The sequence below is a fragment of the Camellia sinensis genome, chromosome 10 (assembly GCF_055761805.1).
Source record: "Camellia sinensis isolate YWXY chromosome 10, ASM5576180v1, whole genome shotgun sequence".
NCBI lineage: Eukaryota > Viridiplantae > Streptophyta > Magnoliopsida > Ericales > Theaceae > Camellia > Camellia sinensis.
The window spans coordinates 168,287,178-168,359,266 of record NC_138970.1 but is presented as its reverse complement, the minus strand read 5'-3'; the positions used below and the strand labels follow the sequence as shown (position 1 = coordinate 168,359,266).

Genomic DNA, 72,089 nt, shown 5'->3' with positions numbered 1-72,089 from the left:
GGAAAATGGTGGCGGGTGGTAGCTAATGTTGGGTGGTAAAAAAAAAACTGAAAACTCAAAATGGAAACACATTTTTTGTGTTTTTATTTTTTGACCAAATTTATAAACTGAGACTACTGATTTATAAATCAAAAATTTTACCAAACAAATTTTTATTTAAATTTTTTTAAATTTTATAAATATAAATAAAAAATTGAAAACGCGTTACCAAACGACACCCACGTATCTGAAAACAGAAGCATGTGGGAAGTGGGAAGTTTTAAATATTTTTTACTCTAGAGAAATACACCAAGCTTTTCTTCATTCCATATCCAATCCCAAACCTGCCTTTAGACTAATCCATTGGTGTTTGCCACCAGCAGGTTTACTCAAAATGAACACTGATGGCAGCAGAAGAATTGGAGGTGATGGAGGATTTGGAGGGCTGATTAGAGATGAGAGAGGAGATTGGGTGTGTGGTTTCCATGGAAAACTGCAAAGTGGCACCAGTCTTGAAGCTGAGTCGTGGGCTCTATACAAAGGATTGACTGTCATATTGCAAAAAAGAATGAACCAAGTAATCATTGAGATTGATGCCGAACAAGTAGTGCAACTAATGCACGAGGAACCAGGTGACAAAACACCCTTCAAGAACGTGGTACAAGATGCTCAAATTCTCCTAAGAGGCTGTGAGTGCTCTGTGCAACACATCTAAAAAGAAGGGAACTTATATGCTGATGAATTGGCAAAAATGAGAGCGAACCAACATAAGATATGTTAGTGTTCAATGAACCACTAGCTGAGTTAACATGTCTACTAGTTTTAGACGTGATAAGATTGTCTAGGTAGAGAACTTAGTTCCTCATGTTTGTTATTTATTTTCATTATACCCAAAAAAAAAAAAAAAAAAAAAAAATTTAGAGGAAATATTTTTCCTGAGGCCCTAGGCCTACGGAAGAAATGAGAGGCATCAACTGGGCATAAATAGTTTAAATAAATTAAAAACAAAAAATACTCGGATCTAAAATTAGGTTTTTCTTATTCAAAGGTCCAAGCACTAAAACATTAACTTGGGCACTTTCTTTTGATTATTCGTTTTTGAAAATTAGAATATGTTTATTGCATAATTCTCAGTAAGAAAGATGGAATTTGAGCTTTATTCTCTACCTTAAACCTATTTTAACCAAGTGTTTAAGACCTGTTGGGCACTAGAGTGAAACTAGACCGAATCGGAGCAAAATGGCCAACTTCTTCTCGGGCCAGTCGTTCGCCCGGTTAACCGCCCCAAATTTTATTTTATTTGTTTAGTTCGTGTAGGCATTCCATTATCCAATTTTCTGATATATTCATGAACAAAATGCATGAATACTCATCTTCCATTGTCTAGTGCTTAATCCATTGAAGGTAATGCTCCAGTTTTGTCTTCCATTAGCTCTATTATTGTTCTATTTGCTCCATTATCTTCATTAATACTCCATTCTTTTCTTTCACCATTTCTCCAGTTGCATTGCCTATATGTATACATCAGATTGTTGAGAGGAGGAAAATGATAAATTGAGTAGAGAAGGCTAGAGATAGAGAAGAAGAGTGTTTAAGCTTTGAATTCAAGAGTTAGCCGAAATTGAGTATTAATTGTGAATTTCCATTTTCTCAAGTTATACACTATATCTCATCTTCTATTATAAAATCATCCAAGTCATGTTATTGTAGTGAAATTCTAAAACTTTGATCAAAGAGAGAGTGATTGTTGTTGAAAAAAAGAAAATCAAGGAGTTCACAAATTTTCCCTCACATATGGTGTCATACAATTTAAGTCACCGTTCTAGCTGAAATTCCAAGCTTTTGAATTAAGGATTGCACAACATTGAGGGTGATCAAAAGGAAGTTTGGAAATCAAAAAGTTCATTCTTTCTTTGGAAGGTGAATTTTTAATTTCTTTCATTTTATTGCATTTTCTATCTTATATTTGTTTTCTTACTTTAATTTCATATTAGTTTTGCTATAATCTAACCAGAAGTGGTTAGTTGAGCCACCTACATATTCCTTATTTGTTCTTTTCTCGGTGTTACAACAAAGCAGGTTTTGCTAGGCCTAGTTGGTCGGCCAGCCTATTTGTCACGACCCATCCCAGTGACCAGGGCTGGATTCATAATTAGCTAATTTCTAAAATTTCTCAGATTAATTCCAAGTAATTAAATTAAATAATTATAAATTACATATTTTAGATTATATTTTAGCACGTATAACTATAAAATTACATATTTTATTTTATTTTATTTATTTTTATTAAATTAATTAAACAATTGGGGTGTCATATTATTTGCCCGGTCGGCCGGCTAACTTTTTTTGGACGGAACGATGTAGTCTTCTGACGTTGAGCATACCAATTTTCGGTGGTCTCCAAGGCGCACGAAGCTTCTATTTTGTTTTCATTTGAGTGTTTTGTGAGGGTTTTTTTTTTTTTTTTTGGTAATATTTTCTGCCTCCCTCTCTTATTTGGTTTGTAATTATTCTTTCAAGTGTTTTAATAATTCTCCGCCCCGTTTCTCTCTATCCCATTCTTTTACTTGCTTTCCTTTGTGAATATGCATCATATTTTGTTTTTAATCAAATTCATACTTTGCATCCATGTTTCATGCATCATGATTCGGTTAAGTCTGCATTTGTAGATTTAATCAATTATTGTGTGATTATGTGCGCTACCTCATATTCACATGTCATCTATTAGAACCTGAATCTTTAGTTGTATCTCATGAGTGAATTGCATTAGGATTTTGTATATAAGATCATGCATATTTCACTAACTTTGTTTTGTAGTTGTTCTCGAGATCTCGGTAAATATGTAAGTTTTTATGCTTTAGCATCCCGCTTGTGTGTGTTTTTCTTACTTTGTTTAAACATCCTACCATGTGGCTACTTGCTTACTTGATATAATTGTACGAATGCCGGTAGATGGAGATTGTGTTGCTTAATTTGGAATGATGTTGATTTTCATGTTTGTAAACTCAGTTTCTTTGTTTTGTACATTTTCAAAACTCTTTCAAAACTACATGAAATCAAGTTGTTCTAAAGTAGGTGACATGATCTATACTTTATGCTTCACATAATAAATTGTAGGATTTATTTAATAACTGGAACATGAACGTATAAAGTAAATGAAATTCATATCATGGTTTAGTAGAGGGCAATCTTTGATTGGGTGAACGGAGGTGCTCAATTAATGACCTTCTCCTCTCATACCTAAGGTTCCGAGTCAAGTATCTTTGGTTACAACGAACAGTGGCCTTGGCACGAATCACAAGTTTCCTAATTTTTTCAAAATATTAGGTGGCGACTCTAAGATCTGGTGGTGTAGTCCATTTCTGACAATGGTTTTGCACTAAAAGAGATTTTCTATAAAAGTTGTTAAATCTGAACTCTCATTTATGTTTTACATTGCACTTGTGAGACCAAATCAAAGAAGTCAAGAGTCTGAACTGTTTAATGCGCTCGAGTACCCTCCAGACATGTTACAAGTAATACAATCAAACATGGCTTTGGCATGGCCTTTTAGGTGGTGGGATTTGATTAATAATCTCATGGGTCCCATCAAACCCATGTTTGATTGTGCTACATGCTAAAGGACTATGAATCTCATAAGAGTTCCAATCTTACATGGGTAAAATTAGCATTCCCATGGAGGATGTGGAATTGCTAATCCAATCCCCTTGCATTAAAGCAAAATGTCTATTTTACCCTTTATTTATCAAACACAATAAAATCTCTTTTATATGCAATAAGGTTTTTTACGTAATTTCATAAATATAATCCCAACCAACTAATATCACCCCACTACTCCTCAAACAAATATCTAATTTAATATTACTGTATTACTAATTTTCTCACTCAATCCTACCGTATTGATAATCTCATCCAACCTAATCCACCAAATAAACGTGGCCTAAGGGTGTTACTATGCTTTTGTTTGTGTTGCTAGCCATGAAACTCATTGGTTTTTGAATGAAATTTCATTCAACAATGAGTTTCATGGCTGGCGTCACAAATGAAAGCATAATAACGGCTTTCTTAGGGTCTGTTTGGTGCTATTTTTGTTTTATACTTTCATTTTGTGAAAAACATGAAGAAAAAAAGGGATGAAATATCACATCAGTAGTGTTTGTAAAAAGTAGTTACAAATCAATGATAAACTTTATAAAGATTCATAATTAAAATCATAAACTTTTTCATGAATTGATAATTATTTTCTTAGACTATCACAAAGTTGTAATTTTTCCCCAAAAAAAAATTGCTTGAAGAACTTTTTTAAGAAATAGTTTTTAGAAAACAAATAATGAAAACAAATTCACTTTTTAGAAAACACAAAATATATATATATTTTTTGAATTTTTGAAAACCAATTTTGTACGAACAAAAAAAAAATGTTTAACTTTTTTTAGAAAACTATTTTTAATTACTATAATATTATTTGCAAGGATATTATTGCAGAGAATTCTTTTCCTGACATTGAAATTGCCAAATTTTAATATTTCCTTCGCGTCGATTGTCAAATTTTGACATTGTTATTATTGGCTAAATGTATTTTATAGAGATCTAACAATGATTGAAAAAAAAATATAATTTATTCTATATTTTTTATATAATTACATTGATCCCTTTAAAGTTTTTTATATAAAAAATTAAAGGGCATTCGGGTTAAAAGTCCATAATTAAATTTTCTTTGTCTAAAGGTGTCCAGGCACCAATTTTTGAAAAATTCTATTTCTACACACATAGTTATCTCAATGCACATCTTTTCTCAGTAACACACTTAGTAGTTTGATTATTAATTTTTGTTCTCATTCCATACACCAATTATACCAATCATACCCTTAACTCATTATAGACTCCCCATTTTTTACCGCCCTTACAACTTGGATGTCATCGCTTGCACACCCAATGATGAGTGTAATGTTTGTCGAGTGCTCGAAATCCTTAGAGGAATGTCACAGCTTTGAGCCTTTCAAACCCTACACCCTTATTGTCCTGTTGAACCAAAACCTTGGATTTTCAAGCCTACAACCTTTGGTGGCTTGCTGGCCACTGCTATGGGCTGCCGGTCACCAGTAGTGGCCTGCCGACCACCAATGTGTTTTGCAAATATTTTGTGACAGCTGTGCCAGCTGTTTGCGCAGATGCTTGTATCTGCTCCCATGTGTGTGAGTGGATGTTTCTAAGGGAATTGCTTGGTTTTTTATATATAGGAGGCCTCCCCTCTTGCTATGGGGGTTAAAACAATTTTGGAGCAAAATTTTTCCTCTCTCTCTTGCAAATTTCTTCACATTTGCCTATACACTCTTAACCTAACCTCTCAATCTTTAAGCTGAGGTATCTTTGAGCCTTGTTTGAGCTCTTGAGGATGTGTTTGCCTTGATTTGTTACCTAGAATTGGCTCTCCTCTTCAAGATGTATAAAGCTTTGCCTCTTTACTCATTGTATTTACTTTTTTTCTTACTATTTTCCAATTGTTTTTAGGCTATAAAAACTCTATATTTTTGGGTTGAAACTTGGGTTTTAAACCCAATAAAGGTTGAGGGGTGGCTCACACTTTTTTACACCTTGCTCTCAAGGCCTTTACCTTTGTGTTTTCCACCTTTGAACTATCTTTTTTTGAGCTTTTAAACACTAATTTTTAGGATTATTTCAGTGGCTACAATCATGGTTTGATGTCCAAAATTGGAGGGGTTAGCCTCCCCTCCTTGTGTCTTGATTACTAGCCTAACACGCTCCATGTTTTAGCTTATTATTCTAACTATTTTTGTCTTAATTTCAGCAAGTTTTAGGACTGTTTTTAAGTGTTCATTATATTTGAGCCTTATATTGCATGCTTGTAGTGTAATTGTCCTCATAAACTTGGTGTTTTAGGCATTAAACATCACCTTATTTGAGTTAATTGCATTTATTTAGTGCTTTTCTTACTTTTTTTCACCATTAATCACCTCTGTAACCTCCCTCCTTTCTTGGCTTTTTTTTTTGCTTTGAAAGTGGTTTCAAATTATTTATTTGTTTAAGTATGAGATTGAGATGCCATGCTTAATGGTTTAATCTCTTTGGGGGTTCATTACCAACGGTATGATGTCTCTTTCATGCCCAAAGCAACACTTGGTTTGAGCCCTCTTTCCATTAGAGTGCTTAAATTCACTTGTGGACTTAATTAATTAAAGAATTGAGAGGTAATTAAAATGGAGTAATAAAATTGGTGAATAAAAAGGTGCAAGATAATAATTGGTTAGGGTTCAATCGGACGTTAATTGAACCCTTGAGTCTTAAGTCGTTTCATACTCCATAGTGATGAAAACAGTTCAAGATTCATTGTCAACTACTTCTCTTGATATTTCATGATAAGAAGGTGGTTTTGAGAGTCTTGTTTTATTGCGTTCAATGAATTTGCACACTTTGGTTCATAGGCCATCATGCAATGAAATTACATAGATTAATGGTTTGTGAATCAAGTTTTACTACTCTTTTGAGCTGTTCAAATGATAAGGAAGAATAAATTGTGCAAACAAACCCTTGAGAATACATTGTCTTTGCTCTATTTGCTCTTTGTTGTAGTAAGAAAGCCCAGTCATCAGTGGCCGGCAGGCCGACAGGCCATCATCAGTGGATGACAGGCCCTCTGTTGGTCACCAATGCAAAATCAAGCAGTGTCCTTTTGAAGCAAAATAGAGTTGGTTTGGAGGTGGAGATCAGTGCAAATGTTCTACTGTGCAACAAAGGCATTCAGCAACAGAAACAATAGCTTTTTCGGGTGAAAACCGCATTCATGCATGAACCCTCCATCAATCCTTGGGATCTGTGTTATAAATATATTAGTGTTGTGATTAAAATAGTGGCTTTGTAATTAATTAGTTAGAATAACTAATTCGTCTCGTGTCGTAATTATTTTAATTAGCTAGATAAGTTAATTAATTAGTTCATTCGACTTGTAATAATTAGTTAAGTATTTTAGCTAAATTATTCATTTGTTGTTGTAATAGCTAGGTAATTAGTTAGCTAGTTAGTTCATTCGGACTCTCCTTCGTGAGGGCGCAATGTTGTAATAATGTGTATATCTTCCAACCCCACGTCTTTCTCCCTTTTATTTAACTGCTTATGATGGTTAGATTAGGACATCATGTTTTTGTTTAGCATACTTCATGTTTGCATCCATTTGTTTTGCATGCACCGAGGCTCGGTTCATCATTCTAACTCGCATTGTTAGTTTAAATATTTCTTTGAATATGTGCTTAGACCGCATGTTATCAAATTGATTCGTTTGCCATATTAGTAGTCGAGCCTAGTAAATTGCAAATTGCATGTTGCATGCGTTGCATTAGTCATGTTGCATAGTTAGGATCATGCATTTTTTTTAACTCTTTTATCTTTTTGGCTTGGAGTACTAGGTGAGTCTTCACTCGCTTTAGTATGTCGCATGCGTGTGATTGTTGCCATATCTAACATGCTTGCCATGAGGCTAAATGCTTAAATAATAAATTGTTTGAATGCCTGTGGATGAAGGCTAATTGCTTGAATTGGAATAATTTGAGCAATGTTTATATGTGATCACTTTTTCAAGTGGCACATATTCAAAACAATTTTCAAAACAAACATGAGATCAAATGTTCCAATTCTTGCAAGTTAGTCTATACTTGTATGTGTACGCATCACATAATAATGCTAACCTAAATAAATCGGAACAAGAGCATATAATGTAGATAAGATTCATATCATGATTAGTAGAAGTCGATCTTTGATCGGGCGAACGAGGGTGCTCAATTCATGACCTTCCCCTCTTGTACCTAAGTTCCCGAGTCGAGACAATCTTGGTGATGACGAACACATGGCCTTTGGCACGAGTCATGGGTTTCCTAAATTTTTCAAAAATATTTAGGTGGTGACTCTGTATCTGGCAAAGCAGTCCATTTTTGGCAATTTAATTCAAAATTGATTTTTCAAAAGATTTGCCAGATTGAGACTTTTTGGTATTTATCTGTTTCACATTGCACTTGTGAGATCAGATTCAGAACCGCGGGAGTCCGATACTATAGGGCTTATTCACCTTCAGAAAGGGGGCACGAAAAAGTTGAGCTACACTCTTATATTGTACATATACCACCTCAATCCTTTTTCCACACACTAATCCTTTTTCCATACACCTATTCAAAGTTGAAGAGCAATGTCTTCCCTATTTCGGTTCACAGTGAAGGGAAACTCCGTTGAACAAAATAAAGACCTGAGACACTCCATTGAAGATCCTCCCCCACCGGCGGCGGAACGGTGGTTGTGGAGTCATACGCCATGGATATGCCGCCGGGGAATACAAAGGACGAGACGTTCGTGTTTGTGGATACGATTGTTCGATACAATTTTCAATCGCTCGCTCAGATCACTGAAAACTTGGTAGGACGAGTTTGACGATGAGCTATTTATGGAAATGTTTGTTTGAGATTTGTTTGAAAATCTGTAGTTTTTTCGGGGGTTCTCAAAGGTGTGTACATATGTGGGTGTTTTTTATTTTTTATTTTTGGGATTTGTGACAAATGTGCTCTCGTTGGAGGTGTTTTGGTGTCATTGCTATATCTCAATCGTTAGTATTTTTGTTGTTAATGTTTGTTAAACAATAATGACACGCTTACACCATTTTCTGAATTTTGATAGTTTCTCTCTCAGAAATTAATCTTAATTATGTTCAAGTATTAGAGGGGTTAGATTGTGAATTGCATCATTATGAACAAAATTTTTCTACACAATGCATTTTTATGTGAATTCAAAACATTGATAATTTTAAAAATTGCATGGGTTTGAAGCAGATGCAAGAGTTATATGACATGATCAGATTGTTCTTAGAAGTACACCAATAAGGTATTGAGTTTCATGTGTACAGAGAATATTTTTATATAATATTATGGATGTTGGTGGATGTCCAGTGTAGTCATTTTAGTTTAGGGTATAATTACTATTAAAATAATATTTCATTAAGTGTGTGCATTGAGTTAATTAGGCGTGTGAAAATAGAATTTCTCTCTATTTTCTTTGTCCATAAGGACACACTTTTGTAAAATGACCAAACTACCCATACGATATATACATAGATATATTCTTTTCCATGTCTTGGAATTTATTTGACAGTGAGTATATAAACGTTTATTTTTATAAACACCATTACAGTGGTCCTATGTTTTAGGGGACTTAAATAACCATTAGCCATTTAAATTGTCACCTTAGTGACCCTTTGACAGTCTCATGCCTTGCGGGACTTAAATAACCATTGGCCCTCTGATTACTCACATTGTGACCCTCTCTCCTGTTCTGTACCGTGGTTATGATTATTTCGTTTATATGATTTTTGTATTCTATGTCTAAATAATTTATTCAAACCAAACTATTCATCGTTTAGCCTAAATAATTATCCATGGTGATGTATATACCCTTATACTCTTAGTATAATATTCTTTACTTTGTCATATGCTTATAGCTATTCAAACTCCTTTCAAGTGAAGAAACTTAAAGAATGATGGTTTTACCCCATTGATCAGAACCCAAATTTGACATGAATATCATTTTTTTTTTAAATTTTTTTTATGCTTACTTGTAATCATTATCTGACTGACGTTACATCGTTACATAAATAATAATTTTCATGTACGCTTCAGCTATTTATCTACATCTTTGATTTTATTCTGCTGCATTATTTAATTTAATTACTTGGAATTAATCTGAGAAATTTTAGAAATTAGCAAGTTACGAATCCAACCCTAGTCATTGGGATGGGTCATGACAAATAGGCCGGCTGACCAACTAGGCCTAGCAAAACTTGCCTTGTTGCAACACCGAGAAAAGAATAAACGTGGAATATATAGGTGTCTCAACTAACCACTTCTAGTTCGATTACAGCAAAACGAATATGAAATTAAAGTAAGCAAACAAATATAAGATAGAAAATGCAATAAAATGAAAGAAATTAAAAATTCACCTTCCAAAGAAAGAATGAACTTCTTGATTTCCAAACTTCCTTTTGATCATCCTCAAGATTGTGAATTGTGTTCTCAATCCTCAATTCAAAAGCTCAAAATTTGAGCTAGAATGGTGACTTAAATTGTATAACACCATATGTGGAGGAAAATTGGTGAACTCTTTGATTTTCTCTTTCTCAACAACAATCACTCTCTTTTTTATCTAAGTTCTAGAATTTGACTACAATAACTTGACTTGCATGATTTTGTAATAGAAGATGAGATATAGTGTATAACTTGAGAAAATGGAAATTCACAATTAATACTCAATTTTGGCTAATTCTTGAATTCAAAGCTTAAACACTCTTCTTCTCTATCTCTAGCCTTCTCTACTCAATCTATCTTTTTTCTCCTCTTAATAATCTGATGTATACATATAGGCAATGAAAGTGGAGAAATTGTGGAAGACAAGAATGGAGCATTAATGAAGAAAATGGAGCAAATGGAACACTAATAAAGCTAATAGAAGACAAAAGTGGAGCATTACCTTCAATGGATTAAGTAATAGGCAATGAAAGATAAATATTCATGCATTTGGTACATGAATATATCAAAAAATGGGATAATGGAATGCCCACACGAATTGGAAAAAAAAAAAAAAAAAAAAACTGCACTATCTTGGGGTGGATGACTGACCAGAGAAGAAGTTGGCCGTTTTGCTTTGGTTCAGTCCAGTTTCACTCCGGTGCCCGATGGGTCTTAAACATTTGGTCAGAATAGGTTTAAGGTAAAGAGTAAAGCCCAAATTCCATCTTTCTTACTAAGAATTATGAAAGAAACACATTCTAATTTTCATCATCAAATAATCAAAAGAAAACACCCAAGTTAATGTTTTAGTGCCCGGACCCAATGTTTTGAAAACCGGACCAGGCCGGCCAGTTCGACTGGTTGAACCGTCGACCGGTCCATGGTCCAAATATACCCTCTAACCCGGTCCGTCATGAAAACTGGCCATTTTAAGCAAAATCGGTGGGAACCACGGTTAAACCGCTAAACCGGTCGACCCGGTCCAGGTTGAAGCGAACCGGACCGGTTTGCTATATGTGGTCCAATATTGAAAGAGTTGATGTGAAAAGGAGTTGAACCCAACATCTCGAGCTCCAAAGAACATGAATTTCCACTCTACCACCATGGTTCCTTGTTAATATGTAGGAAATATATAATATTAATTGTATTTAAACTAATTTCCCTCAAACATATGTATAATTAATATTTTTACAAATAATATTAATATAAACATATATGTTTGATGAATATATATATACATATTAAATTATAAAAATATTTTTAATGAATGTATTTTATTTATTTTTAAATCATAAAAATATTTATAAAATAATTACGACATAATGGTTCGATTTTGGTTCAGCCCGATGGTTGAACCAGTGTCCCGTCCACCCGATCTCTTTTCCGGTTCCCTCACCGGTCCAATTTTTAAAACATTGCCTAAACCTTTGAATAAGAAAAACTTAGCCTTTGTTTGGTAAAGTTTTCCAATCACAATTTCACCCCTTCACGTGAACAAAGCGTTTGGATGAGATTTTCAAAAGTTAATTCCACCACACATTTCAAAATGCAGTTATGTTTCATGTTTGGTAGAACTCCTTCCAAAACAAAATTCCAAGTAAAGCTCTCACCTTTTCGTACAGTTTTTGAATTTTTGAGTTTACCCAGTCGTCTCCCCGGATATCCTCCCGTATGTCCAGTCAATTGACCACTACGGTGGGCTTTTTTTTGGTTGAAGAAGAGAAGACATCAAGAAAGAAATTGGTAACTCTTTCATACATACGTATATGTGTTTATGCTATTGTAGACTAATTTCTTGTTGAAAGCGAAGAAGAGAAGACATGAATAAAGAAATTGGTAACTCTTTCCTACATACATATATGTGTTTGTGCTATTATAGACTAATTTTCTAGTTGGTGGCATAGGAGAGGTAGTTGGCCATGTTGAGGACTAGGGTGGGGCAGCTGGTGAAGGGGTTTTCTGGAACTCTCTCTCTCTCTTTGGTTGTGGTTGTGGTTGTGGTTGTAGAGTGAGGAGAGAGAATGTGTGTCATGTGTGTGTGAACGGTGGGAAAGGAGATGAGAAAAGGGTTTCTTGGGGGTTGTGATGTGAAGACCATATATACACATTGAAAAAATTGTGAAGAGTAATACTAGGCACTCCAAATAATCTACTAAATGTTTTACTAAACTTCTTATATGGGTGTAGAACCCACATATATATGGGTTTGTGTAAGTCTTACACCACGTGAGAGATTTGGTAAAACATTTGGTAAATTATTTGAGATTCATAACATTTTCTAATTGTGAATGAGTTGTAAGTCAATAAAATAAAAAAAAATAATTTACTTTTTGATTTTTAATTATTTTAAGTTGGATAAAAATGGTTATAGTTAGAATAATAATTGATTTTTTTAATTGATTTGATAATTATAAAATAATAATAATAATAATTATGTTTAAAAATATCAATTATTAAAATGTATAACTTTCCAAATATACAACCAAACGTTATTTTAAATCAGTAACTGAATATTTATTTTGAAAAAAAAAAATTTCTTTGCAATATTTTCAATTAAAAAAATTGATTAATGTTATTTTCTGTTAATAATTAATTTTTTAATTGAATTTTAAAAGAGTTTGCTTATAAGTATTGATTAAAATTTTCAATAGAGTTTTAAGTAGCGTGTTTGGTTATGAGTTATAGCCATTTGAATTAAATTTTAAAAACTCTTTTCAAAACTTATAAGAGCATCTCCAATGGTTGTTGTTATATTGCCATTGCTATTGCTATAATTTGGCAATGAATAGTGCTATTTTGCCAAATTATAGCAATGGTACTCCAATGGTCATTTGCTATTTTGGCAAATCTCAACCAACTTTCCCTCCAAGTTTGTAGGTGCTGTTTGGATATAGGTTTTTGTGATTTTATTTTTGTTTATTTTTTGTCTTTTGTGACCTTTTTTTAACTATTTGTAAAAAAAATTATATATTTATATTATTCCCAACTAAACAAATATAAAAAATGAAAAAAAATTAAAAATTTGGGAAAAAAATTTATTTAATGTCTTTTATTATAATAAAATTATCTTCATTTAATGTCATGTATTTTATCTTTTTATTACCTTCATTTCAAAAAATATATTTATTTTTTTATTATACTTTATTGAAAAATTTAAATTATACTAAAAAATAGTCAACATTATACATTGCAAAAATAATATTACATTCATTTATAGAAAATACTCAAAAATAAAAATAAAAAAATGAAATTTCATTACCAAATATTAAAATGACATTGAGTTGAAATAGAGATTGAAATAGAGCCGTTGTTGGCTTAGGTTACACATTCCAAGAGAGCACCTTTACCGTTGGATTATATAGATCTAATGGCTAAGATCAAACCTTATCTATCTATTTCTCACTCCAAGACACTGCCCTCCCTCATTTCCTTTTCCTCATTCTGATTTTACACCCCGCCACTCTATCACTCTATCTTTCTCTATATCTCTTACAAACTCTATCCCTCTTCTTCACTTTGGGGATGAGAAAGAGGGAGCAATTGAAGGAAAGAAGGAAAGGGAGCGAGTGAGATTAGTGAATGGGCATAAATAAGGACCACTAGATCGATGATCGAGGATTCATCAGGAGATAGACGATCAAAGAGACTCCTCTGTCTCTCACTCTCTCCCGACTCTCTCCACCTTCGGTTCTTTGTACAGGTACCTTTTCTTCACTTTTCTTGTTCGATTTATGGATTGTTGTTGATTTTGTTGATACTTATTGCTTTGTTTGAGCATGATTTATTGATTGTTGTTGATTTTGTTGATTCTGTAAACAAAAACCTTTGCTGATTTTGGGCAAATTAAAAAAAAATATATTGAATTTTTTTTTGTTCAATTTTTATAAAAAAAAATGATGAAACAGTTGCTGGGGAAGGAGGGAGGGAGGGAGGGAGGGAGAAAAATAGTTAGTTTTGCTGAGTTGGCACAAATGGCAGCTGCCAAGCTTTGGCATTTTCCAAATTTGGCAGCTGCCAGATTAAGGCCGAAATGTACATCATTGAGGCCGTTAATTAGAATTTCTTAACTTCACTTGCTGGTCAAACTGTATACTTTATGTGTGTTGAATGTCAATCAGGTTGTACATCGTCGGAGCATAAAATGGGCAAAAAGACAGAATTTGGACAGCGTTGACTTTCCCGCACTTGCGTTGACTTTCCCCGCACGTGCGTTGACTTTCCCCGCACGTGCGTTGACTTTTTCTGGGAAAGTCAAACTGACGTTTTAAACCTGTTTGGACGAGATTGGAAGTATAAAAAGGTAAGGAAAAGGCTTTTCTAGGGTTCGGAACTTGTTTTGACCTAAAAGAGAGAGGCTAGGGTTTGGAAGGAAAGAGAAACACAAAGCTTCAAGGATGTCTCCCATGATGGTTTCTTCTCCATCTACCTCCTTCCATCCCTCCATGAGTGGCTAGTCTCATTTTCTAGGGTTTTGATGAAGCCCTAGCCATGTAATTATTTAGTTTTCTTTTTGATTTTTAATTATGTAAAGGTTTGAACATTTGTATGGTGATTTAGAAGTTTCTTATATATATTTTTCATTATCTCTTCAAATATTTGACTTTTTGTGATTGTTGAATGTTATCCATACATGAGTTTTCTATTCCTTCACATTCAAGGTATGAGACGAACCATGCTACGAGGAACGAGTCGTATCACTACCTTAATTTAGAGTGAACGATTCGTATTACTTAAGATGATTCGTGCTCGTACATTGAATGTGATGATCTTCTTATTAAATGCTTTGAGCTTGTAGTTGCAAAGCATTAATCCGTCAAACCATAGCATAATTGATTTCAATTGGAAACCCTAATTACGTGGCTAGTGGTGGACTCTTTACCCTAGTTTTTTTCCCAATTCAGTAAACCCAATTTCATTTATTATTAATAATTTAATTCATTAGTTTAATTTATTTGTTATTAATTTAGGCTATGAACAATCAATATTTTTATCAAAATTAATTTAGGAATTTAACAATTAAATTAGTTTAATTTCACAATTGTCCCTGTGGATTGATACCTGGACTTGCCATTATTCTGAAAGAATTTGGTGTAGTTTAGTATTTAATTTTGGTGTGTTCAACGACCCATCAAATTTTGGCGTCGTTGCCGTGGACTTCTAGCGAAATTAGTTAATTTAAAGTTACATTCTTGTTTTAATTTTTAGTTTAGGATTTTATGCTTTTGTGTTGCTAAGTGTGCAGAGCGTTTGAAATTGGAGCTATCATTGAAGTGCAAGCGGACCGCAGCCGAGCTTTAGAAATAAAAAAAAACCGCAGCACTAAAGTGAGTAAACAGAAACAAACACTCACAAGTAAAGCACCAAAGTGCTAAAACGAAAGTCAAAGCTCAAACAGAGGTTGGAGATAACGTCTACATGTCAAGCATCCGCAAGACAAGTAAAGCGTTTTCGTTAAACCGCTGTGAGTATTTCTCCTTTAGCATTTTGCTTTCGTAACTTAGTGCACCGAGTAGAACTTTTTGTGTGTGTGTGGGTAGTGTATGCACAGGCGCCGTTTTTGTCGCCCTGAATTGTGGAGTTTGGACCTTGAACTAGAAGGACTCTTAGGAGACTTAGGGTTTCTGCCCGTGTTCCTAGGCTTGAGTATTCGTATTCATACATTGAGCCATTAGAGATGGCAAATCCTGATGTCCCAAATGTGCCTAACCGGGCCCTTAAGGATTATTTTACACCCACTGCATATACATCACCATCATGCATCCAATTACCCAGCACCACTGCTGCTCATTATGAGATTAAGTCCAGTACCATACAAATGCTCCCATCATTCCATGGACTAACTCATGATGATCCTCATAAGCATTTGAATGAATTTTTGGAGATTTGCTCGACAGTGAGGATCCAGAATTTCATAAATGAGGCCTTAATGTTGCGATTGTTTCCATTCTCATTAAAGGATAAAGCCAAACACTGGCTAAATTCTTTACCTGCTAATTCAATCATAACTTGGGACCAATTACAGCAACGGTTCTTGGAGAAGTACTTTTCCATAGGTAAAACCAACCAACTTAGGCGAGCCATCACAAACTTTGCTCAAATGGATGGCGAGCAATTCCATGAGACGTGGGAAAGACTTAAAGACCTTCTCCAACAGTGTCCCCACCACCAAGTGCCTGATTGGAAACTTGTTCAAACATTTTATTATGGCTTAACTGAGCCGCATCGCCAAATGGTGGATTCGTCCTGTGGTGGGACATTCATGTCTAAAAATGATGTCGAGGCATAGCAATTGTTTGAGAACCTAACTGATAATTCCCTTCACCATGCCTCCGCAGCCCGGCAAGTCCGGCAACCAGTAGTTGGAGCCCCAAAAAGAGGGGGCATTTATGAGGTTGGACAAAACTTAGAGTTAGCCCAACAAGTAGAGGCACTATCCCGCAAGATAGACCACTTATTAGCTACGGAACATGCCCCTACCCAGCAAGATCAGCAAGATCAACCTCAATTCCGTGAGGCATGTGTTATATGTGCGAGCCATGCTCATGACTTGAGTGAGTGCCCTTCGGCATCACAATTTCTGGAGTTAGTCCAAGAGCATGTGAATGTGGCTCAAGGATTCTTCAACCCGGGTAATGACCCATACTCCAACACATATAATCCGGGATGGAGAAATCACCCTAATTTCTCATGGAGACCCCTTCACAAGGCACTTCTTACAATCCTCCACCACCAAGACAGAATTTCAATAATTTTGCCAACCAATCATCCTACCGACCACCGCAACCTTATCGACCCCCACAACCGTACCGGTAACCACAACCCCCGCCTGTTCCTCAAGCAACTCTGCCTTTGAGACTCAGGTGTTGGAAGTTCTCTCAAAACTTAAGGGGTTAGCACCGATAGTTCACTCCCACACTCACCCTATTGCCAAGATAGAAACCCAATTGGGTCAAATGGCTATTAACATGAATCGGAGAGAGGAAAGAAAATTACCAAGTCAAACTATAGCTAACCCTAAGGGACAATACGGGGTAGAAAGTTCGGGTGGGAATGGTAAGCAACATGAGCAAGTGCAGGCGGTGGTTGCTTTGAGAAGTGGTAGGGAGTTAGAGCCTCAGTCAGTTGCGCCAGATGCAACTAGAGTTAAGAAGGGTGACCATGGGGGTACACCTAATGAGAGCAAGGGTGAGGAGAAAACATTTAAGAGGGATGACTTAGTCCCTAGCACTCCATATGTGCCTAAGGCACCTTTTCCCCAATGCCTTGATACATCGTCCCCTTTTAATAAGAAGGCGGCATCTACGGAGGCAATGATAGATGTCTTTAAACAGGTAAAAATCAACCTTCCCTTGTTAGAGGCGATTAAGCAAGTACCATCATATGCCAAATTTCTGAAGGACCTTTGTACGCAAAAGCGTAAATCTAGGACACATGTGTCCCAAAAGGTCCTACTCATGGAGCAAGTAAGCTCTATCTTGTTGAATGACACACCTCCTAAGCTTAAGGACCCGGATGCCCCAACCATTGCATGCATTATAGAGGACCATTTCATTGATGGGGCCTTATTAGATTTAGGAGCTAGTGTCAATTTATTGCCGTACTCTGTGTACGAGGAATTTGGGCTTGGCGAGTTGAAGCCCACTACTGTCACTCTTCAATTGGCTGACCGGTCCCTCAGAGTGCCATGTGGCATGATTGAGGATGTGCTAGTTAAGGTTGATAGGTTCTACTTCCCTGTTGACTTTTTGGTGTTAGATATGGAATCGGTAACCAATTCTAAGAAACAAATCCCGGTGATCTTAGGTCGACCTTTCTTGGTTACGGCCAATGCATACATCAATTGTCGGACCGGGGTTATGGAAGTTTCATTTGGCAACATGCAAGTGAAACTTAATGTTTTCCAAGCATCCCAACAACCTCATGAGAGAGAGGAGTGCTTATTAGTGGATGTTGTGGATGAGATTGTGGAGGAGGCTTTGCCCTCCATTCTTGTAGAGGACCCTTTAGAGGCTTGTCTAGCTCATTTTGGGTTTGAAAATTTTGATATTGATGGGGCAGTTGAGGAGGTGAATGTCTTGCTTAATTCTTCTTCTACACCGGATTTTCCTCCATGGAAAGCCCGGTTTGAGTCACTTCTTCCTCTGTCGAGAGAGCCTGCCATACCATCTTTGGTCACACCACCTACACTTGAGTTGAAGCCATTCCCGGCCACACTCATTTTGCATGATTCGTTTCTGGACAAACAACTCTTTGAGCTATCACAAACGAGCCCCCCGTGGTTTGCACATAGTGTGAATTACTTAGCCATTGGGCAAATTCCGCAGAATTGGTTTAAGCAAGACAAAGACCGATTCTTTTCACAGGTCAGGTATTACTTTTGGGAGGAAATCCGAAATGATGCATATGAGAGTTCGAGAGTTTTCAAAGCTCGGACTAAAGAATTCCATGACAAGCACATTAATAGGAAATCCTTTGAACCCGACCAAAAAGTGTGGCTTTTTTATTCAAAATTGAGACTCTTTCCGGGTAAGCTAAGATCAAGATGGGATGGCCCCTTTATAGTTGTTAAGGCATTTATTCATGGCGCCGTTGAGGTGAGAGTTCCAAAGACTGGCCACACTTTCAAAGTGACTGGCCAAAGATTAAAACCATATATAGAGGGGATTGGGAATGGGGATATGATTGAGTCCATTGCTTTGATGGACCCATTTTACTATGATTGATAGATTGTTTTTTTTTTTTTTTTTTCTTTCCCTTCTATGCTATTCTGTTTTTCTTTGTTCTCGTTATGCTTTATTTGCGTCTAGGAGACTTTAAATCCTCTAAAGGTGTAATTCCTTTGGTGTTAGCCGTGCCCGAACAGCATCTGACGGTCTGGTATAGCCACCTAACCGTGTTTGTAGTGAGTTCCTAGGAGATCAACTGAGACGGTAAAAACTAGAGTTCGAATGGCAAAGCCTAGAACACAAAGGTTTGGAATTTTCGAGACTAGAGTCTAGTTTAAATACCCAGGAGTGTGGAGATTGCTTCAAAATTATCTCGGCTTGAACTCTGTATGGCAGCCCCATAGGTTGAGGTAGCTCTATGCGCCTCGATTCTGGATACCGAATCAACCTAGTCTGTCACCCTGTTGGAGAATAGGGAAAGTTACAAACACAGTTAGGGAGAAAAGTAGTACCCGTGGTTTTCGCGTGAAGATTACACCTTTAGTAGGCATTCCGTTATTTTCTTATGTTCTATATTTATTTCGGATGTCAATTGAAGGTAGAAATATTTAGTTTTGATTAAAAAAAAAAGGGGTTATATTTGTTCATTTTAACATAAAACAAAAATAATAATAATAATAATAATAATTTTGTGTTGTACTTGTTAAAAAAAAAATTAATTTTCCGCACGTGCGTCAGTGTTCATGCACGTGTGGCAAGATGTGTAAATCAACAAGTTGAGCACTGCTTAATAAGCAGGTGCGGCACCAACGGCGTTGACCAAGCCGCACGTGCGGCTTGACTCCTGCACGTGCGGGACGACGTTTTGCAAAAAAAAAAAAATTTGCGTTGGATGAGAAAAATCGCCACACATGCAGCCTGGGCCCCGCACGTGCGGGAAATTGTGCATTTGAGAGGTTTCACTCTGCTTTAAAAGCAGGTGTGTGGCCAATGCGTGGCCAAGTGCGGAGCAATTAAAAAAAAAAAAAACAAAACAAAATGTTTGGTTTTGTTTTATTTTATTATTATTATTTTACTTTCATTTTTAATTTATTTAAGTAAATAAATTTTAAATAAGTACATAAATAAATTTTAAAAATAAATGAATAAATAATTATACAATTATTTTATTTATAATTTTTTTTAAAAAAATCAAATTTTATTTATTTATTTATTTTTATTTTCCTATTTTCTATTTTCGTAAAAAAAAAACCCTCAGAAATCATGGTGCTAACAATAATTCTAATTTAGTTTTTTTTTATTTGCTATATTTGTTTAGTGTAAATTGTTTCGTTACTGATTCTCTTTAGTTTGTGGATTGTTTTATTTTTATTTTTAATTTTATTTGTTTAGGTTAGGTTATTTTATTCTATACCTTAGTCTCTTTTGTGTTTTAGTTATTTTATAATTTAGTTTCATTTAGTTTATTTTATAGTTTAGTTTAGTTAATTTAATTTAATGTCATTTTTATTCATTTATTTAATTCTTTCTTTTCTACAAAAAAAAAAGAAAAGAAAAAAAGTGTGAAGTGTGTATATGCTACTCTCTGCCTACCTGGATGTGCACCTACAATTCTGGTAATTTTCTCTCATTTCTTTTTACTTTTCCATTGAGGACAATGTCATATTCAAGTTGGGGGATGAGGGTTATATTTTCTTTTGTGCATTTCTATTTGGCACATAATTCATGCTTATACCTATTTCACTTGATTGCATTACATCACTTGATGTGACTTTTTGCTAGTAGGGTGATGATATTTGCATATGTTAATTGGAGAGCATAGTAGACTTGTATGAAAAAGGGTTTATTGGGCAGATACTTGTATGCGATGTTTGCACGAGGAGAGTTGTCTGTGTTTGTGGTTTTAGTACACTTGTCATGAGTATGCCTTAATTCATATGAACACACTATCATAGCGGTGATCTTTTTATTATAATCCCTGGTGTACATCATTGATAATAGCTAGACTTGCAGAAAAGAATAAATGAGGAGCCAAGATTTAAAAAAAAAAAAAAAAAAACACTTGACTAGTTTGGGTTCGTAGCCTTTTTAACTCGAGTTATTAAGCCCGTAGGGGTGTCTCTACACCTAATGCCCTAAAACCGCCTGGTTTGGGAGTCATTGGCCCAAAACTTGCTACATGGGTTAATTAGAAAGCTTAAGGGACTTGGACATTGCACAGTTAAGGAAAAACAAGAAGAATGACTAGTTTGGATTCGTAACCTTTTCAACTCGAGTTATTGAGCCCGTAGGGGTTTTTCTACACCTAATGCCCTAAAATCGTCTGGTTTGGGAGTCATTGGCCCAAAACTTGCTACATGGGTTGATTAGAAAGTTTAATGGATCAGGACATTGCACAATCATAAAAAAAAAAAAGAAAAAAAAAAAAAAGATTGAGAATCTTGGCTGCAACAGGTTAGTTTTTTTTGTATATGTTGGGTGTTATTATGAGTTACACTGGGCTATTATAGTGGATAGTTAACTAATATGGAGATTCCACTTTACACCGAGGGTACTCATGACTTGTTTACTAGCATGCACAAGTATAGGGAACTTTACTTTGGTATTAATTGAATTGCGGTTTCGACTCAATAAGTTCCTTCATGCTTGTCCAGTATGCCTTTAATGACTCATGATGTCTCAATATCACACTGTAGTGGCACATAAGTTGATTGTTAGGTGGAGTAGTGTGGTCATTTGTTGTTGAGTATATATGAATATATTAATGTTTGTGGGTATCATTTCTGGAAACCCTCACGAGACTTTACTCGTCCACTTGGGGTAACCTTGTGGTTTAAAGGTTTGTTGCATATGCTAAATGCAACTATTTTTCCACGAAAAAGGAAATAGATAGATTTTGTTTAATTTTATTTTATTTTACTTGCTTGAGGACTAGCAAGTAGTAAGTTGGGGGATGTGATTAAGGCCGAAATGTACATTATTGAGGTCGTTAATTAGAATCTCTTAATTTCACTTGCTGGTCAAACTGTATATTTTATGTGTGTTGAATGTCAATCAAGTTGTACATCGTCGGAGCATAAAATGGGCAAAAAGACAGAATTTGGACAGTGTTGACTTTCCCGCACGTGCGTTGACTTTTTCTGAGAAAGTCAAACCGACGTTTTAAACCTGTTTGGACGAGATTGGAAGTATAAAAAGGCAAGGAAAAGGCTTTTCTAGGGTTCAGAACTTGTTTTGACCTAAAAGAGAGAGGCTAGGGTTTGGAAGGAAAGAGAAACACAAAGCTTTAAGGATGTCTCCCATGGTGGTTTCTTCTCCATCTACCTCTTTCCACCCCTCCATGAGTGGCTAGTCTCATTTTCTAGGGTTTTGATGAAACCCTAACCATGTAATTATTTAGTTTTCTTTTTGATTTTTAATTATGTAAAGGTTTGAACATTTGTATGATGATTTAGAAGTTTCTTATATATATTTTTCATTATCTCTTCAAATATTTGACTTTCTGTGATTGTTGAATATTATCCATACATGAGTTTTCAATTCCTTCACATTCAAGGTATGAGACGAACCATGCTACGAGGAACGAGTCATATCACTACCTTAGTTTAGAGTGAACGATTCATATTATTTGAGATGGTTCGTGCTCGTACATTGAATGTGATGATCAATGCTTTGAGCTTGTAGTTGCGAAGCATTAATCCGTTCAAACCATAGCATAATTGATTTTAATTGGAAACCCTAATTACGTGGCTAGTGGTGGACTCTTTGCCCTAGTTTTTCCCCTAATTCAGTAAACCAAATTTCATTTATTATTGATAATTTAATTCCTTAGTTTAATTTATTTGTTATTAATTTAGGCTATGAACAATCAATCTTTTTATCAAAATTAATTTAGGAATTTAACAATTAAATTAGTTTAATTTCACAATTGTCCCTGTGGATCGATACTTAGACTTGCCATTATTCTGAAAGAATTTGTGTAGTTTAGTATTTAATTTTGGTGTGTTCAACAACTCATCACTGCCATATTCAACTATTGGAGTATCATTTTTCAACACAGCTGCTATATTATAGCAATGGCAGCTCCAATAGCAAACCATTGGAGATGTTTTAACCAAACAAATTTTATTATTTCATATGTCACATCAAACATTAAAAGCTCAATTCAACACTCAACTCAAAATTCAATTCAAAACTCTTTTCAAAATTCATAATCAAACGAATTTTCTACATTCAAATAATAATTTCAAAACTCACAAACTCAAAATACAACTTTATTTTTAAATTATATTTAAAAAACTTTACCAAAATTACCCTAATTTTAGACTTTTGATTTGAATACTTTATTTATTTATTTAAACTATTTATGCCTGGTTGATACATCTCATTTCTTCCGTAGGCCCATGGCCCCAGCAAAAATATTTCCTCTTAAGCAAAAATATTTAAAAGATTCCGTTTGGTGAAACTCTCACGTGGATTTCACCTCTCCATTTGAGTGTGATATTTGGGTATAATTTTTCACATCACTTTTTAAAATTTGTTTCAGGTGAGATTTGAATTTTGAAATTTGACTTACTCGGTCGTCCTCCTAAACGTCTGACTGGTTCATCGGAACAATGTAATAAATTATTATTTATTTATTTATTTATTTTTTTACAATTAATACTTGTTATTTTTTATGTATTAAATTAAAAATATTTTCTAAATTTTTAATTTTTTTTATGAGTTTTAAATAGAATTTTAGGTTGTATATTTGGTTATGAGCTGTGAGTTTTTGAATCAAATAATTTTTCTAATTTCAAAAACTTAAAACTCAATTTAAAACTCTTTTCAAAACTCATAATTAAATAAATTTTTCACACTCAAATCATAATTCTAAAACTCACAAACTTAAAATACAACTCTATATTCAGGCCTCGTTTGACCCGTGTTTATTTTAACTTAAAAGCAAAAAAATTACTAAAAAAATTAAAAAATCTATAACTTATACTAAAAAGTTAAAAATTTTATTTTCTCTCTATTTTTTACATATTTTTTTGTAAAAAATAAAAAATCATTTCAAACATATTAATATTTTAATAAAAAAATTAAAAAATTACTAAAATAAGATGTTCCAAAATACCCAATTTACATTTAAAAAACTTTATCAAACGCAGCCTAAAACTTCCCACTTCCCACATGCTTCTGTAAACAAATCCCCAAATCACAACCTCCATCGGAGTCGGATGACCGGACCCATCTCCGGCGAAGATTCAAAGAACAGATACAAATTCTCCGATATGAGTTTCTCCTGCAACAACAACGGCGGAGAAGATTCAGAGACTCTGCATCTTCTTCAAATCACCACCAACAAAATCCCCAAAGACTCATTCAACTTAGCCTACACAATCTACTTCACTCTCGGCGCCACCTTCCTCCTCCCCTGGAACGCTTTCATCACCGCGGTCGCCTACAAGTCCCTCGGCCTCTTCTCTCTCCTCGTCCCTGTCATGGATGTTGTTTACATCCGCATCGGGCTCTATGATGGGTTCTATGTGACGGTGGCGGCGGTGGCGATTTCTGGTGTGGGAAGTGGGTTGGTTCAGGGTGGGATCGTTGGGGCCGCTGGAGAGGTATATTCAGGTTGTCGCCGGTGGGAATGGGGCTTCAGGTACTGTTTCTGTTTTGACAATGCTGATTATTTTGGGTAATTCTTTCAGGGTGGGATCGTTGGGGCCGCTGGAGAGGTATATTATTGTTTTTTTTTCTGGGATTTTGTAAATTTTCATAATATTTTTAGATTTTTTTTTTTTTATCAAATTTGTTCAGCAATTTAGATCAAAAATTTGATTTGATATGGCTCACTGATCATTCCTAATCCTTCACTTTTTCTTTCATGAAATTTAAATTTGATGATAAAGGGCTTAAAAATCATCTCTAATTCTTTCATCAAATGTGCATAAGTGTCATTTTTTCTTCTTTTTTCTAATCAAATTGAAAACTCAATAGATCCTTCATCTAATTTGAATTTGATGAAAATTTAAGAAGATAAAGCATTGGAGATGATATTTTTGGATTAAATCTGATGAAAAGGAAAATTTGGGATAATTGGAGAATTTTTAAAAAGATTTTGATGAAAAGATTGGAGTTGTTCATATCAAATCAAGTTTTTTACTCAAATTTGAAATCAAATTAGATGATAAAATTAGTGAAGGGTCAGAGAAGGTGAACTACACTTTATCCTCTGAACTCTTTAACATGTTAATAATGTTCATTTGAAGTAGTGTCCATTTATATTTTGTTTTCACTATATGCAAATTTGATACATAAAAATTTCAATTGAAGCGAGTTTATTGTTCATACCATGGTTACATGCATCAGTTGAAAAGTCAGCCCACACTTCTCCTTAAAACCCAAGTATTAAGGAGAGGGAAACTAGAGGCTTATAATTAGTACAGATGGGGTAACTCCAATCGATGTAGGACACATTCCAACAAACACACAGATGGGGTAACTCCAAACGATGTGGGACACATTTCAACACACGGACCACAACACACACTAGCTGTACAAATAGCCCACCAGTTATAGGCCCAACCAATAGGCCCAACCAATGTCTGATGCCAAGTTGAAAAACCCAGTCCACACTTTTCCTTAAAACACAGAAATTAAGGAGAGGAAAACTAGAGCCTTATAACTAGCACAGATGGGGTAACTCCAAGCGATGTAGGACACATCCAACATCCTCATGTCATTTCTACGTATTTTTACCAAAGCTGTATATCTGCAAGCTGTCCATGGCCTCAGAAACAGTGCAAATCTCTATTTCATTGTCAGCATTGTTGTGATGATCATATGCATTGTTTTCTACAATGTGGTTGATAAACTGCCAGTTATTAAGTACCATAACGATCTGAAGATTCAGGTTGTGAATGAGGAGAAAGAAGAGAAAGGTGTCCTGACCAGGGCGCTATAGAGGTCAACTTTGTGGGACATTGTAGGTAGAGTCAAATGGTGTGGAGTTGTCGGGGTCATGACCTACTTCGTAATGTTGGCTATATTTCTTGGTTGTGTTACAGAAGATTTCCATTCCCAGGTACTAAAGGACTGGTATCCAATCCTCCTCATTACTGGCTACAATGTGCTCTACCTGCACTCTATCTCCTTGAGACTCTGAAGGTTGCATCCGGTGCATCTTTTGCAAGATTGTTGTTTTTCCGCTCTTCTTGGGTTCCTTGCACGGTCCTGAATTGTTCCGAACAGAGATCCGAGTAACATTGCTGACTTGTCTTTTGGGCCTTACAAATGACAACTTGATCAGTGTCCCAATGATTTTGGCTCCCAAAACCGTCCAGCTGCAACATAAGGAGATTGCAGGGACTGTGATTGTTTTGTTCTTGTTTGCTGGCTTGGCGTTCGGTTCAATTGTGGCTTGGTTTTGGGACTTTTGACTCCTTAGTGGTTTCATTGTTGAAATTCAAGCAAGGTGGACGGGCATTAGGCACATCACTTCTTATCCAAGCACTGGTTTCTTTTGCCATAGTTGTTTTTCTCGGGTAGTCTTTATATTTCTTCGGTTAATTATAGTGGTGCCTTGGAGAAAATTTTCAAGGTTGTCATCAAAGTACAGTTCTTATTAGTCTAACTCTCTGAGAATATGCAACTAATGCATAATCAGTGTTTACAGTTGAAGATTTGGTTGGGAAGATTTTGTTTGGTTTGATTTTTCAAAAATTATTTTTAGATAGGCTTCTGTTTGTGTTTAATGAACTCTTTTTCATGTTTTAGTCTTTTTTGTTGGGGGTCTAAACTAGTTTTTGAAAAATCAAACCAAATAGAGCCTTAGGGGTTGCGTGATTCGGAAGATTCTTCCTATTTTGGCAAAGTGGTTGATTTAGAAGAAAAGAAATTTTGAGCCCTTCAATGGAGTCAGAATCAATTATAGGAATTTTGAGCTCTTTTGCTTTATTTGTAAGATTCGGTAGAATTTTTCTTGGTTCATCTGTTTTTATAGATGTATTTATATCTCAATTACTAAATTGTGTAATTTATCATTTATATATTATGTTCCATTGAGACAAAAGGACAAACAGAGAGCAATAAACCGAGCTTGTTATTCATTTATGTTGTTTGTGTGCATATATGGTGCGCGGAGAAGGGGGTTTGCCCCATCGTGGGAGGTCTTCTGTAGTGTTTTTCGATCATTTAAATTGTTCATATTGTAAGATTCATCAAGAATATTATTTATGTAATAAATCAAGTTAATCGAATATTCATGATTAGGTCATAATTGTTTTTGAAAATTTATGAAAGTTATGTTAATTGTTAATTTTTATAGAAGCAAATGGGCTTTGGTTATAGGATTATAGATATCCAATCAACTTAATTTATGATTTATTCGATGAATCTTATAATATGAACGATTTAGATTATTGAAAAATACTCGGGACAATTTCCTACAAGGAGCACAACAGTAATTGCTATGCTTTAAGGTGCACGCAACATTTGAATTTTCTTGATTTTGATATATAGGGTTCGTTTGGGATTTTGATTGATTTTTTGACTTTTTAATTTTTTTAGTCTGTGATTAAAAAATCTCATTTGAGATGGATTTTTTGGTTTTTTTGACTTTTGTGGGAAAAAATAAAATAATTATAATTTGGATGTGTTATTTTGTCTTATTTAAGTAAAAAATATATTTGGTCTTTTTTGTGACTATTTTAGTTCTAACTCACCCCAACCCAACTGAATCAGGATCCCCTCATTGCATTTCCTACTTGCAGGGCCATTGGCCTCACTTTTAGGTCCAATTTTGATAATTCGAATCGTTCATATTTTAAGATTTGTTCAGTATATCGTACATGTAAAAAGTCAAGTTGATCGGATATCAGAAAGCATGGGTTCGGAAAACTCGAACTAAAAAATATTTTTTTCAAGAATTTAATAAACAGTTTTTTGAACACATGCTTTCTGATATCCGATCAACTTGATTTTTTACAGGTATGATATACTGAACAAATTTTAAAATATGAACGGCTTGAATTATCAAAATTAGGCCTAAAAGTCCTGCAAGTAGGAAATGCAAGAAGGGGATCTTGATTTCAACCAACCTCCCAAATGAGTGCTATATATACTTAGAACACTATGCACTTGTTTGGCATAACAGGGTGAGGGTTAAAATAATTATAAAAAGATAAAATGAGTTAAAATGTTAATAAGATAAAATATTATATTCAAATCATAATTATTATTATTTTTTTTCACAAAAGTTAAAAAACTCATTCCAAACAAAACTTTTTATCCCCAAATTAAAATAGCTAAAAAATAAAAAGCAAACCCCTGTCCAAACAAACCCAATGTATGTGTACTTTATTATACCTTGAAAAAATTTAGAAATCTCCTACATGTTGATTTGTGATTATGTATCAATTTTAAGCAGTATATAACAATTCCAATCAAGCAATCAAGACAAATCGACAAAACAATTTTACGTGAAAAAATCACAATTGGGCATCTCCAATTGTGATAAAAAATCACAGACAACAGCCACAAAACAATCCACGAAGAAGATATAAATGAATTACGCATGTATACTCTTAATTATCTAGCGAATCCACGCTCGAATTGAACCAACCTCTATGTGCCTCTTCCAACCCCGTCTTCACCTCGGAATTGTCTTGACGATGAGCCACTCCGGAATCCACCAAAGCTTTAGGCTCGAATTCTTCAGAATCCACTGAAGAACAACTCTCTCTTTTGTGTATAACAAATAAATAATCCTTTGATGTATACTCTTTAAACCATGAGTTGAATACATAATCAAAACATCAAAGAAAACTAGCAAAATATCTCCAGATATAAACCCTAGAACCCAAGAAGAAGATCTGGAGAAGTTATCCTAGATTCGGACTGAAACACGAATTTATAGAAACCTATCCCGCGATCTCCGCTCGAGCTCGAGCGGGAAAAAACAACATCCAGTATTTTTGCAGGTGAATAAACTTCTGAAACCCAGCATTCTCCGCTTGAGCAGACAGGCAACTTGGAATGCATTTTTGCATTTTGCTTCAGGGGCGCTGCCCCTCGACCTCGCCGTGGCGCTGCCCTGGACCCACCAAGGGGCGCTGCCCCCTGGACCCCCACGAGTTGACCCCTGTCATAATCAGCGAAGTGGCAATCTTGAAAGTATTAACATCACAAACTTCTCTGCAAGACACAATTTGGGTTGGATTCGCATCTAACAACTCATATCCTCACTGAAATAAAAATGCGAATAAATTTACAACACAAATGAATTTTGTCAAATGGGATTGCCAATAATAAAACCTAACATATCTATTAATTAATATTCTGCGACAATTTTGAGAAATATAAACTTAAAAAAAACATTGTGTAATTGAATTAATAATAGGTATGGAATGTTTTTTTTTTTTTGAAAATGATGAAATAGTTTGTTTTGAAGTAAAATATTCTTGAAAAATCTAAAAATATCACTGCAAAAAATTAGCACATTTTTTTGGAGTAAACTTATTATATATATATATATATATATTTATATATTCATAACTATTGTACTTTCTAAATTTATTTAGATTAGGGCGGTCAAAAAATAAAGAAAAAAATTAATTAAAATATGAAAAAAAAAAATTCGTTAAAGACGAATCAAATTTCAAAAATTAAACCGAACAATCTCCAACACAAAATTATTCATAAAGAACACAAATATATGCTCATGTAGTAGAACTTGAAAATTTGTCAATTATGAATAACAAATATAAGAGACATGAACCTGTATAGGTGAATCAAAGAAAAATTCTACGAAATCTTACAAATAAGGCAAAAAGGGCTCAAAATTCCTTTCATAAAAGGGGCTCCAAAATTTCATTTCTTCCAAATCAACCACTTTGCCAATACACAAAATGTCTTCTGAATCACACAGCCCCTAACACTTTGTTTGGATTGTGAGGAGAAGTGAGAAAAGAAATGGTTGTGGTTTCTTACCTGGGTAAGAAAAGAAAAGAAATGATCATGTTTCTCACTATTATATTTGGATGAATAAAAGAGAAAAAATATTAGGTCATATTTGTTTGGGTGGATATGAGTTTGGGATTGGACTAATAATCTAATAAAATTATTAATCCGATATTTGGTTAAACAATTGAAGTACGGATTAATTATTTTAAACTTGACTATTAGTTAAGATAGGATACATAATCCAATGGATTCGTAGTCTTAGGACTATTAGTCATGAGAATTCTAATCCAGTCCGCCCAAACAAACATGGCCTTAGTGTCTTACCTATCTTGTTTGGATAGAGAAAGTAAAAGAAAATATTTTATTTCATTTTACCAAAATAACTTTACATATTAATAAATTATGTTTTCCATAAGGATGATTTTAGTGTTTTAAACAAATTTCATTAAACCCAATTCTTTTCTCACTAAATCTCACTATTTTTGGTGAGAAACAAAACATAGGTTTAATAAGAGTTTATTTCTCACCCTCTCTCATCATTTCTCATCTTACTTAACCATCCAAATAAGTGAAGGGTTTCCAATTCTTACTATTTCTTTTCTTCTCTCCCCAAACCCCTCCATCCAAACAGAATGTAAGACACCAAGGCCTTCAAATCCAATCTTCAATTTTTTTCAAGTTTTTACAACTTCATAAAGACTTGTTAACAGAAGATTTACAAATTTTTTCTTTTAAAAAAAAAACCAACAGTTGGTCAATCCAAATCCAGAGAACAAATGCTGCACAAACCATGAAAACACTAAAGAGTCATATGTCCCAAAACCAAGCCACAACCGAACCAGTTGCCAAGCCAAAGAACAAGAGCAAAACCATCATGGTCCCTGCAATCTCTGCATGTTGCAGTGGGACATTTTTGGGAGCCAAAATCATTAAGACACTGATGAAATAACCATTCGTAAGGCCCAAAAGGCAAGTCAACAACGTTACTGGGATCTCTGTTTGGAAGAATTCAGGACCGTGCAAACAACCCAAGAACAGAGGGAAAAACAACCACCTTGCTAAAGATGCACCGAGTGTAACTTTCACATTCTCAAGGAGACAGAGCGCAGGTAGAGACTTGCCAACTAGATCAAACACGTTGTAGCAAGTGATGAGGAGGATTGGATACCAGTCCTTTAGTACCCGGGAATGGAAATCTTCTGTAACACAACCAGGGTATATAGCCAATGTCACGGCGTAGATGATGAAGACCCCAAATCCACACCATTTGACTCTACCAACAATGTCCCACAAAGCCGACCTCCAGAGCACCACCGTTAGGACACCTTTCTCTTCTTTTTCTTCATTTACAGCTTGAATCTTCAGATATTTATGGTACTTAATAAACGGTAGTCTATCAACAACGTTGTAGAAAACAATGCATACGATCATCACAACAATGCTTAAAATGAAATAGAGATTTGCGCTGTTTCTGAGGCCATGGGCATCTTGAGGATATACAGCTTTGGTAAAAATTCGTAGAAATGAGATGAGAACACCTGCAGTCCATGGTATAAAATAAATGATTTAAACTGCTTCTACTGCAATTTTCATGCACAAAACTTGCATATAGAAAACAAAATAATAATGCAGGACACTACGACTAGTGAACATTAGCATGCTGAAGCTTTCTCAACCCAGAAAATATGTCCATGTCTGAACACAGATCCGAGACACTTAAAAATAAGTAACTTTCATTTATTTACGCCAAAAAAAGTTAACGAGGATCAGGTGTAAGTCCACCTTCTTACAGTTCGTTTTGGTATAACATGCATTTCTCATCTAATTTATAAACCAAACACAATCTTATCATTTCTCACCAAATCACCTAATCCACATAGGCTGTTTTAATGTGAACCTACAATGAAGGAATTGGGCTCTTTTTTTCCCCTGCTAAAACAAGACACAATAGTGAACCAGGTAAAGGGGGATCAAACAAAAGTAGCCTAGTTTGGCAACAACTTTTAAGCCAACTTTTTGATAGGGGAGTAGATTTTTTGATATTGTTTGGGATTAGTAATATTATGGGATTAAGGTCTCAAGATTAGTAAGAGCATCTCCAATGGCAAATGCTATAATAGCATCGCCATTGCCAAATTATGGCAATGAATAGTAGAAAATGGATGAAAAATAGCAATGGTGCTCCAGTGGTTCAGCTGCCATTTTTGCTATTTTGGCACAGAAATTGTTGTTTTCGGACGTCCGGCCGGTCGTCTGAAAACACCAATTTCTATGTTTTTTCTGCAAATATGGCAGGCGGGAGGGAAGGATGTTTTGTTGGGAGGAGGGAGGAAAGGAAGGAGATCTTTCTTGATGATTTGGGACAAATAGCAGCTGCCAAAGCTTGTGTCAATATAGCATCTCCAAATTATGGCCATTGGAGTGCTGGAGCTGCCAAATTATGGCAATAGCAGCTCTAATGGCAAGCCATTGGAGCTGCTCTAATATGTAGGATAGGAGATGCAATTATATACGCGATTTTTTGTTCTATTTTGTCAAATTAAACATGGTATTAGTAAATAAAATTGGAAAATAAAAAATAAAAAAAAATCCCTAAATACAGTAAAAGGCCAATTTACAAAACAATGCTTTAAAAGAATAATGATACTCACAAGTTAGATAACTTCATGAAGAAACAGTATAAAGCAAAAAACCCTAATTTACAGAGAATGAATTATGATAGTGCAAGCAAATATAAAATTACAACAGCAAAACAATTCAGTCCGTACATGAAATGCCCAACATGAACCACTATAATTCGTGAAAATTTCACATATAATTGTATACCAAAACACTGAAATCAATATATAGAAAAAATTACCCAAAACAATCAGCATTTGTCAAAACAGAAACAGTACCTGAAGCTCCAGTCCCGGCGACAACAGCTTGCATATACCTCTCCGGCAACTCTCCGGCGGCCCCAACGATCCCACCCTGAACCAACCCACTTCCCACACCAGAAATCGCCACCGCCGCCACCGTGACATAGAAGCCATCATAGAGGCCGGTGCGGCCCTTGATGTAAAGCACATCCATAACAGGGACGAGGAGGAGAGAGAAAACGTAGAGAGAGAGGCCTACGTTGACTCGGATATAGGAATAGGGTTTGTGGGCATAGGCGACGATGAAGAGGAGAGAGAAGAGGCCGAGGGGCTTGTAGGCGACGGCGAAGACACGGTCGACGGAGGCGGCCGGGTAGAGGTAGGAGAAGTAGTCGACGGCGGTGATGAAGGCGTTCCAGGGGAGGAGGAAGGCGCAGCCGAGGATGAAGTAGATTGTGTAGGCTATGTTGAATGTGTCTTTGGGGATTTTGTTGGTGGTTTTAAGCAGAGGCGATGAATCTGAATCTGAATCTGAATCTGAATTGTTGTTGGCTATGTCGCCGGTGAAACCTGTATCTGATTCCGGCGGATCATCGCCGGAGATGGGTCTGATCATCGGACTCCGATGTGCGGGTTTGTGTTATTCGGGTGATTTGGAGTGGCATGTGGAAACAGAGGACTAAAGTACGATTTGTTCTTGGAGGGAATAAAATAGGATTAGGTTCAAAGCTACAACAACTCCAATTGTTCATTGTATAATTTATTAAATTTGAATAAAAGTTTGACTTGATACAATATATTTCAATCTTTTTATTAAATTTGAATAAAAGTTTGACTTGATACAATATATTTCGATCTTTTTATTAAATTTGGCCGGTTGGTCGGACGGTTATTTGGCCGATCGTTTGTCTAAAATAAAATTTTATTAAATTCTTTTCAAAATTGATTGTCAAGAAAGATGTCCAGACAGACATTGGGTCCAACAGTCATTTATAAATTTGATGAAACGATAAATGTTTTTTTATTTGACAAAAAAGAGTATTGCTTTCTTCATTTGATACCAAATTAATAAAACAGTTGAAGCACTGTTTTTATTAATTTTTCATTAAATTTAAATTTAATAAATGAAGAATTGAAAATGCTATTTTTTAAAGAGTGACTTGGAAATGTTCTAAAATTACTTCATATAACATTTTAATTTTAATTTTAATTTTATTTGAAATTCGTCAGTTATATAAATGAAAAAAAAATTAATATATTTTTTATATTAAAATATATATTTTATTAGAGAGAGGCGTTATCTGGACTCGTAGGGCCCACCATCGATCCAGTTTCAATGATACGAGTTGTTTATTTTTTAAGACTTTTTATATATATTATTCATAAAAAAAAATTAAGTAAATTTGATAATCATAACATTTTCATTTTATTGTATTTATCTCTAAAAATGAACAACAAATATATTTTAAAAAATAGATCATTCATTCTTTTTGGGACCTTAGACTTAATATAAAATTGAGACTTTATTTTATTAGGTTTTTGAAAATGTTAAGCTTTTGACGATAAGATTTTTAAAAAAATTTTCTTATTAAATGATAGGCCAATACTTAATAGTTGAGTCACTCTGTCAAAGTAATCAGTGTAATTTACCACATAATTATTCATAAGTAGTGTAAAATTATTAAGTAAAAATATAAATTTATTAAATTTGAAGATAGTAATAACCCATAAAGCTAGTCCTTGGTTACAAACACCTATCTTATTGTAGTTTAAATATTTTAACTTATGTGTTTGTTTTTGAAAGGGTACTCTGTTCATAAATTCAATTTGTAATTTTGTTAGGCAAGAGATTTAGGCGCAAAATTAGTTTGGGGTAATTCTGTTTCCACACACTAAATTTCCTCAAGGCACACACTTAATGAATACTTTTTCAGAGCACAAATTAAAAATAAAAATATTCTCAGTACACATCTCTTCATTCCAACAACGCCCTTATCTTTATATTTTAAATCTTAATTTATTTTTTATCCACCTATTTTTCTTCTTCCGGAAAACTTGGAATGTCGCCGCTATCGTTATCGTTGCCGTTGCCACTGCCGCCACCACTGCCACTCTTAACCCTCCATTGTCACCGTTACTCTTAGCTCATCCCCACTTTAGTCTAAACCACCCTAATATACACTTGCTACCCACTATTTCTTCAAAATCCTAACCTTTACGACCTTTTCCGCCACGATCCCAACCTCTAGAAGTCTTTTATTGCCGTGAACCCAACATTTGCAAACTCTAGATCCGTTTGAAGGTTGATATCCAACCAAACCCTATATGTTCGGATGTGTATTGGGAAAATAGAAAAAGATAAAGATTTGTCCTAAATGATAATTTAATTAAAGGATAAAAATGTGATTTTGAAAAAATTCATTAAGTGTGTGTCCTGAGAGGATTTAGTATATGAAAATAGAATTACTCTTTAGTTTGGCCAAAAGGATAAACTCAACTAAATTGACCAAAATATCCTTCATATATATATATATATATCATATTAGATGTATATATATCACAACTGGTTCTTGTATAGGTAAAAATTATATAGATATAAAAATTTATACATATAAAATTTAGATAGAAAATTTGTACATATAAAAAATTGGACAAATAAAATTTATATGGGAAAAATTTGAATAGATAGACAAAAAAAAAAAAAATGAACAGATAGATGAAAAATTTAAACAGATAGAAAATAATTTGAACAGATAGTCAAAAAAAGTCAACAGATAAATTAAGGAGTAAAATTGAAAACAAAATGACCTTCAAAACAAGTAAAATAATCTTTCACCAAACTATTTCACAAATGGTGGACTTTTTACTAATAAAAAAAAATACATTGGATCTAATGCCGTAGACACCCTCTAAATTAAATTTATCATCAATTTTCTCTTTTTTAAATTCATATGAAGTTAAAATTAAATATAAATATTTACGTATACATTCTGTACCATATTATAATGTAATATATATGTATATCTATTAGTGATAGGTTCAAAAAATGCATTTTATTTTAATATTTTTTTTTGACAATTATGAATAAAAACGATTAAAATTTTAAAATTATTAGCAGTTATTTTTTATTAGAACAACTAGCAATACAGATATTCTTTAAAAAAAATGAAACAAAGTTTCAAAATTATTATGAATTGTGTGTTTATGAATATATAAATATAAAGTCCTTAGGTATAGATGTGTGCACCATATAATTAATTAATGCAGACTGAATATAAATTTCTTGTTTGATCGGTTCATACTAAGATCCAAACAATATGCATAAAAAACATAAATGAATAATTCAGTTTATTGTTCGCTATTTGTCCTTTGTCTCATTGAGCATAATCACACAAATCTTCCCTGATAATTGAAATAAATACAGCAAGACCTATTATTACAAATCGGTGAATCAAAGGAAAAATTCTACCAAATCTTACAAATAAGACAAAAGAGGCCTGAAAATTCCTTTCATAAAAGGGGCTCCAAAACTTCATTTCTACCAAAATTAACCACTTTGCCAACACAGAAAAGTCTTCTGAATCACACATCTCCTAAATCAATCACCAAGGCCTCCAAATCCAATCTTCAACATAATGGCTTTCAATCTACTTTCTTTTATCAAGTTTTTACAGCATCACAAAGACTTAATAACACAAGATATACAAAAAAAAAAAACATCAATAGGTTTATCCAAATCAAGAGAACAAATGTTGGACAAACCGTGAAATCCCAAAACCAAGCCACAACCGAACAAATTGCCAAGCCAACGAACAAGAACAAAACAATCACAGTCCCTGCAATCTCTACATGCTGCAGCGGGACATTTTTGGGAGCCAAAATCATTAAGACACTACTCAAATAGCCATTCGAAAAGCCCAAAAGGCAAGTCAGCAATGTTACAGGGATTTCTGCTCGAAGGAATTCAGGACCGTGCAAACAACCCAAGAAGAGAGGAAAAAACAACCTCCTTGCTAAAGATGCACTAACTGCAACTTTCATATTCTCAAAGAGACAGTGCACGGGTAGAGACTTGCCAACTAGATCAAACACGTTGTAGCCAGTGATGAGGAGGATTGGATACCAGTCCTTTTAGTACCCGGGAATGGAAATCTTCTGTAACACAAATAGGGTATGTAGCCAATGTCACGGCCTAGATAATGAAGACCCCAAATCCACACCGTTTGACTCTACCAACAATGTCCCACAAAGTTGTCCTCCATAGTGCCCCGGTTAGGACACCTTTCTCTTCTTTGTCTTCATTTACAGCTTGAATCTTCAGATTTTTATGGTACTTAATAACCGGTAGTCTATCAACAACATTGTAGAAAACAATGCATACGATCAACACAACAATGCTTACAATGAAATAGAGATTTGCGCTGTTTCTGAGGCCATAGGCATGTTGTGGATAGACAACTTTGGTAAAAATTCGTAGAAATGAGATGAGGACGCCTGCAATCCAATACACGATATAAAAAGATTAAAACTGGCTCTTTTTGAGTTTTTCATATACCAAACTTACATATAGTGAAAACAAAATAATAATCAAGGAGACTACTTCATTTTGAACCTTTCCCATCCCAGAAAACATGCCCAACACAGGTTCGAGACACTTTAAAATAGTGATTTTCATTTATTTCTCCAAAAAAAAAGCGTCAAGAGGATCAAGTGTAGTCCGCCTTCTTAACGTGAACCAACAATGAAGGAATTGATATATATATTTGGGTGGTGATGGTATGGTACATTTGGATGTACCATACATCAGTTATGGGGATATGTAATTTTATATTATAATTAATATCATATAGATCATAACCAATATCATATTAACTCATAACTTAATTATATTTAGTTATTCATGCATACCATATTATCTCATAACTATCTCATAACTAAATTATTTTAATAATTTAATTTTGAATTGGCAATCGGTGTAACTGGTTACCAAAAAGAGGGTAAAGGAAATCCAAGGAGCTCTGGAGTCTCAACATCACATATCTTATAATCACTAGTCACACATCTCATAACCAACACATTTTTTTTCATAACTAACATCATATATCTCATAACCACCAGTCACATATCTCATAACTAACACCATTTTGCTCATAACTACACCACTTTGTTCATAACCAATATCACATATTTCAAAACCATTGATCACATATCTCATAATTATTACCCACATGAATCACAACCACATCTCATAACCAACCACTTTGAGTCATAATAAACATCACATATCTCATAACCACTAGTCATATATCTCATAACTAACAACCCTTTTGTTCATAACTACACCACTTTGATCATAACCAATATTCCATATCTCATAATCACTAACACATATAGTGTAACTAAACACCCATTGACACCACTTTGCTTATAACCAAAATCACATATCTTATAATCACTAATCAAATATCTCATAACCAACATCATATATATATCATAACTATTAATCACATATTTCATAACCTCACCACTTTGATCATAACCAACATTACATATTTCATAACCACTAATCACATATCTCATAATCAAACACCTTTTGACTTATAACCACATCACTCTGCTCATAAGCAAAATCACATATCTAATAATCACTAATCATATATCTTATAACCTTTACCCACTTATGTTATAACCACATCTCATAACCAACACCATTTGCCTCATAACCAACATCACATATATCATAACCATTAATCACATATTTCATAACCATTACTCACATATAAGGGTGTAAATTTGGCCCACGAGCTCGCGGCACACCCTAAGTCTAGAAATTACTCTCTCTCTCTCTCTCTCTCTCTCTCTCTCTCTCTCTCTCTCTCTCTCTCTCTCTCTCTCTCTCTCTCTCTCGTTTGGGCTAAAGAAAGGGTCTAGGGATTTGTCAAAACAATTAATGAGGGAATTTTGAAATTGATAAAATTTGCATGTTTGTTTCAAATTTTTGAAGAAAATGGGGCCGAAATTATGTAATAATCATTATAATTTTTTTTTAAAAACATTTATGAATAGAGTCTTATAATAAAATAAATTATTAATTTATAATTTTGTCAAATTATACTTAATTTTTATTTATTTATTTATAATATAAATCCTTCATCTATTTTTATTAAGTAAAATTAATAAAAAAAGACTATTTTACTCATCAACTACAAAATGTATAATCATACCATTAATTGGCGTAATAAAAATATTTAAAATTTTAGAAACCACAAATATCATAATCAAGTCACAAAGTTTTGTAATATAAAACACAAAATACATAACACCATCACTAATTGGCGTAACAAAATTATTTAAAATTATACAAAATCACAAATGTCGTAACTAATTCCCAAAATTTTGTAACATTAACCAACAATTATGTAACTATCCACTAATTGGTTGTCACGACCCGAACCCGCCCCTATGGGTTAAGGACATAACCAGCCAGTAATCAAGGGACTACCTACGGCCTCAAACCAAACAAGACATATCTCATCAGAGTAAAGGGGCTAAACGGAAGCAAATTTAAAACTTTTATCCAATGAGTTATGCTTACATGGCATATCAAAACATTTCACGTATACTTAATGATAACTCACACCACATATCAGTAATTAACATCTTGTATACCCAGGATCATTCAAACACATAGTCAGCTAAACCAAAAGCTTATATACATACACGGTCTATCACGACCAATAGAAGTAGCAAAAGAAATACAAAATATCATAAACAAAGCCTCTTGCGTGAGGCACTTGGGCTGACTTCAGAAAACTCAGTTCCTTTCTTAAATTCCACTAAGGTTGGGGTTGAACGTCCCTTTGCTCACCTACATACATATAAATGAGAGTGAGCTAACGCCCAGTGAATAATATCAAAATAAAGAGGTTAATGAATGAGATTCGTTCATAAATGAATCATACTTATAATGTACATATTTGAATCACTATTCTCATTCACACCAGATTTACAAATCTCAACAAAGCAAAACGACCCCGGGTCCAACACATCATATCCATATGCAAACGACCTCAGGTATAATTCTTATATAAAACAATACGACCTCGGGTCCATCTATACGAAACGACCTTTGGTCCAGCCAACTCTTTATTCAAAACGACCTTTGGTCCAATTCAAACATATCAAACGGCCTCGGGCCCAATTCGAATATATTAGGCGTATCAAACGGCCTTGGGCCCATTCTCTTTATATTCATATCCATGCATATTTCATATTCATGATCATGATCTCTTTCATTCAAATGGCCTTTGGCCTATCATGGTATTCAAACATATCAAATGACATATACAAACGGCCTTTGGCCCATCTTTGCATTCATGTCTAACGGCCTTTGGCTCAATCGTTCATAACCGACGGCCTTTGGCCCAATCATTCATGTCCAACGGCCTTTAGCCCAATCGTTCATATCCGACGGACTTTGGCCCAACCATTCACGTCCGACGGCCTTTGGCCCAATCATTCACGTCCAACGGCCTTTGGCATAATCGTTCACATCTAACGGCCTTTGGCCCAATCATTCACGTCCAACGGCCTTTGGCCCAATAGTTCATGTCTGATAGCCAATCGTTAATGTTCGACGACCTTTGGCCTAATCGTTCGTGTCAAACGGCCTTAGGCCCAATTCAGATATATCAAGCATATCAACGGCAAACGGAAAACGGCAAACGGCCTTAGGCCCAATTCAGATATATTAACGTATCAAACGGCCTTATACAAAATTAGGCATATAGAATACTCATTCATATTTCAAATCAACAAATCCATGAAGCTTATACAGAAGTAGCATTCGGAAAATAACATACTTGAAAATATCTTTACTAAGATATTACTCACAGTGTTCTACCGGTGGATTTGCCCTCGAGGTCGACCCTACACATTGTGTAACACATATGGGTCACAAACGATCCAATCTGTTCTTAACTTATACATTCCTCTTAGGCCTCTTTATTATCTTCTTAATCCATTTACAATGTTCAATGCATGCCTAGGAGTGCTCAGAAATGGAAGAGAACGGAAAATGAAACACAAAACATCTTTACAAACTTTCTGAAATAGGGCTCCCCGCTCGAGCGTGGCTTTGGCTGCTCGAGCGGACCCATTGGGTCTGCGAAAATACTGGTTGCCTCATTTTTACGCTTGAGCGTGACTTCGGACACTCGAGCTGAGAGTCAAACTACATGGCTACCTGCTCGAGCGCGAATCTCACTGCTCGAGCGGACGTCCATGTCTGCAAAAGTTCTGGGAACTAGCATTTCACGCACGAGCGGCACTTTCCCCGCTCGAGTAGACATGCCAAATTCTGGAATTCCCAGCAACCAGTTTGAGCTTCAAACTTGCATTCAAATTAACATAGCTTGCATTTTATAACCCATAACTCTCATATAAAATTACTAACATGCTACAAACACCAATTTGCTACATTATGAAGCTCAAATCTTATGAATCAATCACATGCAAACCCAAATTATACCAAGCTTACTTCCAATACATTAAATTCATGCATTCAAACTTCATATCTTCATCAATCATGCATGCATGTCAATTCTTGACTCCATTTCTATTACAAATGGTACAAATGGTGCTTATAACCATGAAACTTAACAAAACCATGCTTGCATGTATGATTCAATGCCCAATCTTTCATAATTAACATGTTACATGCTAGCTTATGCAAATTCATGGCAATTCTAAACATGCATGCATTCATTGACTCCAAATTCATCAATTACAACTTAATTCTTGTTCTTGGTTACATATTCTCTTTGAATTCACAAAATTACAAACTTAACTTATGAATTTATGCTCAAATACTCACCTAGGAGCTTCAATCTTCATAATTTCTAGTTAGATCTTTGAGTTTAGCTTTCAATCCCCAAGCTTTGAGCCCCCATTCATAATTTGAGCCTCCATTCATAATTTGAGCCCCCCCTCTCTCTTTAGAGCTGTCTCTCTCTAGAGCTGTCTCTTTCTCTCTCTCTAGAGCACATTTCAGATTTTGAGTTCACAAAATGAGAGAATTAAGTGTATATTGGCCTATTTATAAGCTTGTTTAATCACATCGATTAAGTTTAAGTAATGACACTCTAATTAACCATTCTGAATCTAATTATTTTGATCCGAATCAATTTTTAATTAAATTTCACTGTAGGCTTTAAAAATTACGCCAATCACAATGGCGTAGTCAATTTTAGCTTTGGTGGCTGATAAGGCCTTCAATTTTCAGTTCAAAGCACAGATTCTAACAGATTTTTCTACGGTGAATAGACACAAAGCCAAAATCACATATAATCATGCAATTAACACCCAAATTCAAATTAAGCACATAATTACAAACGTAATCATGATTAATTAACATAGTACAGGACACGGTTATCACATTGGTGTAACAAAAACATCTAAAAATTTTAAAAACCACAAATGCCATAACCAACTCACAAAATTTAATAACATCAACTACAAAATGCGTAACTGCACCACTAATTGCTATAATAAAAATAATCAAAATTTTTACAAATCACAAATGTCATAACCAACCCAAAAAATTTCATAACATCAATCACAAAATGCGTAACAACACAACTAATTGATGTAGTAAAAATATTCAAATTTTTCATAAACCACAAATATTGTAATCAAGTAACAAAGTTTCATAACAATTATCAGAAAATGACTAAACAAATCACTAAAAATCTTAGAATTACCAATCGGGATCTCTCATAATACAGAGAAAACAAAATGTAATAACAATCATTAAATAATTTAATCAACGACTTAAAGCCATGGAACAAAAAATGAGAGTTAGAGAAGATTAGCTAGTAGAGCGAGGGGAAAGGGAATATGAGAAAAAGAGACTGAACGGGCTTATCGCCTGTGAAAATGACGTTAAAGGTGCTATCGTTTCCGATAAGGAACATCGGAGATATTTACAATGACAGTAAAGAATTAGAGAGATGCTTGAGGGATGAAGAAGACTGAGATAGCAGAACAGTACAACAAAATGCGTAATATTTATTTTTTAACAGTTCTATAACACATGTACAAATTGATGATAACAAAACCTTTCAAATCATAACTACGGCCTAAGGTTTGTGTATGTATAACATATTAATGTGAAAGAGCTAGAGTTTCGAGATAGATGCATTTACTAGATAGAGAAATATCACTAGAATGAATAGTGTTGAAATAGACAAAGAGAGTAGTGATGAGTTCAAGGATCTATTGCAGAGATACAGCAGTAGAGAGAGGAAGAATCCAGTGAGGAAGAACTATCAACAATGGTCGTTCGATAATTTGAGTGAAGTAGAGAAGTCTGAGTAAGAAATAGAGAAAACTCAAGCACAACTAGGACAAATGAAGGGAAAGAAAATAGAGTAGAGAAAAAAACGAAGAAAAGTTGGGGGAAAAAATTAGGAGAAAATTTATTTAGTAGAACAAAATAAAATTACGTCATAGATAATTTTTTTCAACATATTTTTTTATTAAAATTTAATTAAATTATATATATAGATATTTTAAAAAGAATATCGTTTTGTATATTACTATTTCTATTATATTTAATGAAGATATTATGACTAAAATAAGTCTAAAATAGAGATAGGTGATCAATTGCAATTGTCACTTAGGGATGACACTTCAAAATTAATTGAGAGAGTTGAGAGTTCAAAGATAATGAGAGTTTGAGAGACAGATTTGTTTGTGAGAAATAAAATGAGAGAGGGGTAGTATTTATAGGACTTGGGAGGGAGGGGTTAATTTATATATATAAAAATAAAATAAAATAAAAATGGTTGTTGGTGGAATTAATGGTTATATGATTGTTTAAATTTTTTTTTTTTAAATTTTTGACTGTTGCACTAATAGGGGGATAGGGAGCCGTTGGGGTTGGGTCGGGCCAGATGGTGAAAAAAAATTCGGGTCGAGCTCACGAGATAGGTCACACTCCATAACACACCAGAGTCGGGCCGGGCTCTAGAACACATAGCCTAGGTTGGGCTTAGGCTCAGGCCTGGTTTGGCCCATTCAGGGCGTGACTGGACTTGTCATGCCCCAATTTTTAATCACTCGGAAACATTAGCAAAAGTCTGTAATTTAGGTCTATTTTTTTTTATTTACAAATATCTATTACCCTTGAGTAATAGAAACATATTAGTACATGTTCTCTCTCATGATGAATACAACAATAATAATAATACATGCCAAGCTCCGACTAAGGAGTTACAAATAAATAATTACAAACATCAATGTACAAAACTCATTCTTGCACATCTACTATGAAATTACAAATAACAGACATGTGAACTTCTTAATCCTCCACCCAATCAATTCGAATTCTCTTCCTGTAAGAAAATGAAACGACAAGGGGTGAGCACAATTGCCCAGTAGGAATCGCATAGTTCAAAATCAATAACCATCCTATAGATAGAAATGCTCATGCATGCAGGGTGATACCATGTAGTAAATTGATGTTTTTGTAATTTCAAAATATCATACGTAGAGTACCTTTTTCTCAAAAGTCCTTTGAACATTTAAGGAAACCTTCAGCCATAAAAATTATCCCTTATTGTCAGAAAGCCATAAATCTTTATTTTTTTTTTTTTTTGAAAACTAACATGCTTAAGGAATAACATCATTTTAAATTTATTAACCAATTCCAAAATATTCCTCACTTAATTTCCATCTTAACATTCCTCCTTTTTTTTATTTCCATTTTTCTTTTTTACTAATTACATTAATTATAACACCATAACCTCAAGTTCAAGTTTCCTTAATACTCGAAACAGCCCTTACACACTCCATTCCCACAAATCTATTCATATTTTTTGTAACTCCTCAATGTAGAAATCCAAATATCCTTTATATTCAATAACAATTGCATCACATCTACATGTGCATTATCAATTATAATCGAACATATTACAACTACATCACATCCACATTTGCATTATCAATTAGAGTTCAAACATAACACAAGAATAACAAACCCTTTTTAACACAATGTCTCAATTATTTACAAAACAAAACTCATTATTTTCCCTTATAGTCACAAGTAATCCAGTGAGTCCATCATCACCAACCTCTAATCCAATTACCATCTCATTTTCCATTCTTTCAAATAATGTCATATTAAACACTGGATCCATTAACAAGTCATCTCCATGAGTGACACGCTTTACCGGTCATAAACCGGAAGGAAGGCGGAACCTCACATTTTACCAGTCACAAGCCGGAAGGAACGCGGAACCTCACGCTTTACCAGTCACAAGTCGGAAGGAACGCAGAACCTTTACATATCCCAACATACCACCCGTTTTACTGGGCGCTACTCCGGAAGGAAGGCGGAACCTATTTCACGCGCCACGCTTTGCCGGCTCAAAATACGGCGGGAAACGGATCCCGAAACAACATTACATTCCATAAATTTTATCAAATCATTCGTCAATGTGATTAGTGGGCAAAGCCAACACATCATCCATTACTCCCGTAACACGTTAGTTCAAAACGCATCCACCATAAGTTAAAATTCCATTTACATAACGAGTACAAATTATGTTCCACCATCTTTTTCTATTACCCACCAAGTCATTCACGTGTTCATTATTCTTGGGTTCAAACTATTTCTTTACTGTTCCATATTATTATCAAGTCTTCCAAATCAATTTTCACGACACATCAATTATCAATTACTGTGTGAGGCTATAAATTAAATCTTTAGCATTAATTTCTTTGATACAACTCTTTCACGTAACATCGTCATATTTCATAATCTCCCATTTATTGTTACTCACACTCAACTTAACCCAACCTTGACTTAACACAATTTAACATAACTCAATACAATTCAACATAATACAATAAGATTCTTAAATATTCATTTCATCATTTTATCACAATTTTCACATCATCCTTACCATTAATAATTTTTTCCCCCCAAGTTTGGTTTCATATTATAACATAATTTAAAATATCAACATTGAGGGTTCAATCGCAACTTTCACATAAATTTGTAAACTCTTTAAAATTTCAATTAAATTTGTACATGTGTAATTTAACACCTCAATTTCATGATTTTACTATCAATTGAAGAAAAACCATTAACCATCTTTATGAGCCAAACTACGATTTTTAAGAGAAGTTAAAGCTTTTCACAAAAACACATTTTATTCCAACCCCTCTATTACTTTGACACCCAAACTCATGACCCAAACCATAACCAACAAGTAAACCCCAACTCTTCAAATCCTAACCCCCAATCTCATGATTAATCACAATATGTATAAAAATATAAAATTTTGTATTTTTTTATAAAGAAAATATCACAAATCTATTTATATATGAGAGTATTGAAAGAGAATTAGAAACCTTTACCTCTTGAAGCCAAGAGATGACGACCCAAAAATCAATGGCGACAAAATCATGAACTATTTAGATCAAAATGAAGCCCTTGACGAGAACTACAATCTTTCTCAAAGGACCAAGATGAAAAGATCAGTCTAGGTGAGTAGATCTAAAGATCTAAAAAGTTTGAGTTTTAGAGAGAGAGAGAGAGGAGAACTCACGGTTTGAGAGAGAGGAAAGAGAAAAAATAATAAGAGAGAAGTGGTTAGGGTTTATTTATAGTAGTAAAAAAGTAACCCTAAGGTCAATAAAATAATAGGCCCAAAACCCCACAAAGGTAGGGCCCATTTGGATCCACAAATCTGAAAATAAACACGCAAGGGTCGACCCTTGGTGTGGTGGTGTCGACCCTTCAGCAAGAAAAGACAATGTTGGCAGCAAGCAAGGTGTCGACCCTTGGACAGGAAGGGTCGACCCTAATTTCCAGTAACTAATACCCAGATTCTGTAATATATAAGGGTCGACCTTTCCCAGATTGGTGTTGACCCTTGTAAATAGCAACAAGAGGTAGGTGTCGACACCACCAAGGCTAGTGTCTACCATAAATTCCAGCAACACTTCCAGAAACTTCACCAACAGGTAAGGGTCGACCCTTAGGAAGGTTGGTGTCGACCCCAGACTAGAATTTCTAAGTTCCTAAGGAACTTTTTGCCAAGAACAAGCGCAAACAAACAAACCCAACGAGTGTAAATCGGATCATACTCCTCCAAAACCTACATTCGACAACTCCAAAGACTCCCAAAAATGAAAATAAGGGAATTAAATACACTCTCCAATAGATTAAATGATGCGGGTGTTACAGGACTTGGGGAGTGCCGCGAGCTCTTGGGCCAAATTTACACCCCTATATGTAGGTAGTGGTTATGAGATATGTGATTAGTGATTATGATATATGTGATGTTTGTTATGAGGCAAATGGTGTTGGTTATGAGATGTGGTTATGACATAAGTGGGTAAAGGTTATGAGATATATGATTAGTGATTATTAGATATGTGATTTTGGTTGAGTAGAGTGGTATAGTTATAAGTTAAAGGGTGTTTAGTTATGAGATATGTGATTAGTAGTTTTGAGATATGTAATGTTGTTTATGATCAAAGTGGTGTGGTTATGAGATATGTGATTAGTAGTTATGATATATGTGATGTTGGTTATGAGATATGTGAGTAATGGTTATGAGATATTTGATTAGTGATTATAAGATATGTGATTTTGGTTATGAGCAAAGTGGTGTTAAAGGGTGTTTGGTTATGCTATATGTGTTAGTGGTTATGAGATATGAGATATTGGTTATGATCAAAGTGATGTGGTTATGAGCAAAAGGGTTGTTAGTTATGAGATATGTGATATTAGTTATGACTCAAAGGGATTGGTTATGAGATGTGATTATGATTCATGTGAGTAATAGTTATGAGATATGTGATCAATAGTTAAGAGATATGTGATATTGGTTATGATCAAAATGGGATAGTTATGAGCAAAAAGGTGTTAGTTATGATATATGTGACTAGTGGTTATGAGATATGTGATGTTGGTTATGACTCAAAGGGGTTGGTTATGAGATGTGGTTATAAGATATGTGATTATGGTTATGAAATATGTGATATTAGTTATGAACAAAATGATATTTGTTATGAGATGTGGTTATGAAATATGTGATATTAGTTATGAACAAAATGGTGTTGGTTATGAGATGTGGTTATGACTAAGTTATGATCAATTTGATTATAGTTATGAAGAAATATGATTTTGACTCATAACTATAAAAAGTGACCTGTTTAGCAGGTCACTTTTAATGATGTGGCTCAACCTTAGCCATTGATTTTGCTATGTACTGCACATTTTTTAACAAAATGTCTTATAGACTTTTCCTATATTTGGGTGCTAAATCAAGACAGAACAACAAACCAGGTAAAGGTAAAGGGTATAAAATCATAAGAGCATCTCCAATGGAGCTGTTAAAGGAGCTACTAAAGCTATAATTTGGCAAGAGTGATAAAAAAAAGGTTCTCCAATGGCCTGCTATTATTTTTGCTAAAGATAGCAGATGCCATTTTTGTTCTCAAATTTGACAGATTAAATAGTAGGTGCCAAACATGCCACATTAACAAATATCAACAGATTTTTGGCATTAAATTCACTTGAAAAACCAGAATTCAAACAGTAGAAAACCTCCCAAATTTCAGAATCAAACCCAAATTTCAAAGGAGTTGCCAAATTCACAAATTTTAGAATTTCAGAATCACACAAATGATGAATCAATTTCAAAATCACAAAACAAATCACACAAATTTCAATTTCAGAATCACACAAACAGATCACACTTCAAATTTCAGAATCAATACCTGGATCGACCTCTAGAGCTTTTTCTTCAGCTGACTGGTTTAAGGACAGAGAGAGAAAGAAGACAGGTTTTGGAGATCGGTGATCAGTTTGAGGACAGAGAGAGAAGACACCATCTTAGTCGACTGGTTTGAGGATAGAGAGAGAGAGAGTATACATGGTTTGGAGATCGGAGAAAATTGTTTGGTGATCGATGATCAGTTTGAGAACAGAGAGAGAGTATACTAGTTTTGGAGATCGGAGAAAATTGTTCGGTGATCTGTTTGAAAACAGAGAGAGTATATTGGTTTTAGAGATTGGAGAAAATTGTTTGGTGATTGGTTTGAAGACAGAGATAGAGTGACAGAGAGAGAGAGAGAATATACTAGTTTTGGAGATCGGAGAAAATTGTTCGGTGATTGGTTTGAGGACACAGAGAGAGATGCTCTTGAGCTCAAAGACAAAGACAAAGAGAGCAAGATGAGAGGATGGAGGCGCAGTGATGAAGAGAGATGATAGGATAAAGACGCAAATGCTCTCATCTCTTAGCCGAACATAGTGATGAAGAGAGATAAGTGGATGGAGACACAGAGATATAGAGAGAGCAAGATGATAGATCAAAGGGGTTTGTTTCTTGAGATTTGTGCAGATCATTCTAGAGGATTGATCTCAGCCGTTGGATTGTTATTTAATCAACGACTAAGATCTTGTTCAGTAATCAACCCCCAAGATCAGTCCAAGTGTGCTATTTTGTTCATTAAAAAAAAAATAAAAACACAATTGAAACAGAAGCATAACAGCTATAAATAAACGGTCATATTTTTGAAAATTCTCAATGGTTACATTTTTTGATGGGGTAAATTATATTTATTTTTTTTTTCCAAATTTTGATTTTTTTTTTTATTTTTTATATTTGTCTAGTTGGGTATAATGTAAATATATAATTTTTTTTACAAACAATTGAAAAAAGGTCTCAAAAGACAAAAAAAAAAAACAAAAACAAAAAAAATACTAAAAAACTTATATCCAAACAACACCTACAAACTTGAAGAAAAAGTTAATTGAGATTTGCCAAAATAATATGTGACCATTGGAGCACCATTGCTATAATTTGACAAAATTTCACTATTCATTGCCAAATTATAGCAATGACAATGTTATTTCAACAAACACCATTAGAGATACTCTAAGTAGCCTTGTTTAGCAGCAAAATTTAACCCAATTTTTTTCTTTACTTATTTTTACCTTTTTTTTTTATAATAAATTTTTTTACTTTTCAATTTTTTAACCTTTGTAGGTTTGTGACTTAAAAATAGAATTAGATCCCGACCCAAAGCTTTATTTGTGTCCTAGTTAAGGGTAGAAGTTTTTTTTTTTTTTTTTTTTTTTTTTTTTTTTTTTTTTAATGGATCAAATTTGAAGAAAAAGAAAAAAAAAACTAAATATAGAAAATGCGAATTCAATTAATGATAGTTACAATTACATTACTTCTCAAGAAAAAGTAATAAAACAAGAGGACTGCTATTTATCCTTACAAATCTTCTTAGAATCCTCACCTCCTGCATTTCTTTAATTTCAATTTTGTCCCAACATAAAATTTCATTTTTACTCTCATTCCTAATTTTCTAATTCTAATTTCTCAAACCCTAACCCTAACCTCATCCTCTATCAACTCTGGCTACCACCTCCACCCACCGTTGGCTAACCCCTCACTGCCAGCTGCAACCACCAGGGATGTAAGAAAAACTGAAAAAACCAACCAAACCGATTAAGCCGGACGAAACCGGCTATATTTGGTCTGTTTTTTAACAAGAATCGGTTTGTGCAGTTTTTAAATTTGATTTTTTTCGGTGTTTGGTTCGGTATCAGTTTAAGTACCTTGTGCACCGATCTAAACCGAAACTGACCGCTTTAATATATATTGTATTTATAATATATATATATATATAATGATATTAATAAGTATAATAAATTATTAACCTTAATTAATTAACCTTATCATCTTTATAACCTAATTTTGTAAACTCTTATTATATATAATCTTAACTCTAACTCATTATTCTTGGAACCTTAGTATTTTCAAACTTTTTTTGTTTTTATTTTTGTTAATTTAGGAATTGAAAAGTATGTATTAAATGGATGGATTGGATATGTTTGAAATAGTAGACAAATAACTAATTTAATGTTTTTATATAGATTAATTATTATATTTAAAAGTGGCTCAAGTTTGAAAAATTCTAAACCGATTAAACCGCACTAAACTGAACCGTTTCAACCGGTTTTGGTTCGGTGAGGTTTGATGGGAAAAGTGGTCTGTATCGGTATTCAAAATAATAAAACCGACATTATTAGTTCGGTGTAATTTTTTTATCTAAATACTGACCGTACCGGACCATTATATCCTTAGCAACCACCTAGTCCCTCGTCGCTAGCCGTAGCCACCCAGCGCTTCTCTGTCACCTCTATCAACTGCCACAGAGATCCTCTTCGCCTTACCTTGCCTCCCCCAACCCTTCTTCATCGCCCATATCTCCCGTCACCGCCCTCCTCATTCTCTCTCTTCTTTTTATTCTTCTGTTTTTTCTGAAAACCCTAGGTTTTCATTTCTTTCTTGTTGGAAATGGTAGAAAAATTCTGGGTAAAACCAGAATTTTTTCTCAAGTTTGGTCTATTTTTTAGGTGGGCCCCGAGCGTTGATTTACTCGGGTCAAAGTGGTAGCGCGTTCTATGCCGCGTTGTGATTCACGTGGTATATTTGGTTGCTCAAAACCATTACCGAGTGAATGGAAAATTGAAGCCAAAGTGTGCTCCATGGAAATGGAGTTTTGGTGGAAATTCCTTAAGGTTGTAAATTGGCTTGTCCCACATTGATTTGGTGGGAAGTTTTGAAAGGGTTTATAAGGCTTGGGTGAGATACTTGGGGTGTGCCCCAAGGGGTACCCAAGTGTTTTAGAGGGAGAGGTTATGGGTAAAATGGGCTAGACCCATTGGACCCAAAAATCACCACGCGCGCGCCGCCGCCGTCCGTCCGTCCGGGCGGGCTGGGCTTGGACACAGGTGCGTGTTGGGTTAGACTTCTAATCTTTTTGGGCCAAAAACATTTGAATTTAATTTTATTTTTTGGTAAAATAAAATCTAGAATTCAAATTAAACTGATTTGGATTTTCTGTACATCCAAACAGGGCCCTTTCCGTTTTCAAACAGAAATAAACTAATTTGGAATTAATGCACACCCAAACAGGGCCCTTCCCATTTTTTGCTATCTGTTTGAATTATCAACAGATTCAAATCTGTTTGAATTCAAAACCAACAGGTATCATACCTGTTCAATTTAAAACCAAGAGTCACCTTTACATCTATAAATAGGACCACCCTCATTTGATATTTTTCATTCAGAAATTTCATATTTCACCTCTGCTAATTATATTCTTCATCTTACTGCATTTTATTTCTGAAAGAAAGAGTGTAAACACTTAGTGTGTTCGTAAGGCAAACAATTTGTAGTGCTGCTATTGTTTGTGGTAAGATCATTTCATCTTGGGAGATAGACGTCCAAATTCTGAAAGCACCGTGGAGAGGACAAATCTGTATTAAGGACACAGTGTTAAACACTGGACTTGATCAGAAAAGTTATTCAAATAAATTAACCAAGTAAGTTGTTTAATTTTATTCTGTTTTTATTTGTTTATTTAATCAGATTTTATTTTTGTTTTTGTAACAAAATAAAATCTGTGGTTTTATTTATTTATTTTTATTTCGAGTTTGATTTTTGTAATCAAACAAATTCTCTCATTTTCTTTATTTCTTTATATTCTTGTTGTTGTTTTGTACACAACAGAATTTAATCTTTTTAAATACAGTGAAGATTGTCCAACAATCTTAAGACAGAATCCTTTTTGGTATCTTCATTGTATTTAATTTTCTGTGTTTTCAAACTAATATTCTGGTTGGAAAAACAAATAGTAATTTATGCTATTTGACAGATAGTAGTAAAATACTGTCTCTTTTCTTTGACAACTAGTAGTAATATACTGGTGTCATTAACAATTGCAGAATATTATTTGGTGTTACAGAAAATTATTTTGGTATTTTATTTTTCTAGTTTTAGTAACAAGGAAAATAAAATTATATTATTTTCTAGGTTTAGTAACAAAGAAAATAAAATTATTTTGTGTTTTAATTTATTTTCTGATTTTGGTAACTAGAAAATTATTTTGTGTTTGTTCTGATTTTTGTAATCAGATAGTTTTGTGGTATTTTATTTTCTAGTTTCAGTAACAAGGAAAATAAAATTACAGTATTTTTCTAGTTTTAGTAACAAGAAAAATAAAATGATTTTGTGTTATAATTTATTTTCTGGTTTAAGTAACTAGAAAATTAAGTTGTGGTTTGGTTTTCTGATTTTTGTAATCAGATATTATTTCGGTATTTTATTTTACTAGTTTTAGTAACAAGGAAAATAAAATTATTTTGTATTGTAATTTATTTTCTGGTTTTAGTAACTAGAAAATTAATTTTGTTAATCAATCATGTAACTTTGTGACTCGGTCACAATCTGTTAATTTTGTAAGTAACTTATGGTTTCGTTTGGTAGACCACTTATTTTTGAACCCTTTTGCGAAAAGGTGTTAATTATTCTGACTTTATCATAATTAATCGTGAGTATACATGGAAGAATTTGTTTCTAGAGTAAAATATTAGTTTTACAAACTAATTTTATTTTTATTACAATGTGGATTCATAGTCTTGAATTGTTTCTGCACTTGAGTCGGAAAATATATATATATATATATATTCACAAGAACATTTTAATGCATATTTAATTTGTTTATTTATGTACAAATCAAACTTATTAAATGAAGGTATGTTTTGTCATTTTGAAGGTTAAAGTTTAAATGCGTTGGATTTTATTTATGAGTTGAGAATCCTTTTATTTCATGATGCAAGTGATGGGATCATGCATGATTAATTTATTTTGTTAATTAATTATTTTTAGTTGATGCATGTATGATATCAACTCAAGTTATCTTTTAACAATAATTTCAATTGATTTGGAATGATACATTATTATGCCGACTTTGGACATAAGCAGGTTAATTTGAATATTTCTAATCAATTTTGAATGAGTGTTTAAATACCAGAGAAATTTAAACATGAGGATGTATGTAATTATATCGGTCCGTTTAATTGGGAAGTAATTTAAGAAATCTTTTATGTTGATTATTGAATTATGTGACATGAGATGTCATTAATAATTATTTTACTTGCGTAGTAGAATTTGTTAAACCATGAACCATTTTATTAATATGGGGGTGTATCTCTCGCATTAGTTGAGATAATTTAATTTTCTTCGGTCACAAATATGTTTATGACAGTGACATTTATTTGTTATTGAATTGAAAGAATGTATACAATCAAATGGGTTTTTAAATTGTTTGATTCTTAGGCAAAATTTTTTATGAGGATATGATTTTGTCAAAATATTAATTCTGACTTGAGTAGTCATAATTATTTTGGTTTTTTCTTGAATTTGTTTTAAAATTCATTGATTTATATTAGAAGTGATAGGGGTGGTGAATATGATGCACCATTAAATGTATTTTGTGCACAACATGACATTATTCACCAAATTACAGCACCCATGTTACTAAGTTCAGGTTTACCACAGAACTTGTGGGGGGAAGCAATTTTTGTCTGCTAATCATGTTCTTAATAGAATACCCCACAAGAAAACCAACAGCATTCCTTATGAATTGTGGAAAGGTCGACCACCTTCCTACAAATACTTAAAAGTGTGGGGGTGTTTGGCAAAAGTTGAAGTTCCTGTTCTTAAAAAGACTAAGATTGAACCAAAAATAGTAGACTGTGTGTTTATTGGTTATGCTCAGAATAGTAGTGCATATCGGTTTCTGACTTATAAATCAGAAATACCTGATATAAATGTGAACACTATTATAGAGTTAAGGAATGTTGTGGTTTTTGAACATGTCTTTCCTTACAAGAAAGGACAGGAATTAAATTCACGGAAAAGAACTTATGATTGTACACAAAGTCAAGAGACTAATGACAATCAAACACAAGAGACTAGTAATGGTCTCGACCAAAAGGATTTAACTGATGATGAACCAAGACGAAGTAAGAGAGCGAGAACATCAAAATCCTTTGGTCCAGATTTTCTGACATACTTGTTAGAAAATGAACCTCAAAGCTTTAAGGCAGCAATGACAGGTCCCGAAGCACCTTTGTGGAAAGAGGCTGTTAATAATGAAATTGAATCCATTATACAAAATCATACTTGGGAATTGGTGGATCTTCCACCAGGTTCTAAACCTCTTGAATATAAATGGATATTCAAGAGAAAAATGAAAGCAGATGGTTCAATTGACAAGTATAAAGCAAGACTTGTTGTTAAAGGTTACAGACAAAAGGAAGGTCTGGATTATTTTGACACATATTCCCCTGTGACAAGAATAATATCCATTCGCATGCTTATTGCTATAGCAGCGTTGTTTAATTTAGAAATATATCAAATGGATGTTAAGACAGCTTTCTTAAACGGTGATCTAAATGAAGAGATCTATATGGAACAACCCGAAGGGTTTGTAGTATTAGGGCAAGAAAAGAAAGTTTGTCGACTTGTAAAATCCCTTTATGGATTAAAACAAGCACCTAAGCAATGGCATGAAAAATTTGATCATGCAATGCTTACTAATGGGTTTAAGATAAACGAATGTGACAAATGCGTCTATGTTAAAAATACTGACCAAGGATATGTCATAGTTTGTCTTTATGTGGATGACATGCTTATCATTGGAAGCAGTCAAAACATGATCAAATCAACTAAGCAAATGCTTAACAAAAGATTTGATATGAAAGATATGGGGGTCACAGATGTTATATTAGGAATGAAAATTACTAAAACATCTGACGGATATGCATTATCTCAATCTCATTATATTGAGAAAATTCTTGATAAATTTATCAAGGATGATTTGAATTTAGCTAGAACACCTGTAGACATCAGTCTCTATTTATCGAAAAATAAAGGTGCTACAGTGTCTCAGTTAAAATACTCCCAAATCATTAGAAGCCTAATGTACCTAATGAATTGTACTCGTCCTGATATAGCTTATGCTATCAGTAAATTGAGTAGGTACACTAGTAACCCTGGAGAAGACCATTGGAAAGCGATCATTCGGGTTCTTAGATATCTAAGATTTACTCGTGATCATGGTTTGAACTTTACTCGATATCCAGCAGTACTCGAAGGTTATTGTGATGCCAATTGGATATCGGATACTAAAGATTCAAAATCCACTAGTGGATATGTCTTTACTCTAGGAGGCGCTGTTATTTCTTGGAAGTCCACGAAACAAACTTGCATCGCACGATCCACAATGGAATCCGAGTTCATTGCTTTAGACAAAGCAGGTGAAGAAGCAGAATGGCATCGTCACTTCTTAGAAGACATTCCAATGTGGCCAAAACCTGTGCCAGCTATTTGCATTCATTGTGATAGTCAATCTGCAATAGGTAGGGCACAGAATCACATGTATAACGGTAAGTCACGACATATTCGTCGTCGACATAATACCGCAAGGCAATTATTGTCAAACGGAATAATCTCAATAGATTATATAAAATCTAAAGAGAATATTGCGGATCCGTTAACAAAAGGTTTGACAAAAGAGCTAGTGTATAGTTCATCGAAGGGGATGGGATTAACGCCTATTACATAAGAGTCGTCATAATGGTAACCCTACTTATATGACTGGAGATCCCAAGAACTAAGTTCAAAGGGACAACTAAGTTATGTATGGCTCACTAGAAATCACCAGGGGATTAAAAATTCCCTACCCATTCCTATGGTGAGAGTGATATCTGCAACATATGTTGTATACAGGGGTATAAGGATAAGCTTTGCTTTTAATGATTACTTATATCTTGATTAAGGTATCAAATCAAGACGAGTATAAGGAGATACTTACAATAAGAATAACCTATATGAGTGTTAAACTGGGGCCGGTTCTATGAGAATGAAAAGGCTAAATTCTCTAGAAACACTTATGAAAACCAGGCGCGTTCAAGGCCAAAATGAACACAACAGTGAGAACCACGATGTGTTAGAAGATATTTTATGTGAAATCTATTGTCTTGGCTTACACAAACAACTGAACAATTCAAGGCATCGCGTCCATTGGTTAGCCAGTAAGTCCGATAGGTTATCACTAGGGAAGGTTCAAGGCCGAAAACTACCTATCCTTATGCAAGATATTTTCGACTTATACTCTTTCGTTAAAGTCTGCATATTGTTGCATTTCTGTTGTCATCAAATTCCATTCATGTGGGGGATTGTTGGAAATGGTAGAAAAATTTTGGGTAAAACCAGAATTTTTTCTCAAGTTTGGTCTATTTTTTAGGTGGGCCCCGAGCGTCGATTTACTCGGGTCAAAGTGGTAACGCGTTCTATGCCGCGTTGTGATTCACGTGGTATATTTGGTTACTCAAAACCATTACCGAGTGAATGGGAAATTGAAGCCAAAGTGTGCTCCATGGAAATGGAGTTTTGGTGGAAATTCCTTAAGGTTGTAAATTGGCTTGTCCCACATTGATTTGGTGGGAAGTTTTGAAAGGGTTTATAAGGCTTGGGTGAGATACTTGGGGTGTGCCCCAAGGGGTACCCAAGTGTTTTAGAGGGAGAGGTTATGGGAAAAATGAGCTAGACCCATTGGATCCAAAAATCACCACACACGCGCGCGCGCGCCGCCGCTGCCGTCCGTCCGGTCGGGGGGGCGGGCGGGCTTGGCTTGGGCTTGGGCGCAGGTGCGTGGTGTGTGGTTGGGTTGGGCTTCTAATCTTTTTGGACCAAAAATATTTGAATTTAATTTTATTTTTTGGTAAAATAAAATCCAGAATTCAAATTAAACTAGTTTGGAATTAATGCACACCCAAACAGGGCCCTTCCCGTTTTTTGCTATCTATTTGAATTATCAACAGATTCAAATCTGTTTGAATTCAAAACCAACAGGTATCATACCTGTTCAATTTATAACCAAGAGCCACCTTTATATCTATAAATAGGACCACCCCCATTTGATATTTTTCATTCAGAAATTTCGTATTTCACCTCTGCTAATTATATTCTTCATCTTGCTGCATTTTATTTCTGAAAGAAAGAGTGTAAACACTTAGTGTGTTCGTAAGGCAAACAATTTGTAGTGCTGCTATTGTTTGTGGTAAAATCATTTCATCCTGGGAGATAGACGTCCAAATTCTGAAAGTACCGTGGAGAGGACGAATCTGTCTTAAGGACACAGTGTTAAACACTGGACTTGATCAGAAAAGTCATTCAAATAAATTAACCAAGTAAGTTGTTTAATTTTATTCTGTTTTTTATTTGTTTATTTAATCAGATTTTATTTTTGTTTTTGTAACAAAATAAAATCTGTGGTTTTATTTATTTATTTTTATTTCGAGTTTGATTTTTGTAATCACACAAATTCTCTCATTTTCTTTATTTCTTTATATTCTTGTTGTTGTTTTGTACACAACAGAATTTAATCTTTTTAAATACAGTGAAGATTGTCCAACATTTCTCTCTCTCAATGAATGAGAGGTCACGATGGCGGAGTGGATTTGACAACAAAGTGCTGAACGAATCCTTTTGGTTTGGTAACATAGTGTTGAACGTAAAGAATTTGTTCGACTGTTAGGGTCTTGGGAAAATAAGAAGTAGAGGAGAAGGAGGAGGAGGAGGAGGAGGAGGAGGATGAGGATGAGAGAAGAGCGAAGCAGTAAGAAGAAGAACGAGGAAGAGGAGGTCGGTCGGCGAGACTAGATGGAGGAGACTCTCCCTATCTCCTTGTTGGAGTGAATGGGAGCAACGACAATGAGGGGTTGGTATAGGATGGTGGATGGGGGAGAGGTGGTGGTGGTGGTGGTGGGTCTAGTCTGGGGATGAGAGTGTGACGATGGGGAAGCTGCCAATGGGGCTGTGTGATGGCAGAGGAGGTCATCGGCTGGAGTGGGTTATGGTTGAGAGACCGATGACGTGAAAGAAGAAAGACAAAATGTTGGGGTGAGGGTATAGTTGGGATTATGGTAGGGTTCCGAAGAAAAATGAAGAAGGGAGGAATTTTGGTTATGGGAGTTCACAAAAGTGAGGAGTCTAAAGTAGAAAGGTTGGGATATTTAGCAGGCTTCTAAAACAAGGACCTAATGTTCGCCAAATCTTCGCAAAGAGCAAAGCAATCAACATGAGTCTTTAATTCATGAAAATTTGGCATACATATTCAACTTTTTGTCAAATTTTTTATTAAATTTAAATTTAATAAAAAATTTGATCAAACTTATATGAAATCATTTTTTCATCAAATCAGGAAAAAAAAATTCATCAAATTTGATTAAAGAACCTTTTGGGTATAAACTTAGAATTTCTAAAAAAATGTTTGATAAAATTTTTAAGTGAGAATTGGAGCATTCATTTTTTTTTTTACCAAATCAAACTTAATTGATGAAAAGCTATTGCAACATCCTATATCAAATCAACCTTTATAACCAATTTTTATTTATCCAAATTCAATTACAAAAAATAAATAAAATAAATAAATAAATAAAAAAAGATGAAGCATTGTCAAAACTCCCCCAAAACAATATGCATTGTCAAAAACATAAACAGTACCTGAAGCTCCACTCTCGGCGACAACAGCCTGCATATACCTCTCTGGTAACTCTCCGGCGGCCCCAACGATCCCACCCTGCACCAACCCACATCCCACACCTGAAATTGCCACCGCCGCCACGGTCACATAGAACCCATTATACAACCTCGTGCGACCCTTAATGTAAGCCACATCCATGACAGGGACGACGAGGAGAGAAAGGGCAAAGAGAGCCAAACCCACATTGACTCAAAGGTAAGAACAGGGTTTGTGGGCATATGCGACGATGAAGAAGAGAGAGAAGAGGCCGACGGGCTTGTAGATGATTGTGAAGAGGCGGTCCACAGAGACATGAGGGTAGAGGTAGGAAAAGTAGTCGATAACAGTGAGGAAGGCGTTCCAGGAGAGGAAGAAGGCGGAGCTGAAAGTGAAATAGATTGTGTAGGCTAAATTGAATGAGTCTTTGGGGATTTTGTAAGTGGTTTGAATCAGAGGTGATGATGATGATCATGAATCTCCTCCACCATTGTCTCCGGTGAAACCCGTATCGGAGAATTTCTCTGATTCTAGAGGATCTTCGCTGGAGTGATTTGTGTATGTTGAGAAAAGATAGGGATCATGAAAAACTTTCATGAAACTGATCATGAAAAATTTATGACCCTTAGATTACCTTAATTAGTGTGTGGTGTTTTATTTTAAGTGTAATCCAAGAGTCATAAATCTTTCATGATCATTTTCATGAAAATTTTTTCATGATACGTAGCATTGCTCGTGTATGTTACAGTGACACGTGGAAATAAGTGAGTATGTAAGAATCGTTTTTGGACGGAATATTTAGGTAATTACATGTTACGTAAAAGTTTTACTTTTGGATGCACCTAACTTTCAAGGAACAGCATCCGCAACACTTACTTTTGTTTTATTTATTTATTTTCATCAAATTTTGAATAAAGACTTAGGTTAAAAACTTCATTTGATACCAAGTATTCTAACGTTAAATTTTTAATTTTCATCAAATAACCAGTTGACTGGGAGGGCGATTGTCACGACCCAAACCCGGCCCTATGGGTTTAGCACCGTAACCAGCCAGTAATCCGAGATTACCAAAGGCCTGCTGAACAGTAATACAGTGAAACAGAGTACAGGGCCTGGCGGAAGCCAATACAGTAAATAAATAGTGTCCATTGAGCTGTGACAGTCTGTAAGCAAAAGGCTTTTCATACATTATACAAAAACGGTACAGAACAGTATACACAATATTCACATCCATTTAACTAGGGACTCAACCCCTAGTAACAGTACAGAAAACATTCCGTCTGTACAACACAGTATACAAAATTAACAGTCACACAGTACAGGGACCTAATCCCTGTATAACAGTACAGTAAACAGTCAGTCTATACAAAACAGTGAAACAGTACAAAAAGGGGGAAATTCTAAAACACCCCTAAGCCTTAACAGTAGGCTCGGAACCTCGCAGTGAGGCACAAAGGCTGGCTTGACAAAACTGGAGTAACCCTGACGCCTCTAGCTGCGGTCTGGTGCCTGTACACCTACATATATATATGAGCAGTGAGCTAAAGCCCAGTGAATAACATAAAGCGTAAAGGGGTTTAGAATGAATGTCCTTACAGTAATGAAAACAGTTCATTTCAATCAGTAATTCAGTTGCTCAGTACAGTAAACAGTCATATGTGGTACATCCATTAGCATAACAGTAACAGTAGGTCTTAAAAGACCGAACAGTAATGATGGCCATCAGTCAGTAAACAGTAGTGGTTCCACAAGGAAACCGACAGAGATCTCTGTGACAGTAACAGTAACAGTAAACCGTAGATACTAAGGATGCCACAGTACAGTTTAGAAATAAAGGACATACATTCATTCAGTAAATAATACCAGTTCAGTAAACAGTTCAGTTCAGTATTCAGAAGATAATCAGTTGAACATATCTTTACACAATTGTTACTCACAGAGTTCTGGGCTACAGTATGCTAGAGCGTGTCTCCCCAGTTGCCGACCCTACACAGTTCACAGGTTGAACACACTAAGCTACACAGTTGGGAAATCTCATAACTTAATCCCTAATTTGCCTTGGTGTGTTCTACAATGATATCCTCATCAAGGTGCCTTAAACTAGGCCTAAGAATGCCTAGGATGGGATGAGGATGCAAAAATACACTTAGAAAACATTTCGCAAAGTTTGCTGAAAATAGGAGCCTCGCTCGAGCGAGACTTTCTACGCTCGAGCGTAAGTCCAAAATCAAAGGCTTCGCTCGAGCGAGGAATCCTTCGCTCGAGCGGTCTGCAAAACAGTAAAAGTACTGGATGCTGAAATTTTACGCGCGATGGTCGCTCGATGGTCGCTCGAGCGGAGCCCTGGACAAAGGTGCTCGCTCGAGCGGGGAATCCTTCGCTCGAGCGAGGAAGCCAAATCTGGAATTTCCAGATTTGCCTCCCAAGCTCAAACCAAGCATTCAACCACTCCAAACTCGACCTCTTGGGCCCAAATTCTGGAAAACATCATTAAATTCAATGTATAACAAGTTTCAAAGCTCAATTTATGAATTCAAGCCCCAAAGGTGAGTCAATTAGAACCATATTCAAACCCATTTTCAAGAATATGAAGAACATGCAAACATGCAAGGATTTAAACCAAATCAAAGCTTCAAAGCTTGTTCAAATGAGCTCATTCTTTTCAAAACAAGATGAAAACATGGTCTACTCTTACAACATGGACATGCATGTAACCATTTACCATGAATTCAACTCAAAACTCATTAATTCAACCATGCATGCAAGAAATGAGCTTCAATTCACCATTAATGACCCAAATCATGACTTAGTTCTACAATGAAGCATGAACCATGCAAGAACTAGTTCAATAGCATCAATAAGAAGATAAGATCCTTACCTAGAGCTTGAATTAGAAGACTAGGAGCTCAAATATGCAATCTATACTTCAATTCCTTCAATTCTCCAAGCAAAACCCAAGGTAGAATTCAATTCCTCTCACTCTCTCTCCTCTCATGGTCGGCAATGAGAAGGAAAATGGCTGAGGAAATGTTGTTCTTGGCTCAAGTATGTGTGTGAGATAGTGGCCCACTCAATGGCAAAACGGTAATTAAGTCCAACTCTTCAATTGGCTTATTTTAATCTAATTTAATCACACCTAATCAATTTTCAGATACTTATACCATAAAATCATATTAATTATGAGGGTCACGGAACATCAATCGGTTTCTAGTTCGGCCGCCGATAAGGCCTTCAATTAGCAGTTTAAACATATAAGCATGAACAGATAATCAGACAATCAAACAGATAGAATGCAATTAACTAACATATACTCAGTCAATTCAGTCTCAATTTCAGTCAGTCGGTTCAGTATTTCATTCAGTTCGATTATCAGTTAGTTATCAGTCATTATCAGCTTCGTTTAACAGTAATCGGTGATTAACGGTAATCAATCGGTCATAAATCAGTAAACAGTACGAGGGTTGTTACAGCGATTGAGACGACGTCTAAGAGGTTGATCAGATTAGTGTAAATTTTCTTCAAAATTTTCCCAGTCCACCTGATTGTTCGGCTGGTCGGCCACTCGGTTGACCAGCTAGTCAACCATCCGGTCATCCACCAATGGTCATCTGCGAGATTTGATTAAAGGTTAAGTGCTTCCTTAATTTGATGAAAAAAGCAGGATTCCCTTCAATTAATATTAATTTGATGAAACGGTTGGAATACTGTTACTATCAAATTTTTTTCAAATTTAAATTTAATAAAAGATTTGAGTTTAAGTTAGAGATGGTCTAATGTGCGGATAATTGTGACAAAGTTCACCAATCACTTGCATTTGCCATGTTATTTGTGCATATTTAAAAATACTATTTATTTTATCTAATCACTTTAGTTAAAAGTTTACTCTAAATATTCTTGACAACTAATCACTATTCTAAAGAAAAACACTATATGCACAAAATGAAAAATATATTTATATAACTTTTTGTAGGGATGTGGTTTAGAAATACTCTTTTGATCCATTGGGACGCTTGAGATCCTCAGCTAACAACCTGAAAAAGAATAAGCACTCTGGTCGGGGGTGTCGGAATTAGCACTCCGACGGTTAAGTCAGTGTATACTCACTACAACAAAATACACATTTGGCGACCCAGAAATTGGTCGCCAAAAGTACACATTTCGTCGCCAAAAGAATCTGCGACAAATACACAATTTGTCGCCAAAGGCCTGTCACTAAAAGTATTGGCGACGAAATAAGAAATTGTCACCGTATGTAGACATTTAGCAACAAGAAAATTTGTCGCCAAAAATCATATATTTTGTCGCTATAAAATTACAATTTGTTGCTAAAAGGTTGAAATTTGGATAGGCCCTGTAGTTTTAGCGACAAATAAATGCGTCGCCAAAAGTACTATTTAACGACAAAATTAATTTGGTCGCTAAAAATCACGTTTTTAGCGACGAATAAGTTTTGGTTGCGAAAAGTTCTTGGAATAACCACTAACTTTTAGCAACAAAAACAATATGTTGTCGCCAAATATATTAACAGCGACCAAAATACCACCTGTCACTAAAAATTCAGTACATAAATTTTGATTTTAATAATTTTCCTGTTCAAAATAATCCAAAACACCTGTTTTCCTGTGCACAATATATACACAAATGTAATGTGAATAATAATACACCTGTGCAAGACATTCATACTAATTCAAAATTAATAGCTATGAAAAATCCCAATAAACATAATTACAATTCTCTGACAATCTAAAACATGCATGCCAAAGTACTTACAAACTACTAACATCAAACCCATAAATACATTACCAAATGCTATGTCAAAATATTTTCAAAATTACAACCAAATATTTTGATGTTAAACATCTAACCAACAAGTCAATTACTAAAATCCTATGTCAAAATATTTGCAAAAATACAACACCAAATATTTTGATGCTAAACATTTAATCCATAAATCATTTACCAAAATCCTATGTCAAAATATTTCCAAAAACACAAAATCAAATCTTCTGATGCAGCCCAAACTATTTTCCACCATTGCCAATCTGTCACATGAAAAAACAAAACAATATTAGATTGACAAAAAAAAAAAAAAAAACAAAACAATATTAGATTGACAAAAAAAAAAAAAAAACAAAACAAAACAAAACAAGCTGTCCGTGCTAAGTTTCGATGGTTTCGGTGGTCATTTCACAGTTTCGACCCCCGAACGGGCCTTTTAAGTCTTGTATTTTACAATTTTTCTTCTAATTTTCTAACCGAAGATCCAATTGAGGTCCCGTTTGTTTCTACAAGTCTATTTAGGCCTTAACCAGCTGTCCGTGCTAAGTTTCGATGGTTTCGGTGGTCATTTCACAATTTCGGCCCCCGTACGGGCCTTTTAAGTCTTGTATTTTACAATTTTCCTTCTAATTTTCCAACCGGAGATCCAATAGAGGTCCCATTTGTTCCTACAAGTCTATTTAGGCTTGAACAAGCTGTCCGTGCCAAGTTTCGGTGGTTTCGGTGGTCATTTTGCAATTTCGGCCCCCGAACGGGCCTTTTAAGTCTTGTATTTTACAATTTTCCTTCTAATTTTCTAACCGGAGATCCAATTGAGGTCCCGTTTGTTCCTTCAAGTCTATTTAGGCTTGAACAAGCTGTCCGTGCCAAGTTTCAGTGGTTTCGGTGGTCATTTCGCAATTTCGGCCCCCAACGGGCCTTTTAAGTCTTGTATTTTACAATTTTCCTTCTAATTTTCTAACCGAAGATCCAATTGAGGTCCCGTTTGTTCCTACAAGTCTATTTAGGCCTTAACCAGCTGTCCGTGCCAAGTTTCAGTGGTTTCAGTGGTCATTTCGCAATTTCGGCCCCCGAACGGGCCTTTTAAGTCTTGTATTTTACAATTTTTCTTCTAATTTTCTAACCGAAGATCTAATTGAGGTCCCGTTTGTTCCTACAAGTCTATTTAGGCCTTAACCAGCTGTCCGTGCTAAGTTTCGATGGTTTCGGTGGTCATTTCACAGTTTCGGCCCCCGAACGGGCCTTTTAAGTCTTGTATTTTACAATTTTCCTTCTAATTTTCTAACCGGAGATCCAATTGAGGTCCCGTTTGTTCCTTCAAGTCTATTTAGGCTTGAACAAGCTGTCCGTGCCAAGTTTTAGTGGTTTCGGTGGTCATTTCGCAATTTCGGCCCCCGAACGGGCCTTTTAAGTCTTGTATTTTATAATTTTTCTTCTAATTTTCTAACCGGAGATCCAATTGAGGTCTCGTTTGTTCGTACAAGTCTATTTAGGCCTTAACCAGCTGTCCGTGCCAAGTTTCAGTGGTTTCGGTGGTCATTTCGTAATTTCGGCCCCCGAACGGGCCTTTTAAGTCTTGTATTTTACAATTTTTCTTCTAATTTTCTAACCGGAGATCCAATCGAGGTCTTGTTTGTTCAACACAACCAGACATATTAAATGAAATGCTTGTGCTAATTTGAAAAGTAAATTATGAAAAATATACTTACAAAAGTGTTTGTCAATAAGATTCCTCTGATGAATAATTATTTTCATCAACCTGCATGCCTGCCTGATCCTTGGTCATCCTCATAAACTTCTCAATCTCTTCAAATCTTTTGTTTTGCATTTCAATCATTTTAGCTTGCTCTTGTGCTACCAGGTTTTGGGCTGCAATTTGTTCTTGCTGGATCTCGGACAAATTCTTCAATGACTCTAGTTCTTTTTGTAGGCTCGAAACCACCTCAGTATGTGCTTGTGCAGTAACAGAAGATCTGGATGATGATGGTTTTGGACCAACTCCAAAGCCTTTTAAGTATCCCGATTTCTTTCCAAGAATCTCAATTGACAGCTGCTCCTGAGTTAAAGGTATTGCCCCAGGCTCTAAAGACTCATCATGTCGCTTTTTCAAAGCTTCCTATCAATTTGTAAACAACTTCAACAAATACCATCATTTACATAAATATGTAACTCTATTAATTGGCATACTTACATGTAATTGACCACATATCGGGGCTACCCAATCCGACTTTCTCTTGCTCCAATGGGAATCTTTGTAGAAGTCTACAAAGTCAGTCTTCTCGGTACCCTAATTCCATTTAAAAGTAAGCATACATAATTAATTTCAATCATTATGTTAGATATAATAAATGCATCACCTGTTTATACATTGCAGCTTGAAATGACTTGGAGCCCATTGTATGATTATATGGTAACCTCGCTCGACTATCCCTTGCTTTTTTAGCCAAGTTCTGCAAAATTAATTGATTAGTAAAATTAAATTGAAATTACAACATGATTCTTCAAATTAGGAAATTTTACCTGATAATCTTCATCAAGCCATACATGATTGATCATGTATACCCAAGCCTCAGAATCGACCCCTTTGTATGGTTTACTATAAGGGTCAACACCAGCGTCTACCAACTTCGAGTAATGAGTCTTCATCTTGTTACGCCAACTTCTGTAAAGAGTTTTACACTTTTTATTGACTCCTTTCCGAACCTCTTCATCCTCATCATAATCAACAATCTCAAATTTATCCTACAAATATAATGAATGCTTTTATTAATATCAAAATGCAAGTAATGGTGATAATCTAATTATCTGAAAAGTAGCAAATACATGTACCCGAACTACTTGAATGATTGGGGCTTTATGAATCTCATCAATCTTGTCCCACTTTTTTATACCAATGATTGGTGCAGCCATCCTTATCTGTAAGCCAAGTTCATTTGCAAATGGAGTGGCATAAGGTCCTACTGGCACCTTCGCATCTGCAGGGATCCAAACAGGAAGTTTTTTACCACCATTGTTAGCTATGAGACGTGCTATGCTCTTCCCTCGAGTCTGACCCCTGACTTGTCTAGAACGAGTACGCAAACTAGTGGTAGATGGCACATCATGGGTAGTAGTTGCATTTGTAGATGGTGCAACCTGGGTAGTTGCATTTGTAGATGGTGCAACCTGGGTAGTAGTTGCATTTGTAGATGGTGCAACCTGGGTAGTAGTTGCATTTGTCGGTGGTGTAGGCTGGATACTTAGAGCATTTGTAGATGGTACACTCTGAATAGATGGGGTTAAAATAGGTGGTGCATGCTGAGTAGGGGCAGCAATTCTAGCTGCAGCTTGTTGAGAAGGTAGAGGAACTTTGGATGATGCTGCATGTCGAACTTTACCAGGGCCTGCCATCTAGCACAACAACTCAACAATTACATGTGTGAAGCATATGTAAAATAAGCAATTACATTAATATCAATGGCTATATAATAGAATCAATGTCAGAACATAAGTAATAACTAAACAATAACATAACATAAGAAACAAAAAAAATAAATTAGACAAAGAGAGACAGATAGCCATCAAACTCAAACTCAAAGGCACTTAAACAACAGTGTCATCAAAACATATTACAATCACACAACAATTAAAGTTCTATGTCAAAATCTATATTACAATCAAAATGATTATGTAGCTCATCTTCTCGAATAGTCAATGCTCGTAGTAATCATCTTCATTATCGCACCCCTCTTCCTCATCAACACCATCGTTGTGTGCTCGATTAACTGATTGTAAAACCACCTCACTTGGGATAATTTGAGGATCAATGTCATTCCTATGAAGTGAGATTGTCACGGGGTCTTCAACGCTCACTGGGACAGCATCAGTTGTTTCATTTTGTTGCAATACATTTTCAGGTTCAAAGCCATCTTGTTCTGGTACATCCCATATTCCTCGATGTTGTAGTCTTTCTACGACTTTCCAATGTCCGCCTAACTTTGTATCATCAGCGTAAAAAACTTGTTTCACATGACTTGGTAAGACAAATGGATCATCTTTATACCATCGACTTCTAACATCAATACTTGTGCAATGTGTATCGGTATGTAATGTTCTATTGCTACCGGTATTGAACCATTCGCATTGGAATAAAACAACTCGATGTCCAAGTATGTAATGCATCTCCCACACTCTATTCAAGTACCCATAAAAGTTAATTGTTTGTCTCTCATGCTCCCCTTCCACAACTAACCCACTATTTTGGCATTTATGAGTACTATCACGATCCTTACTATGAAATCGAACACCATTGGAAATGCAAGCTGAATACAAGTTAACATTCACACTAGGACCATTTGCTAATGACCACAAATCATCAGTTGCTTCTGGTAATCCTTGAGCTCGTAATTGGTTCATCTACATAACGACATCAATTTCAATCATTATGTTAGTATTCATATAAGTGTAGCTGAATAAAGTTTGGGATTATATCTTACATGTTCTTTGAACCACTTGGGGAATTCCTTTTTCTGTCTATTTGTGATGTCACGTACACCTTCATTTTCTAAAAGATTCTTGTGTTGCCTACTTACAAACATATGATTCATAAGTAACATATTATATTGAAAACATAATTCTACAAAAAAAAAAACAAGATTAAGAACGTACTCTAGATAATGGTCAAGCTCGAGGCTATTATTCAAGACAAACCAATGAGCCATTTCACGTTCTTTTTGAGACACGTTAGAAACCCTTGTTATTAGCCCAAAAGGACGAACATTTTGCGCGAAGACCTCTAACCCTGACTCATGCACACTAACATCGACATTCCGTTCCTCTCGATTAAATACAGTTTCAATCCCACCCACATACATTGAGCAAAATGTGAGACACTCCTTGACAACATAAGCTTCTGTGATCGAACCTTCTGGACGAGCTCGATTTGCAACATATCCTTTTAAAGTTCCAAGCAGCCTATGAAACAAACAATAGAATAATCTTATTACACACACACTCACATTTTTATAAATACATATGCAGGTTGTGCTACAATTTAAGTATTCTAGTGTTTTAATAAGTTAGTAAGTACCTTTCAATGGGGTACATCCACCGATATTGCACAGGTCCACCAAGAATGGCTTCACGCGGCAAATGAATCGCCAAATGGACCATCACATCAAAAAACGCTGGTGGGAAAATTTTTTCTAACTTGCATAGTATGAATATTATGCGATCTTCTAATATTTCCAAATTCTTCATCTTCAATGTCTTTGAGCAAAGCTCTTGGAAGAAATTTCCCAACTCAAATAATGCAACACAAATATCATTGTGAAGATATCCACGCATTCCAATGGGAAGAAGTCGCTGTATGAGGACATGACAATCATGACTTTTTAGGCCTGTTAACTTATCACCTTTTGTGTTCACACACCTTGAGATGTTTGCTGCATAACCATCAGGATACTTAATTGACTTTAAAAACTCACAAAAACCATATCTTTCATCTGAGGACAAAGTGTACAATGCTGGGGGCTTTTCAAAAGATCCATCGGTACGCCTTTTTAAGTGCAACTCCTTCCTTATTTTCATATCTTCCAAATCCATGCGTGCTTTTTCTGTGTCTTTGTTCTTCCCATCTATACTCAGTAATGTTCCAAGCAAACTATCACATATATTCTTCTCTATGTGCATAACATCGAGGTTGTGTCGGAGTTTAAGTGTTTTCCAATATGGCAACTCAAAGAAGATGCTTTTTTTTTGTCCAATTCAATACTGGATTTTCCCTTTTTCTTTTCTTATTGGTTGGATGCTTTCCAAATGGTTTGAATGTCCCTGAATCCAATTGTTCTAAGATTTGTTCCCCTGATAACTGTAAAGGTCTTGACAGGAACTCAGTCTTACCATTATAAAGTCGACTCCTTCGCCAAGGGTGGTCATCAGGCAGGTAACGACGAGCGCCTGTGTACCCTATCTTACCTCTCAACCGTTGTGAGGAAGCATTTTTGTTACAGGTGGGACAAGCCAAATACCCTTTCGTACTCCATCCCGACAAGTTTCCATATGCAGGAAAGTCATTAATTGTCCACATAACAGCTGCATGCATTTGAAAACTTAATTCAGTTGAGGCATCATAAGTAAGCACACCATCTTCCCACAAGTCCTTCAACTCATCAATTAATGGTCGCATGTAAACATCGATATCTCTCCCTGGTGCTTGTGGTCCAGGGATAAGCAATGACAGCATACTAAATGCTTGTTTCATACATTTCCAAGGAGGCAAGTTGTAAGGCATAACAATCATAGGCCACATACTGTACGAGTTGCTCATGTTTCCAAAAGGATTGAAACCATCAGTGGCCAACCCTAACCTCACATTTCGACTCTCTTGGGAAAACAAAGGATGTTGCCTATCAACATCCTATTGGCCTTGATGGCTGTTTTCCAATGATATTTGAACATATATGTTTTTCGTAATATTGTTAGCAAGACTTTAAATAGACGTAGCATTGCTCTTAAACTATTCTTACCTAATAAACTATAAACAGAAACTATACAAAACAGTTTAAATTGATTCTAAAAATAATAAATAACTATAAACAACTCATATAAACCATACAAAACAGTCCCATAATGTGGCATGAACCACATATAAACTGAAGGGTAATTTACAGTTTGCCCTTTTATTTTTTATTTTTTTAATCAACAACAAATAACCCTTTATTGATGATGGATAACCTTACAGAAAGGAAGAAAACATCAACAAAAAGAGAGGGATGATGCAAGCAATACAGCAACTACAAACCAAAATAGAGGCATGCAACCTAATCCAAATACAAACAAAACAAAAAGAGCCATGGAACCAGTGCTAGCATAGGCCAAAAACAGCAACAGACACACATCAGATTAGCAGATTAGCATCAGGTTATCACCCAACAGATACAGACCAGCCACACAGCAGCAGAGAACCAGATTAACAAAAAATCAGATTATCACCCAACAGATACAGATTAGCAGATAATCAAATTATCACCCAGTAGTCCCAGAAACAACCCTCATTTTATATGATGTGGCAGGAAACATGCATTTTCTATCTAATTTTGAACAAAAGTTAGTTTTAGGAGTACATTAAAAAAAAAACTTGAAACATGAATGATCAAAATAAAAAAAATAAAAAAAAATGACTAAAAATAAAGGGAAAAAGTGCAATTTATCCTAAAAACAAAAAGATAACTGATTATTTCTCTTTTCTTTTTAGGCCTGTTTGGGACTTATATTTTGGGTAAATAGTCAATAGAAAAAAATAGTTAATAAAACAAAATGGCATGTCCTATACATTAATCAACAACTTTTTCTTTTACAATTATCTATTCACCTACAAAAAAAAAAAAAAATCCACAAATCATCCAAAACATAATTCTTTTTCATTTCATAAAAAAATAAAAAAATCAACTAAAATATTAAAGTTGCTAAATGACGTATCTAGTCCCTTTTTTTTTGACAACTAGACTTATTAAATTTAATAAGGTTATATAGTTTCAAGATCATAGGTGTAGAAACTAAAATGACTAACTTGATAAATAAATTTAAAATGCCCTAAAATATAGTCAAAGCTTACTTGATGTAGTAATTGCCCCCAACGAATGATTGCAGCTTTTTTATCTCTTCGCATTAGCCAATAACCTATAACATTTGAATTGTAAATCAAAGTTTAAATTAAAATCGCACTGTACATGAAATTAACGGAGAGTGGACATGAAATGAATGTTATATGATGAAATTATTAAAAGGGTCACCGATACACAAAATATCTATAATTTTTTGGGCAATGAATAGTTGTAACTTGTAAGAATATTCAACACAAAACTGTGGTCTACCCTCATGACACACCACTTGAATAAAAATACAAAAAAAAATGCAAGTTCCCTGGTTCATTCACATACCCAACAAAACAAAACAGGAGTCATATTTTGCATACTCCATCTAAACCAATGGCAAAGGTGATCTCAGCCAATGCTCTTGAATATCCCATTAACATATGTTTCTTAATGCCATGTCATGCTGTGTGCTCACAATCGATGGATATAAAAAATGGATCTAAAAAATGGGCTTATATATCATTTTTCCCTAAAGAATACTTAAGTTTGATTGATGAGTATCGCTATTCTAAGTCCAAGTTAGACCCAACCATGTGGCAATCAATTAGAATATTTATGACACCATTCTCTCTCGTATGTTCTCTAATTATTAGTTAATCGCCTCTCTTACATATCATTGAGTATAGAAAGTGGGTCTAAAAAATAGATTTGTATATTATTTTTCTTAATTTATTTACATAAGGAGTT

At 34.8% G+C, this 72,089-nt stretch overlaps 4 protein-coding genes and 1 long non-coding RNA gene across 6 annotated transcripts; 2 read left to right on the top strand and 3 right to left on the bottom strand.

Annotated features, from left to right (window-relative positions):
• Positions 1 to 23,856: 23,856 nt before the first annotated feature.
• LOC114274449 (equilibrative nucleotide transporter 1) lies at positions 23,857 to 26,804 on the top strand. Of its 2 annotated transcripts, none has more exons than XM_028216373.2 (2): positions 23,857 to 24,353; positions 25,762 to 26,804. In XM_028216373.2, the coding sequence occupies exons 1-2, from the start codon at positions 23,929 to 23,931 to the stop codon at positions 25,955 to 25,957; spliced, it is 621 nt and encodes a 206-aa protein (XP_028072174.2). In that variant the 5' UTR covers positions 23,857 to 23,928; the 3' UTR covers positions 25,958 to 26,804. The 2 variants fall into 2 exon arrangements, with proteins under 2 accessions (XP_028072174.2, XP_028072175.2); XM_028216374.2 differs by having other exon boundaries at positions 25,608 to 26,804.
• A 2,589-nt stretch (positions 26,805 to 29,393) lies between these two features.
• Positions 29,394 to 30,710, top strand: LOC145801429 (uncharacterized). The gene is made up of 2 exons (XR_014342902.1): positions 29,394 to 29,758; positions 29,973 to 30,710. It is a non-coding gene; the product is annotated as an uncharacterized LOC145801429 (long non-coding RNA).
• Positions 30,307 to 33,339, bottom strand: LOC114274450 (equilibrative nucleotide transporter 1). The gene is made up of 2 exons (XM_028216375.2): positions 32,554 to 33,339; positions 30,307 to 31,194 (listed from the first exon to the last, which is right to left on the bottom strand). The coding sequence occupies exons 1-2, from the start codon at positions 33,131 to 33,133 to the stop codon at positions 30,464 to 30,466; spliced, it is 1,311 nt and encodes a 436-aa protein (XP_028072176.2). The 5' UTR covers positions 33,134 to 33,339; the 3' UTR covers positions 30,307 to 30,463.
• Positions 33,340 to 36,048: 2,709 nt separating this feature from the next.
• Positions 36,049 to 59,460, bottom strand: LOC114315486 (equilibrative nucleotide transporter 1; the record flags this gene model as incomplete). The annotated part of the gene is given in 3 exon segments (XM_082890602.1): positions 36,049 to 36,648; positions 36,650 to 37,011; positions 58,974 to 59,460. Coding segments are annotated over 3 exon segments (1,320 nt in total), but the record flags the coding sequence as incomplete, so codon positions are not given.
• Positions 59,461 to 63,088: 3,628 nt separating this feature from the next.
• LOC114318714 (uncharacterized) lies at positions 63,089 to 66,530 on the bottom strand. Its single transcript, XM_082893473.1, has 4 exons — positions 66,126 to 66,530; positions 65,960 to 66,055; positions 65,478 to 65,884; positions 63,089 to 64,031 (listed from the first exon to the last, which is right to left on the bottom strand). The coding sequence occupies exons 1-3, from the start codon at positions 66,162 to 66,164 to the stop codon at positions 65,489 to 65,491; spliced, it is 531 nt and encodes a 176-aa protein (XP_082749599.1). The 5' UTR covers positions 66,165 to 66,530; the 3' UTR covers positions 63,089 to 64,031; positions 65,478 to 65,488.
• Between the last annotated feature and the right edge of the window lie 5,559 nt (positions 66,531 to 72,089).

Bases quoted from the DNA above. Each gene is read 5' to 3' on its own strand.
- LOC114318714 (XM_082893473.1), bottom strand. From the start codon at position 66,164: ATGGGCTCCAAGTCATTTCAAGCTGCAATGTATAAACAG. The intron at 66,056-66,125 runs GTGATGCATTTA...AAATGGAATTAG, and splicing joins AAGCTGCAATGTATAAACAG to GGTACCGAGAAGACTGACTT. The intron at 65,885-65,959 runs GTAAGTATGCCA...ACAAATTGATAG, and splicing joins CGATATGTGGTCAATTACAT to GAAGCTTTGAAAAAGCGACA.
- LOC114274450 (XM_028216375.2), bottom strand. From the start codon at position 33,133: ATGATCAGACCCATCTCCGGCGATGATCCGCCGGAATCAGATACAGGT. The intron at 31,195-32,553 runs GTACTGTTTCTG...CATGGACTGCAG, and splicing joins CGCCGGGACTGGAGCTTCAG to GTGTTCTCATCTCATTTCTA.
- LOC114274449 (XM_028216373.2), top strand. From the start codon at position 23,929: ATGACCGGACCCATCTCCGGCGAAGATTCAAAGAACAGATACAAATTC. The intron at 24,354-25,761 runs GTACTGTTTCTG...GTTGTGTTACAG, and splicing joins CGGTGGGAATGGGGCTTCAG to AAGATTTCCATTCCCAGGTA.